We start from the raw sequence: 72,089 nt of genomic DNA, 5'->3' as shown, positions 1-72,089 counted from the left end.
CCTACTTATATTTAAGTCAGATCAGCTAAACAAGTTGAATGACTAACTGGATTAGTTACTACATATATTTAAGTCAGATCAGCTAAACAAGTTGAATGATTAACTGGATTTCTTATAGATGGTTAGGATATGATTTATATATATATGAATATGGTACCATGATATAAGCTCGAGTCTCAGGATCGATGGTTAGGGAACATATATGCATTGGGATGCATAAATGGCTATGATGGTAGAGGTATACCTTGTTAGGCTTAGGTACACATGCTCATTTCAGGTGCGTTTTGCATGTTGCCTTCTATTTAGGTTGAGACCCCCTTTGTAGTCCAGCGAGAGTCCTTTAGTGTGGAGATATATATATATATATATATAGTTATGGATTATATAGCTATTGTTGAGGTTATCTAGGATGTATCTGCGTATCAGGTCTCTGCTTGGACTTTAGTAGAGTAGAACTTGTTTGTGGGCCTGACCCACCATTATTTTTCAGGTAATCGTCAGGAGTAGGGATTATTCATGCTAAGCAGGGATCATCTACTTCACTTTTCCGGATTTTGTTACTTAGGAGTTTATTTATGTTTCAGATTTTTAGTGTAGACAGTTTTGTTGTCATTTGGTTAGTTTGGTTTTACAGGGGTCCACATAACATAGATTCCCGAGTTGTATAAGCTGGAGGAATAATTATATCAGAAGAACTTATTAATAAAAATTTATTTTGAGGATTTCATTAATGGATTATCATTTTAGTTTTCTTTCAGCAATTTTATTTATTCTTTTTTATCATATTTGTATTGTGTTCGATTATTGCCATTTGTTTTTTATATCATCGGGTATTCGGGCATGGGTCTGGTCAACTCGCATCCAGAAAACGGGGGGTATCATAGTTGGTATCAGAACACTCTAGGTTCTAGTGTCCTTAGGAGTGTGTTTCGTTATATAACTTCCGCATTGTATCTCTTAAAACTTAGAGTCCATATTAGGATTCGTTGTACTCTATTTATGGTTCGTTAAGAAGAGTGGATATCAATTATATTCTGCATCACAGAATGGTTGACACTGGGAGGAGTATTGGGTCTAAGGCAAAAGTTATAAAGACCCAAAGGAGTAAAGGAGTACGTTATTGATTTCTTTGCTAGAAGGCAGAGTTAGGGATCAAATGATTGGTTTTAGTTAGCACTACTTTAAAGTATAAGCCAAGGAAGGATTTAAGTGTATGTGTTAGGTCGCCACATATCGGGACCAACACGACTTTGGTTGATCTCAACAAAGAGACAAGCGAGGAGTAGGAGTCCGAAGAGGATCCTAGTGGAGGAGATTTCTGCATATCCAAGAAAGAGGATACTAAATCTTGAAGATGAATGATCGCACGAGGGTGATCTTATTCGTTAGTAGTATAGTGAATGATACTAGTAGAGTTGGTGTGGATCAATCTGCATATAGTTAAACTTTCGTTTAATCTCTAAAAGAGGTTGATAAAAAGTACTCTTCAGGAGTTTGGTGATTTGACGGAGTTCTTATCAGAATGAAATACATGATTTTATATCACGTTCAGGAGAGTATGGGGATTATGTAGTGACATTTTAAGTTGCGTTATAAAGCAACTTAGACGGTTTGCATTCTGTGTATAAGGAGGATGATGGACTAAGCCCTTGGTATTTGCTTAGGCAAATAAATATTGTTTTTCAGTTATGTTTGAAGGATATGTTTCGAGGTTGGATGATTATCTACGAAACTATAAATGGAGATTATGTGAAATCATTTTTAAAAGTTGATTTCAGAGGAGTTTTTCCCAGGAAATGACGATGTCTTAAGTAGGAGTATGTTTTGTTGTTTTGTGGTTGACGTACGTGTTTTATTTTAATTGTTATTTTTTTTTAGTATGTGGTTTAGTTGGGGACAAGTATATGATCAACCAACTATTTTTTTTTATTTTATTTTTATTTTTATTTTATTTATTTATTTATTTTTTACCATGGAGTAATAGCGTTATTTATACTAGGATTATGAACATGTGGTCATAGGATATGATCGTTATACATAAATTTAGCCAATTTATTAGACCTGGACATACGTCATTATGGTATGATAATTGTGGTGGGATAGTAAAGCTGTCACTACAAGTCAAATAATCTAGTATGATTAGTTTGATGTCTTTTACGCTAGGTATGGATTCGTATAATATTACGGCGCCATGAAAATGGTGGTTATTAATATTTCGGTATTCGTGAGATTATGGTAAATAAACATCACTGTAACACCACGATGATTTATCAGAGGTGCTGGAACTGCTGAACATCTTCTTGGACATTCCAAAAGTTGTTCCCAAGTCGGAAAAAGGATTTAGTATTGGATTAGGTACTTATTGGAATGACGCCAAGTCAGGATTGCAAATTAAATAAATCGTCATTAGTCTATTCTTAACCAGGACACTGTTTAAGAGTGTGTCATTTGGAAGGGTTGCCGATGTTGCAATTGAAGGCGGAATCAAAGTCAGGGTCATAATTCGCAACAATTAGTTGTTGTTAGGAAATTGATGACTATTTGGAGGATGGAAAGGTTTCATATTCTTTTGAAATTAGACAGGAAGTCTAATAGACACTTACTTATGGTAAAACAACAGGGTGTGTCAAAGACATGAAGGTGAGACCGAACACCTCAATAAAGAAGAGGTGCACGGTGTATATGGAAAAGATGTAGTTAGTTAACTTTTGATAAATGGAATTACCGATTGACTTTCCATATCGGTCGGTTTATCATGAATCAGTATGTAAGAATTTAGTGGCAAAGTTAGCTTTTAAAGATGCTTTAATTTAAAAAATGGGTGCAGACGAAAGCTGGTGGTACCAGACTCACGGTACTTTCTGTAGACAAATTAAAAGGAGATGCAAGGACTGAGTTTAGCAACTTTTAGTTTTTGTTTATGTTGGTGGAAATACGATGCTTCACGGTATGAAGCAGATGTTTGGAGGACAGGTCGGGGGAGGGACATAGTAATTTTGTCTCTTAGTCTAATCTTTATTAGAAAGTCGAGACGGACCATCAGAGATCACTAGATCCTTGCAACCATTTCTTAATGAAGTGGAAATGACAGAACATTTTCCACGGATTTAGTTAAGAGATTGCTGGTTTTACACAAGGGTCAGGATTCTGGATGGGATATTGGTTAACTGATAAATAAATCAACTTAACTTTGTTCATTTTAAACTGGTAGGATATATGTTCATATGAATAGAACGGATCACGAGACGACTTAGATGGATAGAAGTGGTGATACACACTTTGCATTATGTTTCGTCTGGTGGAAGTAACTATGGAAGTGGAAGCTCTTAACAACCGATATGGTAGTTAAACCTTCAGGTAGTCGTTGAGAAATTAGTTGAACTTATAGCATGTATAATAATGACACTTGCTATTACCAAGGAAATTAAGGAGGTCAACTTCAAATATCAGAGTTGACCTTAGTGGAGGTGTTACCTTAATCTGATAAAGCTTAAGGTACTGGAGGAGGATTAATAGTTTCTATAAATGATGTCGGAGTGAATTAAATGTAACATTCATAAATTTTCCTCGATGCACTCAGGCGATTATAAGGTACATCAAGACATCGAATGCCAGTTCCAGTGAATAGGTTTAGGTAAAGACATGTACATAACTGTCTATAAGAGTGACACCTATTCGAAAGGTGGAAAATTGATAATCGGATATCATTGGAGATTTTTGCCACTTCCTATCTTAACTTGGGAGCAGGGCTAATCAAGACTGGATGGTTGGTAGGAATTATCGACATTTATTGGAGATTTAATTCCATGTGGATTAATAGTGATAGATTGAATAAGTTTGCTTCTGGACATTACTTCGAGTAGGGTTCACTTTGGAGTTTCATATCAGTTTTACATCACACTGATAGTAGTGTTATAGCATGTGGGTGTCCATTATAATGGATGAAAAGTATTTCTGAGGATTTTGAAGCGGCAGTTTTACTTCATATCTCTAGACGAAGGATTTAATCGAGAAATTTTATGTGATCATGGAGGATATGCTTGGGACATATATCTTATTTTCAGAGCTTGAATTCCTTTTAAGGATACATCGGAAAGAAATACTTTCCTTTGTAATGGATTGCGCGTGGTTTGGAGGTGGCAGTAAGATGTTGTAAATAGTTGAATTTATGCATTAGAGTTTTCTATTAGGAAATGGTTGATTGGGGTGTCTTCCGTATAGGAAGCAATGTGCATTTTGGAGGAAGGTCAATTTTTACGTCTTAAATTGACTTTTCATGGATTATATTTATCAATTAAGGTAGTAGCCTATTGATTAGCATTATCAAATTGTTAGCATTAGATGCATATGAATTTTGTGCATATATTCTTTAGCACTTGGAGGAATATGGATTTGTACCCTTGTATAGATATTAGGTAAGGATGAGTTGTTCTGACATATAACCTATGTGTAATATATTATTTTGTGTTTCTTAAGTATAGGAACCATAAATTTTCTTTGAGGATATGGAATTTAGTAGAGCCCATACATTGAGGCAGAGTCCACAACGGAACGGAAATGAATTTAAAAATAACAAAATTCAAAGTTTATTGAATTCCGAGGATGGAATTCCTTTTGTTAGGGAGGAAGAATAGAATATAATACCCCTAATTTTCAAAAGGAAATAAATGGGAATTTAATTATTTATTTCATGTGCATTTTTTTTTTAATTGATTATTTGGCTTTTTGGTATGTGGTTAATTGAATTACTTGTTTACGTTTAATTATGTGGTTAAATGTATTTGTTGGCTTATTTGAATTTATATTTTTTAAAATGTATTTGTTGGCTTATTTTATATATTTTTAATTGAGTTATTGGTATATGCTTGTGTGTATTTTTGTGTAGCTTATTTGTTAGGAAATAAATGATTTAAATGCTTAGTTTAGTTTATTTTTAAATTTTATTTAAGGATGAACTTGGACAATGGAAATGGACCAACGGTTTGGGTCACATGGATTATTTGGATAGGGGATTAAATGGGTACGGTTTTATTGATGGATTGTTATTCATATATAATGGGTATATATGTATATAAGATTATGTTAATTATTAATTAAAATTAATAGTTACCTTAATTGGGATTTTCAGTATATGATATATGTTATATAATTATAATGGGTTATATATATATGTGTTATCACGATGGTTTATGGTGCCGACATATATTAGAATTAGTTTTTCTAAGCTTATATATATATATATATATATATATATATATATATATGTGTGTGTTATATGTCTGCTGTAGGGTTTAGAAAACCCTATTCATGTATCTGTTAGAGGGGCAAGGAAAGAGAGATAAACAGATAGAGAATAGGGTTAGGGTTTTGGCAAAAGCCCAAGACCAGAACAAGGAGGAAGAAGGGGAGGCTGTGTGTTGGCTAGAACTATACAGCAAAGGGCTTCGACGGCAACTAGAGTCGCCAGAAAACTTAGGAAGATGATGTTGAGATTTTAATCCAAAATCTCAAAGGCAAGTTTTATCTCTAATCTCTTTCCCTTAGACTTGTGTTTTGTGCATGCCTAGGTAATCTCTAGGATGAAATTAGACTTTAATAAACTGAACTTGGTTGCATGCTTAAGTTGATTTAAAACAGATTTCTATATGTCAGTACATGTTCTTGTTCGATCTTATGAATTGTTGTATATGACGTTGTTTTGGTTCATATTTAAGATGCATATTAACTATATGAAATAAATTTTGGGATCCTATGGAACTTAGAACAGAGGGTTAGGACCTGTAACGAAGGTGATCGGAGTGATCAGAGGAGGTCGGAGACGGAGAAGGATGCGAATAGCGCGGCTCTCAGGGACTTAAATGTGTTTTCAAATTTTAGGGGGGGGGGGATTTAAATGATTTAAACAATTATGTTAAAGTCCCAGAAGGGTTAATTTGTGCTATTATGCTAAGGGATTTGACATCATGAAGTTTTATTTCAAATCTGCATGCTGTCAAGGATTAAGGGATATTTAATTGCTTGTTGTTGTTCTAGCAAGTTAAATGGATTAGTATGATTATACTTAAGTATAGTTGAATATAATATGCTCAGTTAGTTATCTGATTTATATTATATCATTTCCTGGATTATAATTGATGCTCTACTGATTTTTGTTTGTCAATTATTGGACTATCTTGTGGATTAATTGAAGTTTAAATTAAATTATTTAAATTGTCAATTACATGGATGCTATTTTGGATTTTAATTGATGAACCTTTAAATTCTGTTCTGTCAATTACATAGATGTTATGGATTGTATACACCAGTATGGGACGGTGGCATACTTGGTACGGATTAGATCAAAGCGTTAATTCCTACCTATTCTGGAATAAGGGAATGAATTATAAAATTTAAATCATACTTATATTTAAGTCAGATCAGCTGAACAAGTTGAATGACCAACTGGATTACTTGATACATATATTTAAGTCAGATCAGCTGAACAAGTTGAATGACTAACTGAATTACTTGCTACATATATTTAAGTCAAATTAGCTAAAAAGTTAAATGACTAACTGGATTTCTTATGGATGGTTAGGATAGGATTTATATATATATGAATATGGTACCACGATATGAGCTCGAGTCTCAGCATCGATGGTTAGGAAGCGTGTATGAATTGGGATGCATAACTGGCTATGATGGTAGAGGTATACCCTGTTAGGCTTAGGTACACATGCCCACTTCAAGTGCGTTTTGCATGTTGCCTTCTATTTAGGTTGAGACCTCCTTTGTAGTCCAGTGAGAGTCCTTTAGTGTGGATATATATATATATATATATATATATATAGTTATGGATTATATAGCTATTGTTGAGGTTATCTAGGATGTATCTGCGTTTCAGGTCTCTGCTGAGCAGGAATCATCTACTTCACTCTTCCGGATTGCGTTACTTAGGAATTTATTTATGTTTTAGATTTCTGGTGTAGATAATTTTGCTGTCATTTGATTAGTTTGGTTTTCCTGGGGTCCACATAACATGGATTCCCGAGTTGTATAAGCTGGAGGAATATTTGTATCAGAAGAACTTATTAATAAAAATTTATTCTAAGGATTTCATTAATGGATTATCATTTTTGTTTTCTTTCAGCAATTTTATTTATTCTTTTTTATCATATTTGTATTCTGAGTTCGATTATTGCCATTTGTTTTTTATATTCTCGAGTATTCGGGCGTGGGACTGGCCAACTCGCATTCGAAAACCGGGGGTATCACATACACCTCCACATTCTGACTAAATCAATTTAAATCTAAACAATTGATTAAAACAATTTAATCTAACCATATTTAATTAATATGTTATCAATGAGCGTTGCTTATTAACTACCTCTATGATCACATTCGATATAAATATTAATCTCATCCACAATATTATTTCAGAGATAGATTAAATACCATAGCCATAAACTATTTTTATGAATTTAATTGAATACATGTAACATTATCTCAAAAATGATTTATAATTTAATAATTTATAAAATCATTTATTAATCCAAATACGTGTATTAAAATAAATACCACGTTACTACCAATTTAAACATTATATTTATTTTCCACTAAAGTGATAAAACCAACCAACCACCAACCAGTGTCCAAAATGGTTATATTAATTAACCACATAACAGTTATATTGATATTTATGCTATTATCCTTTTGGTGCACTAACTAGTGTCCAAAAATGGTTATATTAATTAAACACATAATACATTACACGTTATTATCTTACTGTTTATAATAGTTTTAGGATAAAATATGTATCAACAAAATTAATATAATGTACATATATTTTACCAATACGTAATAATGCCAGTTATCCAAATACCAATAACCACTTAACCCAAAATACCACCTACAATGTTAAAATAAACCAAAAACAGACAACAAAATACGCTGCCTTAACAGGGAATTTCGGTCGACTGATTCCCTAATTCGGTCGGCCGAAACACCTATATCGGTTGATCGATACACTCTATCGGTCGACTGAAACACCTACATCGGTTAACCGAAACAGGTCGTCTTCTTTCTCGCGACGACTGTTCCAGACCTGTAACTCCATTATTCGGGTCCTAAATTGTTGTATTGAAGTCTAATATGATTATCAATGTTATTTAATACAAAAATATACAAGCCCCAACAATTAAAACGTAGAATCATGCATTAATTTATAGAATCACATACAATCAAGAATCCACAATAAACACATAATTAGTTCCTATTTTAATCCGATTAAAGCATACAAACAGATTAATTAATCTTATATAATCACCCTAAAGTAGCCCTAGACATGCATTGAACCCCAGATCAAAGAAGAGTAGAACAAAGAACTTGCCTTAAGGGTTTTGAATTAAAACCCAACTCTTTTCCTCTCTAGCCAACTCCTTGACGCCGGTAGCCTTGGATGCCATCATGCACCTCTGCAGGCTTGGTTCTACCCATGCACAACTTCTTATTCTTTTCTTTCCTTTGGTTTTGGCTCCTCCTTCTCTTTTTCTCCTCTCTGCGTTTTCCCTTTTCCCTTCTATGTCTGCTCCTATTCTCACGTAAAACAGCCTTTTAGCAGACTTAATACATAATATATATACATATATATATAGGCTAACAAACTAACCTTAAACTAATCCCAACTCTAATCTAATTCTGACTTAATGGAAAAGAAAACTAAGGAAATAAATATAACTATAGTAATTATATTAATATAATTATATAACTAACATGTGTGTGTGTGTATATATATATACTCTATAACCAATATATATACATATATAGTTATAATACAAATCCTTCCTTAATTAGTACCACCAATAATAATGAAATATGTATATACCATATATATATATATATAGATACAACAATATATCCATATATATATATATATATATATATATATAGATATAACTTAATCCTCTATGTATTATTAATAATAATAATTAATAATACGTACATACCATAATAATTGTAATACACGTATTTACATATATATATAGATATACACATTAATATATATATATATATATATATATATATATATATATATATAAATACTCCATCCATTATTATTAGCAAAAATAATTATTATACTAATAACAATATCCATATATATATACATATTAATATATACATATATAAAACCAAAGCCCATGGGTCATTATCCTACCCATTGAGGCTCATATCCAAGTAGTCCATGTGACCCATTTGGTTGGTCCATTACTACTATCCAAATCCATCTCCTTTAGAAATAAAATAAAATAAAGTAAATAATTTAAATACAAATAACATATAGCATGTAAATAAAGAATTACACATCATCTTTTAATTCTACAATTAATTACAAATAAATAAACACATTTTTTAACAAATAAATTCAAGTAAATCATTTAAACACACAAATTACGTTTAAACAATTAATTCAATTAAACACATAAATAAATAGCCACATAATCAAATAAATAATTAAAATATAATTAAAACAATTAAATAAATACCGAGACTATCCTTTTAAAATTTGGGATATTACAAAACCCGATTCGGAAGCTTATATGAGACAAAATTTGATATTCATACTCAATCAAAGATGCATTCGGAAACCAAATGGGCCGTGAAAAGTCTCAAGTCCCAAATGCTTAAACCTCTCTTCAAGCCATGTGCTTCTGTAGTTTATCCTTGGATTGTTCGGTTGTTATACCAAAATCTGTCCTATTCATGTGAAAACCCCACACTCCTCCGGACTTCAATCAATGGCACCAATTATGAGTTTATTATCACGGACATTGCCAAGTTGGCCGTGAAAAGTCTCAAGTCCCAGATGCTTAAACCTCTCTTCAAGCCATGTGCTTCTGTAGTTTATCCTTGGATTGTTCGGTTGTTATACCAAAACCTGTCCTATTCATGTGAAAACCCCACACTCCTCCGGACTTCAATCAATGGCACCAATTATTATTTTATTATCACGGACATTGCCAATGCCATTGATTACCCCATTACATCTACTTTGGATGAGGACACTCTTGTTCCTCTTTTTGGACCTCATCCAGATGATGCGGATTTGTCCGATATTGTGGAGAACATTTGTCATAATGCCTATGCGAATAAAAAACGCAATAGCACAAGCAAGTCCTTCCTAACTTGCCGCATATGGTGTTGCCTTTTGCTCTGATACCACTTTGTTGGAAATAGTGGCCTAGTTACACACACAACACTATACTATTTGGAAGAGAATAGAAATGGAGGAAAATACTTTTTATTTCACTTGATATATTATTTGACTAGAGTACATGAATATATAGGCCTCACATATGTATGTGTAACCATTACATTTAAATGTCCATAACTCTCCTATCTCCCACTAATATAATCTTCAATATGCATAACTCCCACTAACATAGTATTTGTTAGGCTTAACTCTCATGACTCTTTATTTTACATAACCTTAACTCCCACTAAGACAATTTACTACCCACTAACATGCTAAATTAACACATGCATCATAGATACAAAAATACTTGAAAATACTAAATACTAAAATTAAGTTTATTTTCAACACCCCCCTTTAAACTTGATTTTGTAACTTGAAAAACCTTCTTATTAATCTTGGGGGCTTGATCAAAAGTTTGATAGTTGATCTTCAATTCCACCCCCTTCAATAGCTTCAATCTTCTTGGCCATTTCCATTGATGTGTAGGGCTTGTGAAACTTCTTCAAATGCTTGTTTGATGTCTTCACATAATCATATATCATCCTCTTTATACAAGCACACCATCGATCTTTTTTCTTCTTAAATTTTTTATGGATCTTCAACTTCACATATACTTCTTCTTTAGAGTCAAAAAATAATTCCATATTCACCCAACCTGTATCAATTACAAAATTCTCCGAACTATTTTTTAAAAAATAATATGAGAATTTCTTATCATCCTGGGCTTCAATCTTATACTTCTTTGGAACAACTTTCTTTAAGAGAAGTTCATCATTCTCCACAAAATAAGCATTATTTGATGAATATGAAGAAATAATAATTTCATCAAATAAATCAAATATAACTTCTTTCAAGGTGGAATTTGTAACCATACCTGAAGATGTTAATTCACCAACTTGAACTTTTGCCTCTTCTTTAGCACTTCCTTCTTCTAAATCTTCTATTTTCACTTCATCCTCCTTCACTTTTTCAATCTCTTCTTTAACACCTTTTCTTACCTCTTCCTTATTCGCCATTTCAAATTCTCCTTCAATTTTTGAATCTCCAAAATCTTCAACTTCTTTTGCATGATACACCTCTTCATTCTCCACAACTTTGTCTTCAAGACTTTCATAATCATCTTTCATAAACTCATCATTCTCAAAGCATTGTACCCAATACTCCATGGGTAGTGATTCACCTCTATGATTGGAAACGATGGTCTCGAGCATCTTCCAAATACAATTTGGAGTTTTGGACTCTCCAAAATACTCCCAAATTTCTTGATGTATTGCCTTTTGCAACACTACCAATGCCTTATCTTCTTTCTTTTCATGAAGCTTGTTGGACATGCCATTCTTTGGCTTTTCTCCAACAACATCCCACAAATCGCATGCTTTGAGGTATGAAGTCATGATGATTCTCATTCTCTTGTAATTAGAGAACATCATCTTTTCACTAAGAAAATACATTTTCTCCCCTTCATCATCATCAAGGAGAAACATGTTTTTCTTAAATGTTGAACCTTCTAGGATCAACTTCGTCTGGCCTTCAGGATCGTCTAGGCTCTGATATGAAACCTAGCTCTGATACCACTTTGTTGCCTTTTGCTCTGATACCACTTTGTTGGAAATAGTGGCCTAGTTACACACACAACACTATACTATTTGGAAGAGAATAGAAATGGAGGAAAATACTTTTTATTTCACTTGATATATTATTTGACTAGAGTACATGAATATATAGGCCTCACATATGTATGTGTAACCATTACATTTAAATGTCCATAACTCTCCTATCTCCCACTAACATAATCTTCAATATGCATAACTCCCACTAACATAGTATTTGTTAGGCTTAACTCTCATGACTCTTTATTTTACATAACCTTAACTCCCACTAAGACAATTTACTACCCACTAACATGCTAAATTAACACATGCATCATAGATACAAAAATACTTGAAAATACTAAATACTAAAATTAAGTTTATTTTCAACATATGGTTCATTGACGTAGTGCTTTCAAGAAATGCTTGTCCACTTGGAAGTCATTCTGAACGGATATGAGATTTGTTGATAACACTTTATGAGGCTGAAACGGGTGGTTGGTTTTCCGTTCCTCACATCATTTGGAACCAAATCATTAAGGTTTATGATGAGATGATGGTTAAACAAACTGAAAAAGCCTTGACTTGGAATTTCCCTTTTCCATACTTGATCACTAAAATGTTCCGAAATAAAGGGTTTGTCATTGCTAGAGATAAGGAGAAGGATGCTACACTTCCATGGCTCAATCTCACTTAATGGGGAAGCGAAGTAGAGGCTGTAGAAGTGGCAGTAGATCTAGTGCCACCAGTTCATGCTCCACCACCAGCTATGCCTCCGCATGATTATGACTTTCTCAGCACTCGTTTGCATATCTTGCACTTGAGGGTTGACACTATTGAAAGCAACCTTACAGACTTCCTAGGAGGGGCAGCAAGCTTTGCACGCCATGATGTAGACACTTCTTGCTAGGCTGACCGAAGGTGCTAGTCCGTCTTCTTCTGCACCTGCCCTAATGGAGGATTGAGCTTACTTTTACTCCATTGACCTGTTTTTCTAGTTATGCATGTAGATGTTATTGTGGGCCGTTTTTGGCATTATTTTTTACTTATGTTTTAGACTTGTGGCTGTACTTTTTGATGTGCATATTTGTGGTTTTATTTGCTGAATTATGTGGATTATTGAGTTTTAATAATATGCATGTTGGTTTTGATTATTTCTATTTTGGTGCTTCTTATTAGACCTATGCTTTTATATATGTATATTAGTTGTATTTTAACAGGTTCTTATGTCTAAGTTTAGGGGAGGCATTTTTTCATTCACGTAGATGGACACATTTGCCTTTGCCAATCCACCTGGTAATATTGTACTTTTTACCCCTATGATCTTTTTTTATTTCCATATTTATCTTCACACATTGAGGACAATGTGTTATATAAGTTTGGGAGTATATTTGTGTGTTTTCTATTGTGCCAAACAAAATTTAAAAAAAAATATAAATATTAAAAAAAAAAAAAAAATTGGAAGCAATGAATAGCTTTGGAACTTGTTAGAGATTGAAGCTTGTGTTGAATACATTTTGTATAGTTGTAAAGGATAGGTACAAAATGATGAAAAATTGAAATGGATATGTTGATTCAAAATTGTTTGTATGTTGCTTTGAATAGGTTATCTTTGAGTGTCATTCTCTAGACACTTCACACTTCACATAAGTACACTGGAAACTTATTCGTGAGGCATACAACCTAACTTACTTTGTATTTTGTAAATATTTGATTTGAGTCAATGAATCTAATGAATAAATATCTTTGGTTTGGGATTCGTTAGCCTAACACTTGTTATATGGGTTAGTTAGAAAGCTTAAGGGAGTTAGACATTCCACGGCCATTTAATTAATTAATTTTTTTTTTTTTTTTGTCATATTCTTGTTGATGAATAAATTCATGCCTTAGGGATTCCATTTCAAAGGAAAAATCAATGATTTAAAAGCTAGATTTTCTTGAAATTGAAAAAGAGGGTAAAACTGCATAATGAGAATCCGATTCACTTGGAATAACGTTAGGGATGATTTTTATTATCGATATGACATTTGGGGTATATATGGACTATGATGATGATACATGAAAATTGAAAGCTTAAGATTTGTTTTGTTATATCAATGCTTCACATACTTAATGTAATCTTGATAATGATTCTCTCTCCAATGTTTTCTATGTTCTAAAGAAATGAATGAGCTTTGTGCATTTTCATACACCATTTTAATGTTTGTGGGTAACATTTTTGTTAAACCCTCATGAGACTTCACTCGCCAACTCGGGATGCCTAAGGGTTCAAAAGGCTTGTTACATATGCTAAGTGCAATCGTCACTCCCACGAAAGAGGATTGGTTTCATATTTCTTATTATTTTCTATTTTGTTTTGTTAAGGGACTAGCAAAAATATAAGTTTTAGGGTGTGATAAGTGCCGAATATTACATATTCAAATGCCCTTAAATGCATATTTTAGTCCATTATATAGCTAGATTGTATACTTTAAATGTGTTTGTGTGTTCATTTATATTTTCAAGAGTTTTATCTCAAAATGAATAAAAGGAAGGAGTTAGGGCTTTCAAAGGAGAAATTCATCTTGGGCCTTGATTTCAAAAAAAAACTTCAAGCAAGATGGCCCAAGGGATTATGGATATATTCAGCAAAAGAAGGCAAGGAGAAAGAATTCATTGGACCAAGTTCACAATCCAACCAAAAATGCATTTTGGCCCATTTAGGCAACCTATTACCGGTAGTAGCTTCAAGGCATAATACTTACTATCGATAGTAGCTCCAACACTTAGCCAAATTTTGGCCTAAGCAATTTCCAGTAGCTTGTCACAGCTTCAACTGCGCGCACGCAAGGGTGCGCCTAGCTACTACCGGTCGTCCACCTGCAGCCAAGAATGAGTTGTCAAACTTTTTAGTTTTTGATTCTTTCCTTCATCATTGGGAACATCTGCTAACTCTCTTTAGCAGACAAAGACCATGAAATATGTTATCCTTATAGTGCATTTTCATTATATATATCAATCACCCATCATTTGATGACATGTGGAATGAGATTCAAATAATTCTAGAAAGAACAAAAATTTTGGTTTTGCTGATTTTCTGTTGAAGAAGGCTACCATGGAGCTGAAGTTGGAGGTCTCTTCTTCTGTAATCCTTGAAGCTTCTACCATATCCATGAGGAGCTGTAATACCCCTAATTTTGTAAACGATATAATTGGAATTTATATTTTTATTTTTGTGCATTTTAGGTGCTTACGTGACTATATGTGTTATGTGGTTTCTGTTTTGTGTTTAATTGGTTAATTGTTTTCTTTACTTGGATTGGTTGTGTAATTGATTATTTTGTTTTTGTCTAATTATTTGCATTAATTGGTTAATTGTTTTTTTTTTTTATTTAATTAAATTAGTTGTAAATTTTTAAATGTTTTGTTAGGTTAAATTATTAATGTATTTCATTTTAATGTAAATTAGGGTTTTAGTTTGATGGACCACGTTATTGAGCTGATTAGGGTTTAGTTGGGTGTCCATCTCTAATATAAATAGAAGTAGGGTATATATGCCTATATATACTGTTATAAATCTGCTTAGGGTTAAAAGCACCAATCCTATTCAGGAACAGTGAGCATATAGAGGGACGTGAAAACAGAGAGAGAAAACTGTAAGGAAAACAGAGGGATTTGTTGTTAGGGTTTCTACTGCGGATTAAAGGATGGGCCTAGGAGGAGGGAAGGTTGTACAATAGGAGATTGACAATGAATTGGACGTCGTCGGAAAACCTTAGAAGACGGCGACAAGGTTTTTATTCAAAGACCACAGAGGCAAGTTCTGTTCTTCCTCTCTCCTGGTTGGCCTGTGTTCTGTACATACCTAGATGTCTCTAGTATTTTAATTGAATATTAATATAATCTGGCATGTGAATTATATGTCCAACTGATTATCAATATGTGTATGGTTGTCTAAAACAATTCTTGATTGACTTGTGTTTGTCATCTATTTTAAGCTTACAGATTTGGTACTGTTTTAATGGTTACTTTAATTCGTATTGTTATAAACAAGGGTTTGAGATGTTTTTGAATATATATAGGATGGTTAAGATCAGTTTTGATTATCTGTATATGTTCTAATATTAACTGTAGTTATGCCTGCAAATCGAAGGTCAAGTTGTATGTTAACGCATAAGGAATCGGTAGAGGTTTTAAGGCACTATAATAAATTCCAACTGTTAAACCAAACCATTGGGATGCTACTGGATATATATTAGGTTGCTAAGATTAGTTGTAAGAAAAAACAGTGGGGTAGGAAGAGGCTGGAGTTGAAACAGAGGTCAGAAACGAAGCTGTAGAGGAACGGAGGCTCACAGAGGGGAGATAGCCGGCTCTAGGAAAACCAAGAGCCGGCTCCCATCTATAAAGAGCCGGCTCCAGGCTCTTTTAGATCCTGCTCTCAATTTCAGAGAGCAGGCTCTCTCCTATTTTTATAGTTTTTACGATTTTTGTTTTTCTTGGGTACTGTTTGGATGCTTAATGTATTTCTGAACAGTTATGGGACTTACTGGGGGGTATAATATTTAGTTTTGGGTATGATTAAGACCTCTAATTAAATAAGTTATACCTCTAAGTTAATGGAACGAACAGTATAATATTAAACCTTTTTTTTTCACACTGTTAGCGGATGAAAGGAAACTGATTGCTTAGTTTACTATTAGCAATTTAATGAAATATAAGAGGACTATAAATCTTATATTGGATGGATGATAGAGTCAATTATTTATTAGAATTGGCTTATACATATTCTAGATTTTAATTGCTGAAATAATAAACCCTTTCTGCAAATTTCATGGATTAAGGAGAGGATTGTAATTGCTGAAATTTTAAACCTTGTCTGCAATTACATAAATTTTAGTCTGGATTATTGTGTTGACGAGATATGAAACTCTTTCTGCAATTAATTAGGTATGGATTTAATGGGACTTAAATTACTGAATTGTTATGCACTTTCTGTAATTTACATGGTCTTGGACGATAATTGCTAAACTAGTAAATCTGGTTCTAGCAATTACAAGTATGGTATTTGGATTATAGATGATGAACTGTTTAAATTCTATTTATTATCTATTTAGATTATATGGATTTGTTTGATGTACTGCTTATAATGTTACATCATTTACGGATCATATGCATGGTATGTACCGGTATGGGACGGTGACATACGGAGGGACGGATTAGATCAAAACGCTAATTCCAACCCATTCATATATACGGAATGGATTAACTAAAACAGTTAAATCCTACATGGTTTCATGTCCTGTCAACTAAAACAGTTGAACGACATACTGGGTGGTTGTTTATATTTCTGCGTTAGGATGGATAGGGTTTTAACTAAAACGTTTAAATCTTGATTATATGTTGTGTCTTGACCAATGAACTATTAACCGGCACAACATTGTATTTGGAAGGAACTTATATATATAATTGGAGTAGGGATTTAATTAAAACATTTAAATCCTAATTTTATGTCATGTCATGGCAACGAATCAGTTGAGCGGCACTACATTGGTTTGGATAGGAATTTATATATATAAATTATGGTACCGCGATTTGAGCTTGAGTCTCATAGTCGACGGTTAGGGTGCGTATATGCAGAAGGATGCGTAGCTAGCTATGTTGGTTGAGGTATACCCTGTTAGGCTTAGGTAGTCATGCCCACTTAGGTGCGTATTGCATGTTACCTTCTATTCAGGTTGAGACCCTCAGCATAGTTAGTGAGAGTCCTGTAGTGTGGATATATTTATCTATTACGGACTATATAGATATGTTTGAGACGTCTAGGATGTATTTGTGTATCGGGTCTCTGTTTGGATTGTAGTTAGGATAGAACTTGTTCGTGGGCTTGACCCACTATTATTTTTCAGGTAACGGACGGTTCCAGGTCTTAAAGCTTGTTAGTGCTGAGCAGAGATGACTACTCATTCTACCGACGATGTAGGGGGGGTTCTTCATGGTTTAGCAGTGGACTTCTTTTTAGTTGTTCGCTTTCCAGTATTGGCTTTTGATTAGGGGTCCACCAGATGGATTCCCGAGTTGTATTATAATTAGAGAAGTTGGATGTAACAGACTAGTTCTTATTTATAAGATTTATTCTGAAGTTTTTAATAAAGGATTTTCATTTAGTTTCTTTCCAACGAATTTTATTTACTCGTGTTTATCTTAATTATATTCTGTGTTCGATTATTGCTAATTTGTTTGATATCCTCGGGTAGTCGGGCGTGGGCCTGGCCAACCCGCATCTGGAAATCCGGGGGTATCACAGGAGCTAACTCCCTTCCTAGGGAGTTGATGTAACCCTTTCCAAGTAAATATGTTTTAATTGTATTTCAATTTGGGGAATTTTGAATGTAAATAACAAGTTGTATAATCTAGAGAATTACATATGATGTAATTGAACTTTATTCAAATAAATAATTTTGTTGAGATGTTTATATTGTCTTAGAATTCATTTCTTTATGATTATACTTCTTACATTCTTATACTGACAATAAGGATGAGATTATGCAACGGTTTTCTTGGCATGTTTAATGAAGATTTTGATAAGCCATATTTAGGGAAGATGGACCATACTACACCCCTAGTTTAATGTAGTTAGGTAGATGGTCCATGCCAACCGAAGATGGGTTATGACTTAGTCTTTTATTACATGTGCAATTACCATATAATTTGGGGGATTTGATAGGCCATGCCTAGGGAAGATGGGTCATGCTACAATCCAGTTTAAATAGATGAACCATGCCAACCAAAGATGGGTTATGCTTAGCACTTAAATTTATGAATTTGTTGAAGATATTGTAGTTGTCTTACATTTCTACATATCATGGTTATATATATAATTAGTTCCCCAAGTTGATTGTAATTGGACATATTTATAAGGTTTGTGGTGAAGTCAATTCCCTAGTTTTCTCTCTATATTTTCAACTCATTTGAATTCATTCCATTTACTGTTTTTCTGTAATTTCATTTCATAATTCAAAGTGACAAACAAATCAAACAATCATCTCTTGTATCAAACTAAAAAGTAATTTCACAACTTTGGTTACCATTAACTTACAATCCTTATGGTTCAAAAACCCCTTTGAATAGCTATATTTTACAAAGATTTGTGCTATTGCAAGTGGTCATTTTCCACTCACCTCGTTCTCGAATTTTTATTTGGGGATACCTACTCTTCAAATCAATCTTCGAGAAGACTTTGGAATTTGATAGCATATCCAACATATCTTCCAATTCCAATCTTGGTATTGGAAATTTATATTTTATTGTAATCTTATTTATAGCTTTGTTGTCTACACACATTTTCCAAGATCCATCTTTCTTCAATATAAACAAAACAGGCACAACACAAGCACTTAGACTCTCTATAATAAAGCCTTTTCTTGTGAAGATCCAAAACCTACCTTTAAAGCTCTTTATGCTCCTTTGGACTCATCCAGTAATATGGCAAGTTGGGAGGGTAGCTCTTGGCACTAAGTCTATATAGTGTTATATCTCCCTCATTGGAGGTAACACATCGGGTAGATTTTCAGGAATAACATCCTTGAATTCTTCCAGAATTTGCTGCACACCTTTAAGCATTATTTGTAGCTATACTTGCTCCTTTGCGATAAGCACATAAACAACTCCATATTCCTTATTCTATAAATTCATGCATATTTAGAAGTGAAGATGAGCTTCATTTTCCCATCTTTGCTACCTTCTCATCTTTCAAGGGTTTCAAGACTAGTATCTTCTTTTTATCACCATCTTTGACTTAGAATGAATACGTGTTTTTGCTGCCATCATGTATTGTTCACAATCATATTGCCAAGGACGGCCAAGTAGAATATGACAAACATCTATTGGTACAACATCAAAATACACCGACTCTTTGTAATATTTCCCAATGCAAAATTTCAAAAGACATCGAGAAGATACAATTACCTTGTTCCCTTTGTTGAACTAAAGGATACAATATGGCTGTGGGTGCTTCTAGGTTTTCAGCTTCAACTTGTCCACTATTTCTTGGGACACCAGATTTTCACTAGTCCCACTGTCAATGATTAAATTACACAGATTTCCTCATGAAGTACAGTGGGTCCTAAAGATGTTTTTACGTAGCCAATCATCTTTATTGTTAACAAGAGGTATAAGCATAGACCGTCTGATAACAACTATTTTGCCCAGCACATCAACTTCGTCGTCAACATTATGATCATGTTGTTCTCCTTCCAACTAGTCTTAATTTTCAAAACTAATAAAGTTATCCTCAAATCCACCCTCTTGATCATCAGCAAAATTAACATTAGCATTTGTTCTTCACTTTGGACATTCATTAGATCGATGACCATGTTCTGAACATCTATAACACTTGATTGCCCCCTGCCCTTACGTGGTATTCTTGTTTTAAACAATCTTGCCACTTGTAACATTTGTTTGGCTGTTAGAACGAGTGGAAGGTGCTGTCCGCCCACCACGAATGGCATTATTCACTCAAATAGTTGATGCCCTACTTGTGAGGCCAAGCTTTTATAAACCCGGTACGTCAGTGATGACCCGAAAGTTGACCTGATAACGGATCCAAAATGCGAAAGCGAAAGGAGTAAAATGGTTATTTCAAACTGAAATAGGTGCCACCGTGCATACCATTGGAAAGACAACAAAAAATGAAAAAGGTTAGACTCAAGAATCACCTAATTCGGAGTCCGAACAGAAAAAATATGAAAAATAGAATAAGGAGGCATCATCCGATTAAGAGATACCACAACTTTACAAAGAGGGTCAAACGTGTAAGTTAGAGAGGAAGTGTCGGTCGGTTTGACCTACATGGTCGGTCATTCTGACTCACAAGGTCGATTGTTCTGACCTACAAGGTTAGTCGTTCTGACTTGCTTGGTCGGTCGTTCTACTCTCACGATTGGTCATTCTGATTCACAAGGTCGGTCGTTCTGGCCTACATGGTCAGTCGTTTTGACTCTTAAGATCGATCATTTTGACTCTCAAGGTTGGTCGTTCTAACTCACAAGGTCGGTCATTCTGACTTACAAGGTCGCTCGTTCTGACTCTCAAGATCGATCATTCTGACTCTCAAGGTTGGTCGTTCTGACCTACAAGGTCGCTCGTTCTGACTCTCAAGATTGATCATTCTGACTTCCGAACGATGAAACAGAAAGCAACAATCAGCCGAACGACGAAACAAAAAGTAACAAACGCTGCTGCTGTGTATGGTGAAGTACTAGGTTCAACCTAAGGCTATACATGCATTCCAATGATCCAAAATAAGTTTTAAACATACTTGTGAACTTTAAAATTAATAGTCCTTGGCCTCATTTCATATACATAAAATGAATGTCAAAAGGTATATTTAGGCACACATTACGTACCCGAAATTGAAAATGACATGTTAAACCAAATATAACATAACAACTTCAAAAGAAAAAATAAACATGCGAACACTTGTATGCAAACAAGAATACATGTTTTGACATAATAAACCAAAATGGAGCATAATATGCTAACAAGTGCATATTCTATATAACAAAATCTCTCAATGTAGTTAAGCAAGCCTAAGAGTGTTATGCATCCCACAATAATGCTTCTTTACCTGAAAAACAACCCGGTAACTTTAGGGTGAGCAATCCATAATGTTTAACCGACTTTGGAACTTCCAACACACAATAAGATGCAAACTCACAAAGTTATCAACTTGGAATTTAAAGTGCAAAATCAAACCAAAGTGGATACTTGGATATCGCCCAAATTAAAACCATACTCTTGGGATCACTTTAGGCTACTAATCCATGAGTACCTTCCCCTAGTGCGCACTTTAGTGTAGGGAGCTCTCTATCTCCCGTACTAGAACCAAGTCCTAACTAAGTCAAGTCCTTGACGATATCCCAAGTTTCTAAAACCAACAAGTTGAGCAACAAGTCATGATATATGATAAAAACACAAAGGTCCATGAGATACATGACTAAATCATTAGAACAATAAAATAAAAATTAATTAAACTAATTAATTAATTTCTTTAGATTCCAGGAGTTATTCAAATGACCTCAAATTAATATATAACAAGGAATAAGTCATGGCCATGCCATATATCAAGTCTAAAATGGAATACAAGTAAGGTACAATTAAGTAGAATTTAAACCAAATTAAATTTACTAAATCTCTAGATTTGAAAACTCATTTAAATCATCTCAAATTAATATACAACAAAGATCAAGTCATGGCCATACCATATATCAAGTCTAAAGTGAGTTATATGCAAGCTACACTTAATCATTAATTTCTCAAATTAATAAAAGACATGCATACAACTTATACATCTCTACAAAAATAATTAATTCACTTAGATAATAACTAGAACACCCCTACCTCAATAGAGAATTGAATCTTTATAATCCAAAACAACCAAGCTTAGAATGGAAAATCAAACTAGGGTTTTGTAGAAGAGAGTGAGAGGGAACAAAAGTATTCCAAGCTTATAGGTCTAAGGTGAGTGGAAGGAGGCCAAAATGAAGTCAAAAGCTTTGAATCAAGCTTTGCTCCAATGGTGGCTAGGTTAGGGCTTGAGAGGAAAGAGATGAAATGAAATCAAAGTGTAAACCCTAAGCTAAATGTGGCGGAATCCTCCACTCACTATGTGCTCTTACATTATCTCTCACACACACACTAATGCAAGACCTAATGTGAAGCCTACACTTGTCACAAATCCATGGCTCCTTCCTAAGCTTAATCCTAAGCCTACACTTGTCAACTATGCAAGCCAACAGGTGCTCTAATCCTAGGCCAACAAATGAGTGAATTTCCACTCTCCATGTGTCAAGAGATTAAGCTTCCAAGTGGTTTCACCACAATGGCAACAAGTGGCACCATGAGAGTGTGACACTTGTCACACTTTTTGAAGATTACAAAAAGGTCCTTTTTCAAAATATCTTCCAAATTAAATTACAAAATGGTCCCTAAGACGAAAAATAATTATTTTATTTAATTGCACTAAAATCCCAAATGTCAAGAATATTCTCAAGGAAACTATGCATCTATACCCTTTACAAGAAAAGTAAACATCTAACATGTTTTTTTACAAAAGTAAAAATTTAGATATCATGGAAGTTAAATATCATGAATGTATGCAAATTCGGAATCAAATCCGAGCACAAAAAGTAAGGTTATGCAAGGAAAAATGATAAATGAGAAAATGACGAAATAGGAAAAAAGGCGAAAAAAGAAGTTACAGAAAAGAAAGAAGGAAAAGGAAAATGCCTGGGTCATTACAACCTACCCTTCTTAAAAGGGATTTCATCCCCGAAATCGTGTCGTGCCTGAAAGAGAGAACAAATAGGGATACCGGGAGTGAACCTCGTGCTCGAGTTCCCAGGTAGCCTCCTCAATGCCGTGGTGTCTCCACAAAACCTTAACCAATGAAATGGTCTTGGTTCGTAAAACCTGTTTTGGTGAATCAAGAATCTGGACCGGACTTTCCTCATAGGTCATGTCCTTATCAACAACCACATCAGTCCACCGCAGAACATGCAATGGGTCCGGCTAGTACTTCCTCAGTATAGAAACATGAAAGATGTTGTGAATCCTATCCAGGTCTTGCGGTAATGCCAACCGATAAGCAACTTCACCAACGCGTTCCAAAATATCAAATGGTCTAATGAACCTAAGAGACAACTTGCTCGTCTACCAGAATCTCAGAAGACCCTTGCCCAAAGAAATCTTAAGAAAGACATGGTCCCCTACCTCAAAAGACAAGGATCGTCTCCTCTTATCAGCATAACTCTTCTGTCTGCTCTGTGCGGTAGCCAACCACTGCCGAATCAACTTAATTTTCTCTATAGTCTCAATAACAATGTCGGGACCCAAGGCAACGGTATCACCAACCTTGGTCCAACAAACTGGAGATCTGCAAGGCCTGCCATACAACGTCTTAAAAGGTGCCATTCTAATGCTGGTCTGGTAACTATTGTTGTAGGCAAACTCAACCAAAGGTAAGTAGTCCTCCCAACTACCACCAAAATCCAAGATACAAGCCCATAACATATCCTCCAATATCTGAATGGTGTGCTCCGACTGACCATTAGTCTGAGGATGGAATGCCGTGCTGAAATGAATCCCCATATCAAGAGCCTCCTGAAAACCCTTCCAAAAGTGAGGCATGAACCGCGGATCCCTATCCGAAACAATGGTTACAAGAACCCCATGAAGCCTAACGATCTACCTCACATATAGTCCACTTAGTCTCTCTGCGTTGTCTGTCGCTGCTATGGGCAAGAAGTGAGCTATCTTAGTTAATCTATCAATTATGACCCAAATGGCATCATTCTATGCCTGAGGACTCGGAAGTCCCGTTACAAAATCCATAGTGATATGCTCCCATTTCCACTCAGTTACTGGTAATGGTTGCAACAATCCTGCCGGTCGCTGATGCTCTGCCTTCACTTGCTGATAAGTAAGTCATCGAGCCACAAACTATGAAACATCCCGTTTCATGCCCTGCCACCAAAACTGTCGTCACAGATTATGATACATCTTCCTACAACCAAGATGAATTGCGACCCGAGAGTGGTGAAAATCCTAAAGAACGTCTTTCCGACCAGAAAAAGGAACAAACATCATCCCCTTGTACCTAAGACCACCGTCAGAATGTAAGGTCCAACCCTCTACATTCTCACCGCCTGAAATCCGAACATGGATGGCCTTCATTTCCTCATTCTCCAACTGTGCCTCAATAACTCTACTAACCAAAGCCGGTTGAGCCACAGGGCTAAATAAAATAGCTGGTGAAATACCCTCATAAGACTATAAACTAAGATCTACACGCTCTTCTAGCATCTTCCATTTGTGAATGAAAATGCTAGCAAGAGTCCCATGTGACTTCTTACTCAATGCATCGGCCACTACATTGGCCTTACCCCGAATGATACTGTAACTCAAAGTTGTAATCCTCCATGAACTTAACCCATCTACACTGTCTCAAGTTTAAATCCTTCTAAGAGAAAAGATACTTGAGACTCTTATAATCGGAGAAAACCTCAAACTTCTTCCAGTACAAATAGTGTCTCTGCCTTTTCAGGGCAAAGATAACTACTGCCAACTCCAAATCATGTGTCGTATAGTTCAACTCGTGAGTCTTCAATTGTCGAGACTCATAAGCAACCACCCGCTCTGTCTGCATCAAGACACAACCCAAACCTTCCCGCGAAGTATCACAGAAGATTACATAACCCAAACCACGTTCAGGAATGATCAAAACTAGAGCCGATGTCAACCTGACCTTCAACTCCTAACAAGCAAACTCACAGGCTTTGTTCCATACGAACTTGACCCCCTTGCAAGTAAGTTGAGTCATAAGTACTGCTAAATGAGAGAAATCTCGAACAAATCTCCAGTAATAGCCAGCTAGGCCAAGAAAACTCTGAATCTCAAACACTGTTTTCAAATATTCCCAATCCATCACTGATTCAATCTTTGACGGATCCACTGTAACACTGCCCCCTGACACAACATGTGCAAGAAACTTCACTTCTGATAACCAAAATTCGTATTTCTCGAACTTGGCATACAATCGATTATCCTTAAGGATCTATAACACTGTCCTCAAATGATACTCATGTTCCTCCACTGAAGCTGAATATATAAGAATGTCGTCAACAAAAACCACAACGAACTAATCAAGATGGTCACTAAATACACGATTCATCAAGTCCATAAAAGTTAATCAAGATGGTCACTAAATACACGGTTCATCAAGTCCATAAAAGTTGCTGGAGCATTGGTCAAACCAAAAGGTATCACCAGGAACTTATAATGGCCAAACTGCGTGCGGAAAGCGGTCTTAGATATATCCTCATCCTTAACCCTCAACTGATAGCAACCCGATCTCAAATCAATCTTTGAAAAATAAGTGGCTCCCTTCAACTAATTAAACAAGTCATCAATCCTAGGCAAGGGATACCTATTATTGATCGTAACATGGTTCAACTTACAATAATCGATGCAAATTCTTAAAGACCCATCCTTCTTCTTCGCAAAAAGAACTGGTGTTTCCCAGGGTGAAGCACTAGGATGAATAAAACCCTTCGCTTTTAAATCATCTAATTGAGCTTTCAGCTCATCCAACTCTACCGGTGCCATACGGTACGGTGCTATAGAGATCGGCTCAGTACCGGGAATGACATTGTAGACACTAAAATTTTAGTGGACTTTGATTTGGACAAATGGACCCATTAAATATGGGCCTAATGTTTAATTAAGTTATTTAGTTGGCCCAAGTTTGGTTCACTTAAATTATTTAATTAAGCCCAGTCTAGATGGTTAAATAAAAAAAATAATTATTCCTAATAAAATATATTTAGAATAATTATTTTTAAGGATAATTATCATAATATATTCGGCCTGGCCCAGTTATGATATTTTCCTTATCAGAGAGGACACGTGTCATCATCCTATCGATCCAAGAAGCTTATAAATAGAGGCCTGGAGGAAAGGAGAAGGGAACACAAATTCAGAATTCTGAAATTCAGAATTTCAGAGAGAAATACAAAAGCTCTCATCCTCAACAACCAAACCCAAAGGCGAAGAACACCAAGCACATCAAATCGTGCCGGTCTTCATCAAATTCTACGGTGATCAACAATAAGCACAACCAAAGTCGTGCCGTTTGTCATCCAAATTCCACGGTGATTCAAGATCAAGCTCGTACAGCCCTTAGATCCAACCAACCAACAAAAAAAAAGGAGATTTAATCAGAGGACCAATTCTTTCTTTTGTAAAGAATAATACAGAGGATTGTACCTCAATTTCTCAAATTAATAAAATTATATTATTTGCTCCATATTTTGTTTCTATTTATAGAGTACAAAATTTGTATGTACAAATTTTTGGCACGCCCAGTGGGACCACCTTTGCCTCTCATCTCTTTCTCCTACCATCAAGTTTCTTTTCTATCAGATTCTATGGCTCCCCTTAAGAACTCCGACAGAGAAGAAAGCCCAAAAGAACATCGCTACCACAAAGGTCGACGCCAAAGCCACCATGAAAAGTGGCACGAAGGCCAAATCAAGTGATGGAAGTACCTTGGCGGGCCCTATGGCATGTATCAAGTCCCAAGCGATGGCTTCATCCAAACATCAGCAAGACTTAGTGAAAACAAATCCTGCAAAGCCGGCAAACGTGAAAACCCAACATGTCAAGAACCCTGATGTTGTCCCAGAGGAGATTCTGCCACCAGCAGATTCACCTCATTCCATCCATGATGCTCGCTCTAGTGTCGGTTCACCCCCAGAGTCACCACGTCAGACTTTGGAGTATTCAATCACTTCAAGAAAACGTTGACTCTCAAGGCCTATCATACTCAGATGTGGTCGCTGCTATGATGACTGAAGCTGCCACGATGGAGGAATAATTAGCAACTATGTCTCGTGCCATTGAGAACCTCACAAAGACTGTTGAAGAGAAGGACTTACAAATCGCTACACTGATGAACAAATTTGAAGTTCAGACTTTCGGTGAATCACCAGTACAATCTGGGCATCCTGCATCTTCCACATCACCACTAACTGGGAATCATGGAATTTTTACACCACCACCGTCTGGGAATCCTACATCTTCCACAGCAATACCGACGGAGAATCTTAATTCTACCGCACAAGGTACTCGTATGGAGGACCCCAAACAGACGTCGGTCACAGAACAGGTGGCTAATCAAAACCAGACGCCGGTGATAGAACAGGCAGCTAGTCAAACCACTCATGCTTCTTTAGTCTCTTCATTATCTATCTCACAATTGCAAGATATGATAACGAATACAATCCAAGCCCAATATGCAGGCGTCTCATAGAGTACTCTCATGTACTTAAAGCCCTATACAAGGAGAATCGATAGTATGAGGATGTATGTAGGATACCAACCTCCGAAGATTCAGCAATTTGACGGGAAAGGTAACCCCAAGCAACACATTACCCATTTTGTCGAGACTTGTAACAATACCGGAACAGAGGGGGACTTACTAGTTAAACAGTTTGTCCGCTCCCTTAAAGGAAACGCGTTCGAATGGTACACCGACCTAAAGTCAGAGTCAATTAATAGTTGGGACCAAATGGAATGAGAATTCTTGAACAGGTTCTATAGCACTCGTCATATTGTTAGTATGATAAAGTTGACTAACACGAAGCAATGGGAGGATAAGCCTGTAATCGACTACATTAATCGTTGGAGAGCACTTAGTCTTGACTGCAAGGACCGATTGTCAGAAATCTCTACTGTGGAGATGTGTATGCAGGGAATGCATTGGGGCCTTCTTTACATTCTGCAAGGTATAAAACGTCACATATTTGAAGAATTGGCAACACGTGCCCATGACATAGAGATCAGTATGAAATCCCATGAAGGCAAAAGTCCCGTGGCCATAGAACCACGCAAGGATAAGAAAGAATAAAAGAAGGGCGATAAGTCGTCAAAGACCGCTGCTAAAGATTCCATGGCTATCCCAACAACCCCAATCAAGATATCTGTTAAAGGTGATAAGAAGGATGATAAAAAGCCTCACCAGTTTCAAAAGAGGGAAAGACAACGTCCTACACTAAAGGAGTTAGAGAAAAAGGAATACCCCTTCCCCGATTCTGATGTCGCTGGCATCTTGAAATGTTTACTCGAAAGTAAAGTTATAGAACTCCCTGAATGTAAACGCCCTCAAGAGATGGGACGTGTCAACGATCCAAAATACTGCAAATACCATCGTATTGTCAGTCATCCAATTGAGAAGTGTTTTTTCTTCAAGGAGGTGGTGATGAATCTAGTAAAACAAAGAAAAATCTTGTTAGACACGGATGAAGTTGTAACTTCAAATCATACTACTGCTACTGTAACAACCTCTGTCATGGGGAGTGCTCGTTCTTAACCTTCAACCTCTGAGATATATTGCATAACCATCCAGTTTGGCTCATTGGAACCAATCCCTATCTCTCTTGGCAAAAGGAGTGCACTTGACGTTTCAACCTTTGGAAGGGTCTTTCCTCAAGATGATGAAGAAGGATGGACTTTGGTGACAAGAAAGAAACCACGGAAGCAAAGAGCTGACATTTTTCAGACTAGTTATTCTGACAGGGGGCAAATGAAGAAGAAACTTTAATATCGCCATAAGCAGTCTGGCCATAACAAAAAATGGGTCAAGAAGACACAATCAACCAAACACGCCTCTATAAGCCAAAGGATCGAGAAGCCTATTACTTTACAAGATTTCTTTTGAGAAAGATATCTAGATGACGAAGTTGTGACAGCTTACATGGTTTCAACTAAAACGGGCCCTGATGGTGAGAATTGCAAGGATCAAGATGAAGCTCAGAATCATGCAAAGGATGCTGCCATCATTGAAAAGTCCGATGATGATGAAGTAATCGGAGGTACACTGGATTTATGTTATGCACTAATTATTTTCACTGACGAAGATCTTCAGTTGGGTTCGAAGCCGCACAATTGTCCTCTTTTCGTTTCCGGTTACATAAAGGAACAAAGAGTTACTCGAATTCTTATTGATGGTGGATCAGAGGTGAATCTCATACCAAAATTTATGATGAAAATCTCGGCATCACAGTCGACGAGTTATCTCATACCCGTCTTATTATTCAAGATTTTAACCAAGGAGGACAGAGAGCTATTGGCATGATTCGGGCAAAACTAATTATTGGCGAGCTCCAAGCTGAAACCTTATTCCATGTTATTGATGTAAAGACGTCTTATAATTTGTTGTTGGGAAGGCCTTGGATACATAATAATGGTGTCATTCCATCGACTCTTTATCAGTGCTTCAAATTCTACAAGAATGGCGTACAAACTGTTATGGCGGACCATAAACCATTTACAGAAGTAGAATCTTATTTTGCCTATGCCAAGTTCTATATCGATCCTGATACACCTTCGGAAGTGCCCATCCTAAGCCATCCGTCTACACAAGAGGTTCAATCTACAAAAACAAAAGAAGCGTTAATTGATCCATTAGATGTTTCAGTGACAGACATTGTAAAGGTGGCTAAAACAAGAGGGGTCTCGATAAAAGCACATCAAACGAAACCTATTTTAAAGTATGTTCCAAAATCTCAATGACAAGAAGGGCAGTCACCTATCATTGAGATACTTGAAACCAAGGAATTTAAATTGAAAATCTCATAAACCAAAGAGAAAGAAGATATGCAAAAGCTGAAAGGAGAGTTAACTCTTCCTCTCACCAAGATTCAAAAGTCTTCGCCTTCCAAGCCTCCATTAAAAGGGTTCATGCGGCCTTCTCAATCTCTGGTCAATCATGGATCACTTCCAAAAGAAAGGACTGATGAAGGATTCGATCCTAAAGCATACCAACTTATGGCTAAGTCGAGGTATGATTTTACAAATCCTACAAACCTTGGAAAACTGAATTCAGAGGTCACTGGTGAGAAAATGCATGGCCTCAATGAGACACAGAAGAAATTAAAAGATCAAGGGCATAAAATCATTCCACCCAAGTCTGGTATCGGTTTTGTACCTTCTGAGCCACTTCGAATTTACATCACAAAAAATGATAAGAAGTCAAACACTTTTTACATTGGGTTTAAAGAAGTTGCGGATGAACAAGAGCAACAGACTATAAATCAAAAATCGGTCTTCAACCGTATTGGAGCTCTATGTGATTGAATATCTGTATTCAACAGGTTGTCAAGCCAAGAATCAAACGTTTCAAGTTCTCATGTCAGCAGTTTGCCTCGTGCCTCTGTTTTTAACAGAATGAGCTTTCATGACCAAGGAAGAAAATCTCCACAACCTCAACCTCAAAATTCAGTATTTTCTTGAATTGGTACTATCAATGATGCACCGCTAAAAAGTAGCAAGAGTGGGAAGTCAGGGGAAACAAGCATTGACATGGTGAACAATAGTGAAGTTCAGAGCCTAGTACCCTCACGAATGAAACGTAAGACAGAGGTAGATGTCACCAATGATGTTACATTAAAAGCTAGAAGGCGAACCATTGTATTCACTAATCAAGCAAAAGAAGTGGAAGACATTAGCAAATCATCTTGTGTTACTTCATACCACATCACTATTTAAGAGGAACCTGACGCTGAACAACCAGATGACATCGAGAAAGCTCTACCAACACTAGAAGACGGGGGGCAGGCTATCGTTGATCAACTCAAAGAAATCAACTTAGGAACTAATGATCAACCCAGACCAGTTTTCATTAGTGCATTCCTAAGCCCTTCAGAAGAAAATGATTACTTTCAATTGTTGTCTGAGTACAAGGATGTCTTCGCTTGGACATACAAAGAGATGCCCGATCTTGATCCTAAAATTACAGTGTACAATCTTGTTGTCAAACATGGGACACGTCCGATTAAGCAGTCTCAATGTTTCTTCTGTCCAGAGCTAGTTCCGAGGATAGAGGAAGAACTCAACAAATTAATTGAAGTAGGGTTCATTCGTGAGGTCAAATATCTAACATGGATTTTGAGCATTGTTACAGTGAAGAAGAAAAATGGACAGATTCGAATTTGTGTGGATTTTCATGATTTAAATGAGGCATGTCCAAAAGATGATTTTCCTCTTCCCATCCCTGAACTCACTGTAGATGCAACTACAGGGCATGAAGTTCTCTCGTTCATGGATTGTTACTCCGAGTATAATCAGATAAGAATGATTCCAAAAGATGAGGAACTAACTGCTTTTCGCACTCCTAAAGGTATATATTGCTACAAAGTTATGCCCTTTGGACTCAAAAATGCGGGAGCAACATACCAGTGCACCATGCAAAGGATCTTCGAAGACATACTCCATAAGATTGTTGAATGTTATGTTGATGACTTAGTGGTAAAGACGAAAGAGCGAAGAAATCATTTACAGGATCTACGTACAGTTTTTAATCTCCTCTGAAAATATCAACTCAAGATGAATCCCCTTAAATGTGCATTTGGTGTGACTTCAGGGAAATTCCTGGGGTACGTTGTACGTCATCGTGGTATTAAGATTGATCCTAATAAAGTTGAGCCCTTTCAAAAGATGTCGCTACCAAAGAATTTGCGTGAGCTTCGAAGTTTACAAGGTCAACTTGTGTTCATTCGTCGGTTCATCTCAAATTTAGCTGGTCATTGTCAGCCTTTAAACTGACTCCTGAAGAAAGATGTTCTATTTAATTGGGACCAATTGTGCCAAAATGCTTTTGATAGCATCAAAAAGTACATTCTCAATTCTCCGGTATTGGGAGCACCTATACCTGGAAAGCCGCTTATACTTTACATTGCCGCGCAAGAAGAATTGCTAGGTGCCTTATTTGCTCAGAATAATGAAGAACATAAAGAGAAGGCATTGTATTACTTAAGTCGCAGACTCACCCCGACGGAGCGAAATTATTCTCCAATTGAAAAAACATGCCTCGCACTTGTCTTCGCCTCTAAGAAATTGAGGCATTATTTCTTGGCTCATACGATACATCTTATTACAAGAGCTGATCCTCTCAAATATGTTATATCTAAACCGGTCTTTTCCGAACGCTTGGCGAGGTGGTCAATTTTGTTCAACGAATTTGAAATTGTTTATGTGCCACGAAAAGCTGTGAAAGGACAAGTCTTAGTAGATTTCTTAGCTGACCTTCCTATTCCAGCCGATTGGGAAATTTCTGAAGATTTTCCCGATGAAGAAGTCTTCTTTGTAGACATCCTCCCTCCATGGATGATGTTTTTCGATGGGGCAGCACGATCAGACGGGGCCGGAGCAGGCGTAGTTTTTGTTTCTCCACAAAGACATGTTATTCCATACTCTTTTGCACTCGCTGAAAACTATTCAAATAATGTAGCTGAATATCAAGCCTTGATCATCGGCCTTCAAATGGCAAATGAGATTAAGATCACGGATCTCTAAATATATGGAGACTCTAAGTTGGTAATTAACTAACTTCTTCAAGAATATGAGGTTAAAAAAGATGATTTAGTGCCGTACCATCATTATGCCTCTCGTTTGTTGAAACGGTTTGATAGTGTCATGCTAGAACACATTCGGATGAAAAAAAAAATCGGATAGCTGATGCTTTGGCAAATTTAGCTACAACATTGGCGTTAACTGCTGAGGACTTGGTTGATGTTCCTGTATGTCAACGATGGGTTTTGCCACAAGTCTTGGAAGATAAATTTGAAGAAAGTAATTTGGTTTCTTGTTAGACACAAGAGGAAGAAGACTGGAGACTCCCTATCATTGATTATCTGTAACATGGAAAACTTCTCGAAGATCAACGCCATAAGACTGAAATACGAAGACAAGCACCTCGATTCATCTATTACAATGATACGTTATATAGAATTACATATGAGGGCCTTTTCCTTCGCTGCCTCGCAAATGATGAAACCACCCATGCAATGAAGGAAGCACATTCTGGGATTTGTGGAGCCCATCAGTCTAGACCAAAAATTCACTTTCGTGTCAAAAGAATGGGTTATTATTTGCCCACCATGGTCAAGGACTGCATGGAGTATGCAAAAAGGTGTCAAGCCTGTCAATTCTATGCTAACTTCATACACCAACCACCAGAACCATTGCACTCTACTGTGACGTCATGGCCATTTGATACATAGGGATTAGATGTAGTTGGTCCTTTAGACAAGTCTTCAAATGGCCCACTTGTATATCTTGGCTGCCACTGGTTATTTTTCCAAATGGGCGAAAGTTGCACCCTATAAACATGTGAAAAAGGAAACAGTGGTTGATTTCATCAAATCGAACATTATCTATCGATATGGTGTCCCTCGGTACCTTATCACTGATAATGGGATGAATTTCAAAAATAGTTGGGTAACTGACCTTTGTGAGAAGTTTGGTTTCAAACAACGTAAGTCCTCCATGTACAATGCCCCTGCCAATGGTCTTGCAGAAGCATTCATTAAAACTCTTTGTGAGTTATTGAAGAAAGTAGTCAACCAGACAAAGAAAGATTGGCATGAGCGAATGGAAGAAGCATTGTGGGCATACCACACTACGCACCGTACACCTACTCAAGTAACTCTGTATTCTCTGGTCTATGGCGTAGAAGCGGTTCTTCCATTGGAACAACAGATCCCTTCGTTAAGGATTGCCATATAGGAAGGTCTTACAAGTGAAGAAAATGTCATCTTACGTCTTCAAGAACTGGAAGCATTGGATGAGAAGAGATTAGAAGCCCAACAACAGCTAGAGTGTTATCAAGCTCGACTTTCTAAAGCCTTCAATAAGAAAGTTCGACCTCGGTCATTTCAGGTTCGAGACTTAGTATTTGCTGTTCGTAGACCAACTGTCATGAATCGTAAGGGAAATAAATTTGTATCCAAATGGGATGGACCATATGTTGTTTGTGAAGTTTATACTAACGGCGCATATCTCATTATTGATGAGATGGAGTAAGAGTGGGGCCCATTAATGGCAAGTTCCTAAAGTGCTATTACCCATGAAGGCAATGCTTCTGATCGTACGAGCTTAAACTGCACTATGCTCCTGGCTCGCATGAGCTAAAACTGTGTACGGCCCAAAAAAAAAAAAAAAAAATTCATATCCCTTTTGAACTACGTGATGACTTGATCCCTCATTTGGGGGTACGTACGCAGCTTAGAATTTCATTCTAAGTTCAGCATGATATATATATATATATATATATATATATATATATATATATATATATAAAACTCACTCCTGGCCCGCAAGAATATAAACTGTGAATGGCAAAATAAACAAATCAAATTCATTACTTTGTCATTATAAAATGATATTTTATTACAAGGTATGTGGGAAAAAAAAAAAAAAAAAAAAAAAAAAACTTCTCATTAAGGCAACAAAGGGAGATCCTCAATTTCAGTTTGAGCATTTTGTAACAGTTTTTCCATGAAATTCAAAGCTTTTATATCATCATCAGTGACAACGGAGGTCTCTTCGATTGAATTTTGTTCCTCCTTGAATTTTGCAATGTTAGCTTTTCTTTGGAGAATTCGGTTATTAGCTTCTTCAATGGTGGCTTTATGTCTTTCCATACAAGCATGCAAAAGTTCGATTTCTCTCTCACAATTATGTAGAGCTTCTTGAGCTGATTGATCTTGTTTCATGTCTGCACAATCTAAAGTAAGAGCTTCTTTAAGGTGAGAACCAACATCAGCTAAACGTCGAGAGCGTACTTCTTCAGATAAGGCATGATCATGCTTGAATAAAACTTTGTTATATTCTTCACCATTCTGAATGTATGCATCAATTTTATAGCAGAACTCCGAAAAATCCACACATTGTTTAGAAATTTCAAGAAAGATCTCGTCAAACTTTGGTTTAAGAGATGAAATCTTCAAAAGCGGTGTACACCTCACTTTACTCTTAATGATATTCCCAAATGCTTTGGCCGCCGTGTGCTTAATCTCAGAAATGGCACTCCTCGGGTCAAAAGTAGTTACAGAAGGTGTGATTCGGTGAGATGTCTGGGTATCCCTAAGATGATGACTCTTAGTCGATAATGCAGTAGCCGTTGCAGGAATCTCTTCAATATTCATAATCATTTGTTGGCTTTGGATGTCCTTTTCAATCAAAGAGGCTTGGGATTGTGAATGCCTCTCAAGGGACTCCACCTCTTGTAAGAGAGGGTTGTTCTCATTTTGAGTAATTGTACGGTTTCTTTTAGCTGCTAAATCAAATGCATAGGGTCCATAAGTAGATTCCCCACTGCATACAGGATTAGTAACCATAATAACATCCTCTCCAAGAAAGCCTTCATTGCCTTTTGTCTAAAAAAAAATGAGATAATGAAAAAGAAAAACAAATAAATAAAATAAAATAAAATCTTTACTTGGATGGGTTCTGAACTACTATTAACTCCTTCAAACAAGCAGTCTAAATTATGAGGAATAACAACCCGATCATATGGGAAGTTATTTACACCTACATGTTTCCAGTTACGGTCTTCATTGTCAGTTTATTTATTTGAATGGATTAACAATTGAGAATGTTGTCAAGACTCTACTGGTGACAGAAATTGCTCCGTTGGCAGGTCTGCATTGATATTGTTGATCTTGTGAGTTTCAATGGCTTCTTGTCTGCAACGAGAATTCGACTTGAGTCTACTAATAATGACTTTTCTAACTTTGGCTGGTGATTCCTTTAGAGAAATTTAGCATATGCTTTGGTAATTGAGGACTTCTGGTGACTAGATGTTGAAGGAAGCAACACGTTGCAACCAGAAGAGTAATGAACGGAGGAAGTCCAACACTTTAAGAGTTCTTCTAAGGTACAATTATGAATATCGTTCTTCAATTTTCCAGGAACATCTTGGTGGTATCCAAATTGTCGACTAAATCTGTGTGGACTATATGGCTCAATGATAAGACGGTTATCTCGGCGTAATGTTAAATAGCATGATCGAAGACTAATTAGGTAGTTAGAGTCAGGCTTTATCATTTGGCCATTATCCACAATGAGTCACTGTTTTAAAGATCTTTTAGACAGATGAGTTAAAATTACTCCTTCACATGATCTGAATAAATTTTGTGCTTCAAAAATGTCAAAATGTTTTGCTCCTCCTTCTCTAGCATATAATGTCATTCGAGGCCAGTATTTGGTATGGGGAACGGTGAAATTAGTTTGGAAATAATCACTTAACCATCCGAATACATAGTGTATAGGAAATATCGCAGAGCAACGTCCAGGATCTGGTGAGGAAACAATCTTGTTCAAACCTCTATAAATACTGGCCAAAACTGGGATGGAAAGATAAATGTTGCAGCCATCTGCTAACATGCTGGCAACCTTGAAGGTTCCAGGACGAATCACGTTACCAGGGTGTGCAGGCAAGATGAATTTACAGAGCCAACATGCTAAAAAAGCAGCTAAATAAGTGGTGTCTCTCGATTCTTCATCTACACCAAGGTTAATAAATACTTCATTCTCTTTGGTGGACATTGGCCGAAAAGGAGGGATTGCACCAGAAGGGTTCTGAGTCTCCTTTGGACGATAAACTTTATTTTTTTTCATTCTCTTTAAGGAATTGTCATGCCTTGATGCACCTTGAAACCAAAAACTAATCTAGTCAGATATCTTCACATTCTGTTCTCCTTTGTACTTTTTACGGAGTCTGTGGAAAGCCAAAAATAGATGTTAACAACTCAAAGGGAGAGAACGTTTGTTGTTGCCAGCTCTCGAGAGTTCATCTGCACGCGGAATGACTTCGTCATAAATTCTTCCTTGATGGGGGAGACTGCCTAACGCATATAAATCTCGAAGGGAAATAGACAGCTCGCCAATAGAACAATGAAGAGTATTAGTAGTTGGGCACCAACATTCGAGGAATGCTTTGAATACCTCTTCATGGTGATCATATGAAAACAGGGAGGCGAATAGAGTACCATATAGATTTTGTTTTAATAAGAAGTTATGGAAGCGCGCCAAGACATCTTATAACCATTCCCAATATAGTTCGGTGTGTGGTAATTCAGCAGAAGGTGTACAGGGAATACTCCATGACACTTTCTTCGCTTGAACATTGTGACCCAATAGTGAAAACTGGTTCTCCTCAACTATTCTCCCATGAAGTGGAGAATTTAATATCAAGGCCTCCGAGACAAGGGATTCTTCATTAATGTGATCAAGACTAAAGTTGGTAAGGTCGCCTGTAGCCTTGCGTGTCCAATGAGAAGAACATTGTTCATTATCGGGATCAGGCATTTGAATGCGTGTCCAATGAGAAGAACAATGTTTATTCTCGGGATTAGGCATATAAATGGCATCGCGACCGAGAAGTGAATCGAATACGCTTAATGTGGTTCCTTGGCTTCTTCGACAATTTTCGCTCTCTAAGATAGTCACCTTTTGCTTCATAAAACACTTGAATGCCACCATAATGGAATAATACACAAATTTTGAAGCTCGATTAATGTTGTGAAGAAGGAAGATTTCAATTTCTGATACGGTTGGTGTAATCAAGTTGTTATATCCAATCAAATCCTGAAAAAAAAATAAAAAAAAAATAAAAAATAAAATAGTTCTCCAACAAGCGTGAGAAGGAAAAAAAATAATAATAATAAAAATAAAAATTTGACCTCCAGGAAGCGTGAAAAAATATATATATATATCTCTTCCAGAAGTGTGGAGGAGGAAAAAAAAAATATTTCATTCCTCTAGGAAGCGTGGAGGAAGGAAAAAAAAAAAAGAAGTCATACCTATGTGTTCAAACAGATGCCACAATCCAACACAATCCTCAGAGGCTGCAATCTTACAAGTCCTTCAGAGCTGATTGAAATTGATGTCAAACCCTATGACTTGGGTGATATATATAGGCATGGGATTGGTATAAATTGGAAAGTAAAATTCCAATCCAAAGTGGGATTGGAAAAAAAATAAAAATTAAAAAAAATTAAAAAAAAAAAAAAAAGAAGAAGGAAAGTTGGATACTTCAAGTCCCACTTGAAAAATGAGACAAGTCCTGTCAAGCTTGGGACTCGAAGTGGGGGCAATTTGTAGACACTAAAATTTTAGTGGACTTTGATTTGAACAAATGGACCCATTAAATATGAGCCTAATGTTTAATTAAGTTATTTAATTGGCCCAAGTTTGGTCCACTTAAATTATTTAATTAAGCCTAGTCCAGATGGTTAAATAAAAAGATTAATTATTCCTAATAAAATATATTCAGAATAATTATTTTTAAGGATAATTATCATAATATATCCAGCCCAGCCTAGTTATGATATTTTCCTTATCAGAGAGGACACGTGTCATCATCCTATGGATCCAAGAAGCTTATAAATGCTTTCCTGGAGGAAAGGAGAAGGGAATACAAATTCAGAATTCAGAAATTCAGAATTCCAGAGAGAAATACAAAAGCTCTCATCCCCAACAACCAAACCCAAAGGTGAAGAACACCAAGTACATCAAATCGTGCCGGTCTTCATCAAATTCCACACTGATCAACAATAAGCACATCCAAAGTCGTGTCATTCGTCATCCAAATTCCACAGTGATTCAAGATCAAGCTCGTACAGCCCTTGGATACAACCAACCAACAAAAAAAAGGAGACTTAATCAGAGGACCAGTTCTTTCTTTTGTAAAGAATATTACAGAAGATTGTACCTTAATTTCTCAAATTAATAAAATTATATTATCTGATCCACATTTTGTTTCTATTTGCAGAGTACAAAATTTGTGTACAAATTTCTAATTATTTCTTGTCTACAGACATCGATGGCAAAGACAACTTCCCGTAGAGGAGGAAGCTCTTTCAACTCCTCTGGAAAAACATCCAGAAACTATATAACGACTGCTGGATAAACACGGTCTGAACTGTTGTCCTCGTCGACTAATAGGCTAGCCAAGTAGGACTTGTGGCAACTCCAGTCACCGATACTAAAAATCATCGTCGAGTGGGAATTGCTCTGATCTCCCACGAAATGAAAACAATCTCCCGTGGGAGTGCAAACAGACAATCGCCCGTGGAAACAATCGATCGTGGCATGAAAGAAAGATAACCAATCCATCTTAAGAATGACGTCAAAGTTCGTCATGTTAAAAATGAAGAAATCGAACTCTAATGTCCGTCCAGCTATCTGAATAGCGCAACCCCAACAAACATGGTCGGGATGACACAAAGGAAACTATCTCACTGTGTGACCTTCAGACCCAAAGAATGTGCAAATGAAGTGGATATGACTGAATGTGATGCACCTGTGTCAACAAGAACTCTAGCCCAAGAACTAAAAACTGGAAAGATACCTCGATCTGTATAAGTCACAGTGAAGGTATCAGCCTGTGGCAATGCATAATCTCATCCCTAAGCCCCAGACTACTATGAACTGCCTTGCTGAGTTGATTGATATCCGAAAGCAATAGGGGTGGAACCCCTACTCAGATAAAAACCAACTAGTGCAGCTGGCTGTGGTGCTTGAGGCACCCTGAAACCTGAATGCACAACTGCTGACTGTGCTTGTGTGGCTTGGGAACCTGTACCACTCTGTGCCCTGCTCCGTGGATGAAGGCAATCTTTCCTCATGTGACCAGACTGCTTACAATAATTATAAGTCCCCTAAAACCCTTTCATCAAGGCTGTAGGCTTACTAGCCTGTAATTGACTGGCCTGTGGCTAAAGTTGCGGGCAGCGAGGCTTGATATGCCCCGGCTGCAGACAGTGGTGACAAATCACTCCCCAGGTTGACCCCGAAGATTCTGGAACTACAGGTGCAGACCGAGCCTACTATGACTGTCCCTCTGTACGTGAACTGTCCCCGGCCTTAGCCTTCTTCCACTGTGATGAGCGCTGAAAAGTGGGTATTTAAACCCCTTAAGCTTAGGCATTCTAATACCTTTATCTATCTTACTTTACCATTTTAGATTGATTTCATATTATTTCCATTTTCAGGCACTTATCCCGAAAATAAGCTAACTCAGCCAAGTAAGAGCAGAAATGAAGCAATTCTAGGATGAATCAAAGAAAGGAGCCAAGTGGAAACAAAAGGAAGAAAAAGGTGGAAATCAACATCTTTGATCGATCTCAGATCAAAGTTCGATCGATCTAACCTGATCAATCTCAGCACTTCAAGATGGATCAGAGCCGTGATGATATTTTCAGAGATCTCAAAAGTTTGATCGATCCAACATCATTATTCGATTGATCGAACTGCCTTGTCCTTATCCAAATGATTGATCTTATCTAGTTGTACTACCCTACCAACCACTTTTGTCCTTTTCCCAAAAATATCTTCAAAATATCTCAGATTTGTCTTTATCCAAAAAGCGCCACCATTGAAGATCGATCTAGCCTAACTTCGATGGATCTTAGCCATGGTCGATCGATCCAAGTCCAAGGTTCGATCGATCAAACTTCCTCTAGTGCGAAAAAAGTTAAATTTCCAGCTCATTGAAAGTTGTCCTTTATCCAATCATTGGGGAATATTTTATGCACGACCCTAGCTTATTTTGGGTATCATTTGACCTACCTATATAAGGATAAGGATTAATTTTTACAAGGGAGGACCTCATATCACATCATATCATCTCATACCTAAAAGAACTCTTGGAGAGCAAGCTTAGAGGAGGAGGAGGCTAGAGATACCATTAGAGACTATTCATCAACCAAGGAGCAAATCTCTACCGTGGAGTTAGCCCTTGAGGGTTGGAGAAGCACTACCATGAGTGGCTAGACATCCTCCTGGGGCTAGAATTAGCCCCAAGCATGCTTTCTACATCTTGATTTTGTGTATTATTGAGGGATTAGTGTTGTAATACATGTTTTGGTACTTTTATATATATAGATCTTGTTTATTCAATGATTTATGTGGTTTAATGCTTCTAATTGATCATTTTATTCTATCCATATGTCTATGTATGCTAGAATAGATGTTTATGTGTTTGTCTCTATTTCTTGTGTTATTGATTCATGTCTATGTGTATTAATGCTATAGATCTAGAGATTGTCAAAACATTGTGCTTAAAGGAATGCTCTTGTAATTTTCTAGATGGTACATGCTCATTTCTTGATGGATTGTGCCTCTCCCTTAGCTTAATTAGTTTAATTTCATGTCATTAGCTTAATTGTAGTGTAGTGGTAGCATAGTTGTTAGATGGGAGGAAAATCCATGCTTGTTGTTAGATGTTTTATACTTTTGAATGCAAGTAGCATATGTCTCTAGCCTTGTGGTATATTTGGCTTGTGAGCTTAATGAAATGATTAATGACTTGCTAGATATGTTGTGTTTTTCACATGCTATTTAGACAATATATACTTAATTGCTAGATATATTGTGTTTTTCACATGTTGATTAGACAATGTATGCTTAATTGGTCACCCTTGCTTATTGAATCAACCAAACACACACACACATCAATATTGTAACACACATTTCCCTCCTTAGTCACTAGTTAAGGGTGTAGAAAATTATTACTTGGTGGTAACCTCTAAACCCCAAGATCTCTCTCTCTCTTACTTACTCCTTATTGCATTCAATTATTTAGTTTAATTTGCTCTCTAGTTTAATCAACCAACCAACCATTTGTTTGATCACTCGACCTACTAACCCTAATAGTGATTCCATAACCAAATTCAACTCCAATCCCTTGGGACGATCCCTACTTACCCTAACTATATTTTTAGTGAAGGTAGTAGTGGCTTTTATAAATGTAAAACTTGGCCCTCGCCTTAATGCACACTCCTTTTAAGCTTGATGGTGTAGGACAGCGAACGCATAACACCAATCACACTGATCCCCAACAAATACTGATGGGGCCTCTCCATGAGGCTGCTTATATGAACCTTTGATCCTGTGCTAATCTCGGTCCTCTGCCTCAACCATCATAGCCCTCTCAACCACCTCTCCGTAGGTTCTCAAATCCAATACTGAAATTCGTGGCCTAATATTAAGATGTAACCCATCCTGAAACTTCCTTGCCCTGAGCTCATCGGTAGTAACCATCTCTGGTGCATAGCGGGAAAGAGAAGTGAAGCATGTCTCATACTCAATGACACTCATCATGCCCTGATAGAGACCTGTGAACTGTACTCTCATGTCCTGCCTCATAGCCCTTGGAAAGAAGCGGTCGAAGAACAATGTCCTAAACTTTTCCCAAAATACAGAAGCGAAAGGAATAAAATGGTCATTTCAAACTGAAATGGGTTCCACTGCGCACACCATTGAAAAGACAACGAAAAATGAACAAGGTTGGACTCAAGAATCACTTGATTCAGAGTCCGAATGGAAAAGATATGAAAATAAAACAAGAAGGCATCCTCCGATTAAGAGATACCACAACCTTACAAAGAGGGTCAAATGCGCAAGTCAATGAAGAAGGGTCATACGGTCTGACCTACATGGTCAGTCGTTCTGACTCACAAGGTCTATCTTTCTAACCTACAAAGTCGGTCGTTCTGACTTGCATGGTCGGTCATTCTAACTCTCAAGATCGATCATTCTGACTCACAAGGTCAGTCGTTCTGACTCACAAGGTTGGTCGTTCTGACTCTCAAGATCAATTGTTTTGACTCATAAGGTCGGTTGTTCTGACTTACAAGGTTGGTTGTTCTGACTCTCAAAATCGATCGTTCTGACTCTCAAGGTTGGTCGTTCTAACTCACAACGTCGGTCGTTCTAACCTACAAGGTCGTTCATTCTGACTTTCAAGATTGATCGTTCTGACTCTCAAGGTTGGTCATTCTGACTTATAAGGTCAGTCATTCTAACCTATAAGGTCGCTCATTTTGACTCTCAAGATTGATTGTTCTAACTCTCAAGGTTGGTCATTCCGATTTACAAGGTCAGTTGTTCTGACCTACAAGGTCACACGTTCAGACTTACATGGTCAGGCGTTCTGACCTATATGGTCTGGCATTCTGACCTACTTGGTCACGCGTTTAGACTTACATGGTCAGGCTTTTTGACTTCCGAATGACAAAACGTAAAGCAACAATCAGCCAAATGACGAAACAGAAAGCAACAAAAGCTGCAACTGCAATGTATGGTGAAGTACTAGGTTCAACCTAAGGCTATACATGCATTCCAATGATCCGAAACAAGTTTAAAACATACTTGTGAACTTTAAAATTAATGGCCCTTGGCCTCATGTCAAAAGGTGTGTTTAGGCACACATTACATACTCGAAATTGAAAATGACATGTTAAACCAAACATAACATAATAACTTCAAAAGTAAAGATAAACATGCTAACACTTGCATATGAACAAGAATACATGTTTTGACATAAAACACCAAAATAAAGCATGATATGTTAACAAGTGCATATTCTATATAACAAAATCTCTCCAAGTAGTCAAGCAAGCCTAAGAGTGTTGTGCATCCCACAATAATGCTTCTTTACCTAAAAAATAAACCGGTAACTTTAGGGTGAGTAAACAAGTTTACTCGTAGGGAATGTGCATGCAAAAGCCTAACTTTATACAAACTTGCAATTTAATATAATTCAATCCACAATGTTTAACCGACTTTGGAACTTCCAACACAAAAAAATAAGATGTAAACTCACAAAGTTATCAACTTGGAATTTAAAGTGTGAAATCAAACCAAAGTGGATACTTGGATATCGCCCGAATTAAAACCGTACTCTTGGGATCACTTTAGGGCTACTAACCCATAGATACCTTCCCCTAGTGCGCACTGTAGTGTAGGGAGTTCTCTATCTCCCGTACTAAAACCAAGTCCTAGCCAAGTCAAGTTCTTGATGATATCCCAAGTTTCCAAAACCAACAAGTTGAGCAATAAGTCATGATATATGATAAAAACACAAAAGGTCCATAAGATATATTACTAAATCATTAGAACAATAAAATAGAAATTAATTAAATTAATTTTTCTAGATTCCAAGAGTTATTCAAATGATCTCAAATTAATATATAACAAGGAATAAGTCATGGCCATGCTATATATCAAGTCTAAAATGGAATACAAGCAAGGTACAATTAAGTAGAATTTAAACCAAATTAAATTTATCAAATCTCTAGATTTGAAAACTCATTTAAATTATCCCAAATTAATATACAACAAAGATCAAGTTGTGGCCATGCCATATATTAAGTCTAAAGTGAGTTATATGCAAGCTACGCTTAATCATTAATTTCTTAAATTAATAAAAGACATGCATACAACTAATACATCTCTACAAAAACAATTAATTCACTTAGATGATTGATCAACGCTAAAAAATACGCATTTAAACCCCTTAAGCTTTATCATTCTAGGACCTTATCCTATCTTATTTTCCTATTTTAGTCTAATTTCATGTTATTTCACTTTTCAGGCACTTATCCCCAAAATAAGTCAATTCACCTGATTTAGAGCATAAAAGATGCAATCTCAAGCTCAATGGAAGAAAAGAGCAAAGTGGAAGCAAAGTGGTGGAAAACAGCAATCTTCGATCTATCATACCAAACTCAAATCGATTTCACTGTGATCGTTCCAACCATGCCAAGATGGATCAAGCCTCTTATCCTTATCCTCAGGATATTTCCATCTTTGATCAATCCAACATTACTTAGATCGATCGGACTTTTTTGATCTTACCCTCACCTACAACTTTTATCCTTTTCCCAAAATATCCCGAAAATATCTTAGATTTGTCATTATTCCAAAAAGCCGCCACCATAGTTCGATCGATCTGACCACCCTTATGATCGATCGAACCTCCTCAAGTGTGATAAAAATGGAGTTCCAACCAATTAAAAGGGTACTCGTGGTGCTATCATTTGAATGCCCTAGTGCAAGAGGTCCAACCATTGGGTGTGACATTTGAGCTACCTATATAAGGATTTTGGCTATTTAGAGTAGATGAGAGGGAGATTAGTTCAAAGGAGGCTTGGCTAAAGATTAGGGAGAGCATACACAAAAGGAAAAATTCTTCATCTCTTTTAGGGTTTCCACCAATGAGGAAGGAGATCATTTTCTAGCATGGAGATAGCCCTTGAGGGTTGGATGACAATATCAATGAGTGGCTAAACAACTTCTTGGGGCAAGAATTAGCCCTAAGCATGCCTCCTAGACCTTGATGTTTTGTAATTAATGGGGCTTAGTGTTGTAATTCTTATCTTGACCTTTGATATATATATAAATCTTGTTTTTACTTTGATTTGTGTGGTTTAATACTTCCAGTTGATCATTTAATTCTATTCATATGTCTATGTATGCTAGAATGAATGTTCATGTGTTTATCTCTAGATTTTGTTACATTGATGCATGTCTATGTGTGTTAATATTGTGAATCTAGTGATGGTCAAGGCATAGTGCTTAAATGGAATACTCTTATGGTCTATTTGATGGTTCATACTCATTTCTTGATGGATTGTGTCACGACCTTAGTTTAATTAGTTTAATTTTCATGTCACTAGCTTAGTTGTAGTGTAGTTGCTTTACTTTCTTAGATAAGTGAACAATCCATTCTTGTTGTTTGATGTTCCATGCTTATGAATACAAGTAGTATGTTTCTCTAATTTGATGATGTGCAATGATTGTGGGGTTATAGAAGGATTAATAGCTTAATTTGATATATTGTGCTATTCCCTAAATTGGCTAGACAATGTATACTTACTTGGCCATCCATGATAATGTTTCAATCAATGGCACACACTCTCACTTACAACACAATTTCCCCCTTAATCCATCAAAAGTTGAATGTCTAGGAAGATGGTGCTTAGTGATGAACTCTATGACCCAAGACTCCTCTCTCATATTCTCTACACTTTACTTACTTTAATTGTTTCATATTGAACTTGTTTAGTTTAATTTGCAGCTTAACTCAACCAACAAACCATCTTTTGATCACTCGACCTACTAATCCAACATTGCTTCCATATCAGTACTGCTTCTCTTCCCTTGGGATGATCCCTACTCACCCTAGCTATATTAGTAGTTAGAGGTAGTAGTGGCATTCTATAAATTCAAACTTGGCCACACTACACACATTTAGCTTATTGCTCTCGACAAAGCAACACACCAAGTTTTGGCGCCGTAACCAGGAATTAAGCAATGCCATATTTTGGAAACAATTAGGAATTAATACTTTTTTGATCGTGTCTTTACTTTATTTTATTTTGGTTACTTATTGTGTTTGTTCTTGATTGGCTAGGTGCATGGAGTAATGGAAGTGAAGTAAAGGAAAATTCTAATATAAGGAGCTAAGCTAAGCATAAAAAGGCTAGAAATCTAAAAATTTGTAAAACAAGGCAAAGTAAAAATTGAAATATAAATTGAAGTTGCTTAAGGACCCTTTGTGAGCTTTTCTAACTTAATCTCTCGTTAAATCATTAGCCCGTGTGGTGGCAAGTTTTTAAATTCTTAGATAAATTGTGAGCCCGCGTGGAGGCAATTTACTTTTATTTTCATATTGTTCAAAGCATGGGAACATGGGAACAATGTATGTGGAGGATGTTTGTTGATTGATTTGTTGCGGAGGTGAAGTGATTGTTATTTGCTACGTGCTTGTTGCTAGTTGTTGTTTTGTTCGTGCGTGCATGGTCGTAGATCATTAGATCTTACTCTTGTCCCACTTGATTTGCATTTTGAATCGGTTATTCGTAATCCTAAGGGAAGGGGTAAGTCTTGTGACTCCATTTCATCAATAGAGGAATATAATGAGGACCATGTGGAGGACTTAGGTCACATCGACCAACAAGGTATCCTCTACCCTAATGTGCATCATAACAACATTTAAGTACCATTAGGCATGCCTCGGCCAATTTTTGTTCCACCCTCACTTCTCGTTGCTTAAGTGAATCATGGTGTTCGCGTAGCACCACCAGTTGTGAATCCTCTTCTTACTTTAAGAGAACATTATGTGCCAAATGAATATAATGCCCCAACATACATTCAATTACCCCCATTTAGAGCAAACCATTATAAAATTAAACCCCAAACCATCCAAATGCTCCCCAATTATCATGGACTTCCAATTGAAGAACCTTACAAGCATTTGGATAAGTTTCTTGAAGTGTGTTCCACTGTAAAATACACTAACATACCAGAAGAAGTTTTAAGACTCAAACTCTTTCCCTTCACCCTTAAAGATAATGCAAAATATTGGTTCAACAATCTAAGATCTCTTTCGATAACTACTTGAGCAGAGATGCAACAAGAGTTCTTGAAGAAATATTATCCGATTTCAAAGACCAATGCAATAAGGACCTCAATTGGAGAGTTTTCTCAAAGGGATGGGGAATTGTTTCATGAGGCATTGGAGAGATTGAATGACTTACTTAGGAAGTGTCCACACCATGACATGCCTAAATGGCAATTAGTTCAATTTTTCTTTGAAGGTTTGTTAGATAATTTTAAAGGAATGGTTGATGCTTTCATGGGTGGTTCATATCTTGATAGGCAAGAGGATGATGTATGGCGTCTTTATGAAAGCATGAGTGAGAATTCAATGCATCGAGCTTTGTCATCCAAAAATGGTAGAAATCTAGTTAGAAGGAAGAATGTCGGCTTATATCAAGTTGACAATTCTGATGACATATCCGCCGAAGTCAAGTCTTTATCTCAAAGGTTTGATCAATTTTTTATCAACCAAAATTCGGTGAATCAAGTGTCTTCCTCCTCTAATCATTCTCATCGCAATTCCAACGAATCTTACATAACTTGTTCTAGTGTCTTACATTCTACTTCCAATTGTCCCCATGGACATGTGTAAAGTGAGAACCATGAACAAGTGAATGCTGCGTTTGTTAACCATGGGAATAATCCCTATGACATATATTACAATCCTAGGTGGAGGAACCATCCAAACTTCTCTTGAAAAAGCCAAGGGGAAGGCTCAAACCCTCCCTAATGTGGTTTTTAGGGAAAGTATATTCCACCCCCAATGCAAAGCTAGGGTTCTCAAGGTTATAGATCATCTTTTCAATCATCACATAGAAACCAATTTTCTAACTCTCATTTTCCTAATCAATCATCTTATTCTCAAGGAAATTCTAGGAGTCCCGCTTTTGAGGAAAAAGTGTTGACTGTTTCAGTTACGTTGGAGGCAACCACCCAATTACTTCATTCCCATTCTTAATCCATTACGAAGCTAGAAACCCAAGTTGGGCAAATAGCTAGTACCTTAAATGCTAGGGAAAAGGGGAAGATGCCTTTGAATCCACCTCCCAAGCATCAATTTGTTATGGAGACTAATTCCTCATCGGAAGGTTACACAATTGAGCATGTCAATGCGGTGACAACCTTGAGAAGTGGAAAAATCGTTGACAACCAAGTTGGTGAATCAAATGAAGAGAGTGAACCGGTGCAACCGAAAGTTGACACCCGTCCCATCTCACATCCTATTCCTCCTTCATTGCATGTGAAAGATCCTTTTGTTAAGAAAGATTTGAGAAATGATTTGAAAAATCCTTGTGTTGAAAAAGTTTCAAAAAAGGATTGTGAAAAAGATTTTGACCCAAAGGCTCCATTTCCAGATGCCTTAAAAGGATCCATTTCTCTTGAAACGCAAAAGACCAAAGCCATTGAAATAATTTAAATGTTTTGGCAAGGGAAGATTAATCTTCTTCTCTTAGATGCAATCAAACAAATTTCAGCTTATGCCAAATTCTTAAAAGATCTTTGCACCCAAAAGAGGAAGAACAAGAGCCAAGCACCAAAGAAAATGGTCTTAACCGAGCAAGTAAGCTCCATTTTGCAACACAACACTCTTCTAAAATTTAAGGACCCCGGTTCACCCACTACTTCTTGCATCATTGGTGACCATGTCATTAACCAGGCTTTTCTTGATTTAGGAGCAAGTGTGAACCTTCTTTCATACTCAGTGTATGTTCAATTGGGCTTAGGAGATTTAAAACCGACATCGGTGGTTTTGCAACTAGCCGACCGATCCATCAAAAAGCCTTGGGGTATTATTGAGGATGCATGTGTTGATTAAAATAGATAAATTCTTCCTCTCGATTGATTTCATAGTCATAGACACGGAGCTGGTCGGAAATCCCAAGAGCCAAATTTCGGTTATCCTTGGCCGTCCTTTCTTGGTAACCGCTAATGCCAATATAAATTGTAGGACGGGGATAATGAAAATTTTATTTTGGCATATGAAGGTAAAGTTGAATATTTTCAATCCAACACCCAATTCTTTGGACAAACATGAAGAAGTTTGTGTTGTTGAAAAATGCATTGAAAATGAACTTAAAAAACATGAGTCTTTGCTTGTCAATGGAATTTCAAAAAAGAGTTTAAAGAAAAATGTTTTCAAACCAAATGTTGCAAGGGCATAAAAGCCCAAGAATTGCTTTGATTAAGGACCGTCAATTTTTTTTGAATCAAATCCAACAAGTTCCCTAGGGAATAGTTTGTTGGGTGGGGTTCAAAGTTCATTTCACCCCGTTAAGGAGGGGATGCACCATAAGATTTTTGATCTGTGCTAAAAGGGCCTAACGACTTGTTAGAGACGTTAAACACTAATGATTCGTAGGGTTTTCAACCCTATTCTTCCTTCATTTCTATCTTACCTTTCTTTTCTTGTGTCGTCTAAATATATTCTTGGATTATAAACACTGTTTGGGACTTTGATCAAGAATGCATGCACTTTCATTTTTGAATTAAGCATTTAGTGCCTATTTGATCGATCACAAAAGCAAGTTCAATCGATCGAACACTATCTCTGCATCCAATCATCTCTCTATCCCATCGTGCGAAAATTTTCTGCATATTTCAACTTTCTGTGTATCGTGCGAACTTTTCATCAGACCGATCCAAGTATTCTCGATCGATCTAGTTTTCCTTTCGATTGATCTGTGTTCTATACTTAAAAAAAATTTTGAAAATTTGAAAAATACCTCTCTCTGTATCGTTCGAAGATCCCTGCAGTTTCCTACTTGTTGGATTGATCAAGTTTCGATCGATCATTATATGTGATCAATCTGTGTACTTCCATTTGACTTTGACTTTTCAAATTTCAAAATTTTAAATTTTATTATTATTTTTTTTTTTAAAAAAAAAGAATTTTTTTTTTTACAAAAATCCAAAAATATTTTAAATTTTCAAAAAAATAAAAAATTTCAAAAATATTTTGTCTTTTTGTGGGTTCAATCGATCTAAGTACCTTCATAATCGATCTGGGTTAGATCGATTTGATCACCCATGTGACCGATCTGATATGTCGGGAGCCATTTTTAAAATATGACCCAAGGGTTACTTAGATCGATTTTTACATCGATCCAAGGCCCTTCTTCTCTCCCGACATTGTTCCATCATCTTCCTCACTTCTGGCGACATTCTGACGACCTTTCAAAGCTCCAAAACTTCTTCCCCACTCTCAATCTTCTCTTTCTCTCTCTCGGTCATCTCCACTTCTCTCCTTGACTTTCGGTAAGTTTTCTTTCTTTGTTTTTGTTTCGCTTTAATGATTTTGATGATGCCATGATTAGATTTTGAGCTTACATGTTTGATTTCGTTGCCATATTTTGACTTGCAAGCATATGTATATATATGTATTTATATATGTATATATTTTGTTTTTGAATTTGATTTTGGGGGTCACATGTCGATTTAGGTGACCATTCTTGCTTTGTTGAGGTTTATAGGGGCCCTCGAGCATATTCAGATGCCCTTGTGTTGTCCACATCACAGATCTGTGACTGTTCATGTCTTTCCATAGGTTTAATTGATCACACCAGTGCTCTGATCGATCAGAGCACGTTCGATCTCAATTATGTCATGATCGATCCAACTTGGATCGTTCCATCTTTTTTATGATCGATCAAACTTTACTGCTTTGCATATAGAGATCTTATACCCTCTTTTGTGTTCTATATTGTCTCATTTATGCCCAATGCCTGTGTTTTCCACAGTGGTTGCATTTAGCTCTGTCATATCTAGCATGTTTCACTTTATTGGAACAGTCACTGTATATACTTGGTTGCATTATCACTTGCATAGATTCATATAATTTATTCTGAATAGTCTATCTTAACTTGATAAACATGTTTCTATCTGTGTGCTTTCAATTCTACACTTGCAAGTGTTTCTCTTTTTTTTTTTTTTTTTTTTTTTTGCAAACTATTGCTCGAGTCAAGATCACTGCCCGCCAGACATATGAGCACACGGTGCTGCAGCAGATAGAGGAGCCTGAGGAGCCAGCTCCCGCTCAGTCCGAGCACTCTCCTCCTCTTCTGCATCCGCATCCTTATCTTCTTCATCGGCTGAGGAGGCCGAGCAAACACCACCTCCAACACCTATTCCACTACCGGCACAGCACGGCATAGTCCGCGACAGAGTGGACCATAGATATTCGTGCCTTATAATGGTGCATGAGTCCGTATTTGATGATACTTTCTTCTCCCAGTTGCTTCTGACCAAGGCAGCCTACGATGAGATTTACCGGCGCAACATCTCTCCTATCCTGGCCTCGGTAGCCAATCCGGTTTACCCGCGGCTCGTCCGGTTATTCTACCAAAACCTCTGGCAGGCCCCGAGTAACCTAGCAGAGTTACAGACCACTATAGACGGCCATCTCATCCGCATTACAGTTGAGACACTAGCCACAGCCTCTCAGTGCCCACACATCTGCCCTCCCAGTGTTGATTATCCTATTCTCTGGAGGCCATCTGACGCAGACATGGCCGCCACTCTAAATGGCCCTGCTAGTGCTGGCGAGACATTTGCCACCCGGACTCACTTACCCGACGACCTATGGTTCTTTGATTCGGTTTTATACTGAAATGTATTTATGACGGGGCACAAAATTCAGAGGCGGTCAGATTTTTTTGCAGCCTTATATGCCTTCTACATGAGCCATTGGTTTTCAATTCTTATACTCCATTGGAGTGTAATGATGAGGCTTTACACGAACTACATCAGCAAGAACAAGCCCAGGCGGGCCACGTTCCTTTACTTTGCGTATTTGATTACTCAGATCCTCCGCGACCAGCATTATCCTTTTCACCCGGAGGAGCATCTTAAAATAGGGGCTTGCCACTATGGCAAGAAGGACTGGAATAAGAGCTAAAATGCTCTTATTAAGAGTCTAGAGGACGAGGCAGTCTTGGCAGCCGAAGAGGCAGAGATGGCAGAGGCAGAGGCAGCAACAACAGATGATGATCCAGTAGATGCACCGGTTGCTGCAGGTGCACATAGGGAAACTGACTTAGAGCAGGTGCCTCTAGAGGAGTCACCACATTAGTCTCTGGCAGGGTTACTATTACATTCACAGGAGCAGAGTCAGGTTGTGTATCAGTTTCCTGATCCAGTTATTCCTGACGCTCCAGCTCAAACACCTAGCTTGGGGGAGTGTATCCAGACCTTGGAGGATGTGGTAGTCTCTCTTCGAGCAGATGTGGCCTCTCTCAGCACCGACGTAACTACTCTCCGTGCTGATGTGTTGACTGCGCTGTAGGGTATTTCTAGAGATATTCGCGGTTCACGCCCTACCAAACTGACCTCTTTTGCCTAATGTCTTTCTTTTTATCATCATATATATATATGTGATTTTTGACTGTTACTTTGATACTATTACTATATTTTTACGGCCAGTCTGTTGGCCAGATACTGTGATGTACTCTATACTGTTTCTATTCTATTATCTATGCATGCTATTTTTGGATGTCAGTTTATGTATTGATAAATCTATTTGTGATTGACTCTATTATCAGGTACATCCCAGTGACTTCAGTGAGAGAGTGCTACCCAAATTTTTCAGGACCACCCTTATTTCTCTCTCTTTATTTCATTTACTATCCCACTCGCACTAGCATGCCCACTGTGCACCATTATTATCCCCTTTGTTATTTGATGAGATTTTATCCTAGTGCCATCTTTTCAGGACCACAGTTAATCCCAGCCATCCTTTGTCATAGCTGCACTGGTATACTCTTTCCTTTTGTTCTCTTTGCACATTAAGGACATTGTACCATTTAAGTTTGGGGGTAATGTATATTCTTTGTTGTATTCAATTCAAAATTTTGAGCATGACTTATGTAATTGAAGAATTTTCTATGATTGGTCCATAACTAGTTATGATATTGATCTTTTAAGGACTATATTGCTTAGAATTTAAAAATTGCTTGACTTAAGAGTCCAATACTCCTTATATGCCTTATGGATGCCCTTTAGGAGTAATTTTTTTGAAATATTGATATCATGCTTGCACTTATGGTTCACATCATCTTGTTCTTGTGATTGTTTTGAGATTCACTCTAAGATTCTACACTAGCACAAGAGCACACTAGCATTCATTTGTGGGGTACATGCTTTGTTGATTATTAAATTGGTTATATCCCAATTGAGTTAGCAGTGCATTGAAAGCTTTCATTCTTTGTAAAGGTGGATAACAATCCCTTTTCACTAAATAGCTGGGATTCTAGCCTCATCAAGCACTGAATTTCTCATGCCGAAAGGTGGAGGGCCCAAATTCTAGGTTAATAACTTGTTTCTAAAAAAAAAAAAAAAAAAAAAAAAAAAAAAAAAATTATTACAAAAGCAAATAAAAAAAATGAGGACTTCTCCCAAAAGGTGAGAAGTGGGAAATGATTAAATAGAGGTTGTTTTGATTTATAACCTAGTCGATTAGAGCTTGTAAGTCCTTAAGGGTGTTTAAACACCTAATACCCAAAAGCCATCCGGTTTGGGAGTCATTGACCTAACGCTTGACCTCATGGATCGCTAGAAAGCTTAATAGATCAACACATTGCACTATGCTTCCATCTTTGATCCTTAGGATTAAAAAAAAAAAAAAAAAAAAAAAAAAAAAAAAAAAAAAAAAAAAAGTGCACCTAGTGAATAATGCTTTAATAAAAAGTCCACTCTTTGTCTTGATGATCGGTACTAGATTATGTGCTAGTTTTAGGGTAAGGATGTGATCATTTTGTAAGTTGGCTTAGATAGCAAAATACTTGATGCCGGTCCACTTAAAAAGAATTCTAGAGTTGTTTTGATTTACATGATCATTTTCTTGATGTGTGGAGGACCATACTTGCTTGCTTAATGTTGAAATTTTGGGAAATTGCTTGGAAATGGTTGAAAAATTACATACTTGAGGCAGTTTTCTCCCAATGCTTGTTTGCAATATTGGTGCCTCTTTTGTGAGAATGAGCTTAATGTTTATGGGTATCATTTCTGGAAACCCACACGAGACTTCACTCGTCCACTAGGGGTAACCTACGGGTTTAAAAGGCTTGTTGCATATGCTAAATGCAATCGTGTTCCCTACGAAAGTGGCGTTATCCTTTTATTGTTTTTTAGTTCATAGTTGTTTAGTTGTTCATTTCATTTCTTTACTTCGTAGCTCATTGCTAGAGACTAGCAATATTTAAGCTTGGGGTGTGATAAGTGCTGAAAAGTACGCATTTAAACCCTTTAAGCTCGATCATTTTAGGACTTATCCTATCTTATTTTTCCGTTTTAGTCTAATTCATGTTATTTCCCTTTCCAGGCACTTATCCCCAAAATATGTCAATTCAGCTGAATTTGAGCATAAAATATGCAATCTTAAGCTCAATGGAAGAAAGGAGCAAAGTGGAAGTAAAGTGGTGGAAAACAGCAATCTTCGATCGATCATACCAAGCTCAGATCGATCTCACAGTGATCGTTCCAACTATGCCAAGATAGATCGAGCCTCTTGTCCTTATCCTCAGGAAATTTCCATCTTCGATCGATCCAACATTACTTCGATTGATCGGACATCTTTGATCTTATCCTCACGTAACACTTTGTCCTTTCCCCAAAATATCCCAAAAATATCTCAGATTTGTCATTTTTCCAAAAAGCCGCCGCCATAGTTCGATCGATCTGACCACCCTTATGATCTATCGAACCTCCTCAAGTGCAAGAAAAATAGAGCTCCAGCCAATTAAAAGGGTGCTCGTGGTGTAATCATTTGGAGGCCCTAGTGCATGAGGTCCAACTATTGGGTGTGACATTTAAGCTACTTATATAAGGATTTTGGCTATTTGAAGTAGAGAATGGGGGGAAATTAGTAAGAAGGAGGCTTGGCTTAAGATTAGGGAGAGCATACACAAAAGGAAAAGTTCTTCATCTCTTTTAGGGTTTCCACCAGGGAGGAAGGAGGTCATTTTCTAGCATGGAGATAGCCCTTGAAGGTTGGATAACAACATCAATGAGTAGCTAAACATTTTCTTAGGGCTAGAGTTAGCCTTAAGCATGACTCCTAAAACTTTGATGCTTTGTAATTAATGAGGATTAGTGTTGTAATTCTTGTCTTGATCTTTGATATATATATATAAATCTTGTTTCTACTTTGATTTGTGTAGTTTAATACTTCCAATTAATCATTTAATTCTATTCATATGTCTATGTATGCTAGAATGAATGTTCATGTGTTTATCTCTAGATTTTGTTACATTGATCCATGTCTATGTGTGTTAATATTGTGAATCTAGTGATGTTCAAGGCATAGTGCTTAAATGGAATACTTTTGTGGTTTATTTGATGGTTCATACTCATTTTTTGATGGATTGTGCCACAACCTTAGTTTAATTAGTATTATTTCCATGTCACTAGCTTAGTTGTAGTGTAGTTGCTTTACTTTTTTAGATAGGTGGACAATCCATTCTTGTTGTTTGATATTCGATACTTATGAATGCAAGTAGTATATTTCTCTAATTTAATGATAGGCATTGATTGTGGGCTTATAGAAGGATTAATAGCTTAATTTGATATGTTGTGTTATTCCCTAGATTAGCTAGACAATGTATACTTACTTGGCCATCCATGATAATGTTTCAATCAATGGCACACACTCTCACTTACAACACAATTTCCCCCTCAATCTATCAAAAGTTGAATGTCTAGGAAGGTGGTGCTTAGTAGTGAACTCTATGACCCAAGACTCCTCTCTCCTATTCTCTACACTTTACTTACTTTAATTGTTTCATATTGAACTTGTTTAGTTTAATTTGTAGTTTAACTCAACCAACAAACCATCTTTTGATCACTCGATCTACTAATTGATCGGTTGATCAACTAAACATCAACCTTCGCAATAGCACGAATCATTGTAAAATAGGGCTATTGGTCGGGTAAGTCGAACCACTGGGACTGCGCTAGTCTATGGCAACCTAAGTGTCTAGAATTGTTCTTAGAATGATAAGGGGTTTATAGAGGGTTTTGTTTGTTTGTCACTTAAACTTAGAACTTAGAATGCATAAAATAGTAATGTGCTAGGAAGTAAAGAGATATAATACAAGTAGAGAAGCCTAAGGAAATGAATCCGCTCCATCCCTAAACACATGCTAGATTAGAGCTAAATTAGGGAAACAACATAAATATGTGACCATGGAATGCTACAACGAAAATTGCTACATTCCTTCAAGAAATTCATGAAATCATTGGCAAGTATAACCTATCAAAGATGCACATGTTTGAACTACCTAAACTAGTGTGTAGCCTTGGACATGCTTACTAAGTTAGAGATTATCAAGCCTTTAATCACATGATAGGAGCACATGAAGTCAAGAGTCAAGAATAGTCCATCAAAGGAGGGTCCTAAGCTATGGAATATCAAGATTCTCATACAACATGCCAAGAAACCCATTTCACAATCTCATTTCCAATGTCACTATAGAAATGCAAGGCATACAATCATGAGAAAATATGATCTAAGACAAGATAATACATTCATCATAATCATTTATAAGAAATTAGGTTCATTACATCAAGTGTAACTCTAGATTGTGAAATAATCACATATATACATCATTTTCCCCAAAATAAACTAAGGCTAGAACATGCTTACTAGAGAGGGCTTCATCACCTCCCTAGAAGAGGGTTTAGTTACCCATGGTGGCCCTAGATTGAAGAAGAAGCTTGATCCTCATCTCCATTTTCGTGCACCCTCCTTGAAGCTTCAAGAACTCCTCCTTCTTGCTCTCTTCTCTCTCCTCTATCTTGCAAAAATTCAAGCTTTTTGATATTGTGTGGCTCATATCCCTCTTATCTACCACCAAAAGGCCACCAACCAACATCTCCAACCACTTCATTAAAGAGGAAAGCAAAATGAAGAAACCAAGGTGCAAGTGGGCTGAAATGAGCCATTTCCGAAGGGCATTCTGCCCAAAATTCGAGCACTCTAAGCAAGGCCTCGAACATTCGAATTTAGTGTAAAAAGCTCCATGCTTCACTTGCTCTGCCCAGACCTACTTTGGTTAAATGGCCATAACTCTCTGCTCCGAGCTCCGAATGATGAACCGTTTGAAGATTTAGAAAGCTAATTGAGAGATCTAAATATTTCATGTTTTGGTGGAGATCCAATTCTCAAGGATGGTTGGTCGAAAATGAAGATCAAGGCAGAATTTCATTGCTGCCAGGCAGTTCTGCGTGCCTCTGGTAACAAGGCCATAACTCTCTGTTCCGAGCTCCGAATGACAAACCGTTTGAAGATTTCGAAAGTTGATTCAGAGCTCTAAATCTTTCATGTTATGAGGGAAGTCCAGTTCCCAAGTTTTCAAGGTCAAAATGGCGAGCAAAGTTCAGGATCCACTGCTGCCAGAAATTCGGCCTTGTGCCTTTTGATGGCCAAAACTCCACAAAGCCTTGATTTTGCTCCTTTTTTGGAAAATGGACCTGAAAATATATACATACACACAAATGAAGATAATCTACTTAATTAAACAAACAACGGACTTAACTAATGCAACTTAGGGCGCTTGAATATACAGTATTCGGCGCTTATCACTAATCCAGCATTGTTTCCATATCAATACTGTTTTTTTTCCCTTGGAACGATCCCTACTCACCCTAGCTATATTAGTAGTTAGAGGTAGTAATGGCATTCTATAAATTCAAACTTGGCCACAATACACACATTTAGCTTGTTGCTCTCGACAAAGCACCACACCAATAATAAACTAGAACACCCCCTACCTCAATAGAGAATTAAATCTCTATAATCCAAAGCAACCAAGCTTTGAATGGAAAATCAAACTAGGGTTTTGTAGAGGAGAGTGAGAGGGAACAAAAGTATTCTAAGCTTATAGGTCTAAGGTGAGTGGGAGGAGGCCAAAATGAAGTCAAAAGTTTTGAATCAAGCTTTGCTCCAAAGGAAGCCTACACTTGTCACAAATCCATGACTCCTTCCTAAGCTTAATCCTAAGCCTACACTTGTCAACTATCCAAGCCAACAAGTGCTCCAATCCTAGGCTAACAAATAGGTGAATCGCCACCCTCCATGTGTCAAGAGATTAAGCTTCCAAGTGGTTCCACCACAATGGCAACAAGTGGCACCATGAGAGTGTGACACTTGTCACACTTTTCAAAAATTATAAAAAGGTCCTTTTTTCAAAATATATTCCAAATTAAATTGCAAAATGGTCCCTAAGACGAAAAATAATTATTTTATTTAATTGCACTAAAACCCCAAAAGTCAAGAATATTCTCAAGAAAACTATGCATCCATATCCTTTACAAGAAAAGTAAACGTCTAGCATGTTTTTCTACAAAAGTAAAAATATAGATATCATGGAAGTTAAATATCAAAGATGTATGCAAAGTTGGAATCAAATCTGAGCACAAAAAGTGAGGTTATGCAAGTAAAAATGAAAAATGAGAAAAGGACAAAATAGGAAAAAAGACGAAAAAATAAGTTACCGAAGTAAAAGAAGGAAATGACAATAACCGGGTTATTACACCACTGCTGCAACTATTTTCAGGCCTTTTGGAATAATTGTGAGTGAGTTATGCTTCAACTTTTAACGCAAGTTGATGAGCATCTCTGACCTTATAAGGGCATTGTACGCTTACTTGGTCTTGTATGGTTAATTGAAAACCATTAACATATCTACTAACCCTTTGGGCTTTAGTTTCAACAAGATTACTCCTTAATGATAGTTGATTGAACTCTTAGTATATTCTTTTACAGTCTTGTCTCGCTGATGCAGGTTTTGAACCCTTTGATACAATGTTTGTTCGTGATGTTTGTTTAAGAAAAAAAAAATGTTTGTTCATAATCCTGAGGCAAGAATTGCACTCTCAACTTCTCTTTTATCGTATCCCACCTCCTAACCTTAAATTCTCCCTGTCTCTCTCTGTCATTTAAGTAGTGCTTCCACCAGGTAGATGATGGACCTCTTAGCTTCGTTCCAACAATTTTCACTTTCCTCTCTTCCAGAACATCTTTTGATTCAAAATATGTTATCTAAATAATCAAGAAATTCATCCGATTCCATTTCTCCATCGAATTCTAGGATATGTACTCGTACACCATACTCTTGGGGCATTTTGTATAGCACCAACTATGCGATCTTCCCACTGGTGTGGCCTTCCATTATGCAGAGCAACTCTTTCATCATCTAAACCTCCTTCATCACTAGAGCTGCCACTTCCTCCTTCCGAGATTTGGTTGTCTTCATTTTCAGACTCTGCAACATAGTCTAACCCATATTCACTTCCATTCCTATGATTGTTTCTTTGAATAACTAGTTGTGTGAGGTGCTGGATTTGTTCTCTTATTTCTCGCCTCAACTCCTATAGCATATCAACAGTAGCATTATTCCTTGCTCTACGACCACAGTTACCTCTTCCACCACTTGCAGCCATAATATATCATAAACGTGTAACAACCAAGAGATAAGGACATTAGCAGCCACCAAGAAAGAACTACTCGGATACCAATCTGATGTAAATAGATGTAACAGAAGTACTGATTTGAAATACAAATGCAACACGAATCTGATGAGAAAGAACTAAGTTCTTACTTGAAACAAGAAAGAAGATAAAAGTTCTAATTTTGGAAAAATCAAACTTGGAACAATATAGAAACAACGGCAGATTGCTAGCCTCTTAGCAAGAAGTGCAACGGTAGAGGGATTGGACGGCGCCGTGAGGTGACTCCTCAAACCCTAGCCTCTAATGCTCAAAACCCTAGCTAGATTGAGAACAGTGATTCCAGCTCTAGAATATGTTGTCAAAAAAAAAAAAAAAAACTCCAGAGATAGTCTCTTTCTTTCTTTATATACTACCCTAAAAAAGCTACTTTAGGGTTTAGAACAATCAAACCATAGTAATCGGATTTTGTAGTGACCCAAATTTTTACGGATAATTTTTTTCCATTGTCTTTCCTTTCTAGGTTCAATCCCTCGTCGCTTAGTGTCGTCTCGAGTGCTCTAGAGTGATTTCTGAGACTCTTTTCTTTGGATTGACAACTTCCTTTAAGGACCGAGTCGTTTCCACATTTTTTCATTTTTCGGCACTATTCACTTTTTGTCTTTTTCCCTATTTCGTTTTTTTTTTTTTTCCCTATTTTGTCTTTTCCCTGTTTGTCACTTTGTCGGCATAACCACACTTCTTCTATTTGGAGTTGGTTTCTGACTTCACGTATCTTCATTCTCATTGGTTTCCATGAAATACGTATCTTTACTTTTATAGTAAAGTACTCTGGTTTCTCCCGGTGTCCATAGGGGCATGGATGCACAGTTCTTTGGAATCTTTTTCTTTTCTTGTGGTATTTTTAATAAATCTCTTTTGAAGATATTTATTTCAGGGGTTTCTAAGACAATATCTTTTTGGAAGATATTTTCATTCTGGGGCAATTTAGCAATTTTCACTTTCTGGAAGGGCCATTGTGCAATTAATGAAAGTTATTGCTCAATATGTTGTTTTGAGCCTGGATCCTCGTACGGGATTCATTTTCACTTTTCATCGAGTCGTGTACTCTTGGAATTTCCTCCTGGTCAATGTTTTCCAGTTTTAGGGTTTTTGGCCCTAGTTTGTGCTAAACTTGTTTGGGGCATAACTTTCTGCTCGGAACTCGATTTTTGACGCCGTTTCTTCCGTTGTTCTTATTTTCTGATTTTTTATGCGAATTTCACTTTTTGGGACCTGGCAGGGCCCGTTTGGGGCACTTTTTGAGATATTTCTATCAATAGGGTGCCTTTAGTTGAAAAATCAAATCTCACTCTCTCTCTCCTCTCTTCTAGCCGGAATCCTTGGCAACCATGGCTGCCATCTTCTCTCTCCTTTTTTGGTTCACTTTTCCTTGATAGAAAGTCTTCGGCCTTAACGTTTATTGTTCTCCTCGACGTGCTCTACCATTCCCCCTTATTAGAATTCAGTTTTGGCTATTTCTTGAGTTCGAGTTTGAAGTCAAGTTATGATTTTGATGGGGCTTCCATAGGGGTTATGTTTACGGTGTTGTCCCCGAAAAAACCTAGAAGTTTTGTCTGATTCGGAGCATATTCATTTTGGTGGGGATTTGAGATTTCATCTCAAATGGAGATAGGGGATGTTTTAGGATTATTTGTGTGTTGTATTATGTGTTTTCCATGATTATACAACCTATATGTATGCCTTGTATCAAATCTAGAAAGTTAGTAATATTTAATTCTTTGTATAAGATTAAATTTTCATGATGATGTATAACTTGGATTTGAATTGTGGCATGCTAGAAAGCTTAGTTTTAATATGTTTGTTAACATATATTTAATTGGGATTATTTGAATAAAGTTGCATCTTTTATTTAATATTTTTCTTTGTGAAAGATTAATTCCCATGGTCATACTTTACATGAAATGTACTTGTGTTATGCTTTTTAATTAAGTCTTGACATGTTCTTTAACATACTTTAATTTGAGAACATTTGGTTGAGTTTGAAATTTTAGAGACTTTAATTAAATGAATTAATTAAAATCTATTTTGTGATTTCATTGGCCTAATTAAGCTTTTGAATGCATATATGTAATGACCATGATTTGTCCTTTAACATATATTAAATTGAGGCCATTTGGAAATGATGTGAAATCTAGGGAGTTTAATTATTTTGATTTAATTAAATTCTATCTTGTTTATCCATGGATTTAATCATGTTTTAGAAGTTGCTTCTATGTTGAGATCATGGATTTGGACTTGTTGAGTATTTACTTGATTATGTTTTAAGCTTTGAAGAGCATTGTTGTTAAATTTATATTCATGAGAACTTGTTTCCAATATGGAATATATGATTGACTTGTGTAAGGAATTGTACACTTTGTGTTGACATTATGTATGTCATTTTAGAATTGAAACGTAAGGCATGGATTGTGTGGTTTCAACCTACTTATGCATGGAAGGTGGTTCTCATGCATTATATAAATTACGTATAAGTTGTGAACTTATTTGATTATTTTGGAGTCTTGGGACATTGTTACTGTGATATGGCTAAAGTTCGGCTTTAGTGCGGGAGGTATGAGTTCTCTTTAATTGAGATAGTGCGCACTAGGGTGGTCTTCCCAATGGGTTAGTGCCCAGAATAACCATTTTGTTTTCGCATTCAATTCCAAGTTGACAATCATGTTTAATTGTGACTTATGGTTTTGGTCATCAGCGATTTGATGTTGTTAAGTACATCCATATTAAATTGTTACATTTAGTTGTTTCCACACTTTTAGATTTCAAGTTGATAACTTTGAGAATCTATGTCTTGATGTGTGGTATTGGAATTCTAATTGTACTAAATTGTTATATTTAGTTGTTTTCGTACTTGTAGATTTCAAATTGATAACTTTGAGAAATCTATATCTGGTTGCTTTGTATAACATGATTTTATGTTGGTTAAATTGCATAGATGTTGTGATTTGTGATTTATTATTCAAATGTGACTTAGGAATGATCCTATAGATTCATTTGGAACATAGACGTTAGGTGGCATGACCCACTTTGGTTATTCTAGCATTTTAGATTTCAAGTTGATAACCTTGAGAATCTACATTTTATTGCTTTGTGTAAGCATGCTACTATGTTGTTGGAATTGTATGAATGATGTGATTTATGATAGAATTGATCTAGGGTAGCTTAGGATGCTCCCTTAGTCTTATCTTGACATAGACGTTAGGTGGCATGAGCCCCCTTTAATATGTTTCACCTTAAGGTGATGAAATTGTAAAACGTAGGTCGATGCATGCTCATTTCCTATAAGTAGCTTTATGTTGCTCATCCCAAAGTTACTGTGGCATATTTCAGGTACAGGATTCAAGGTATGGAGATTAGCATTTACCCTTGGTGGTTTGGAGATTTGAAGTTCTTTCAAAGCATTCTTGTTCACATGCAAGTGTTTGCATGTTCAAGTCTTACTTTTGATGTTGTAACACTTAGATAGGTTCAATATGTCATTTTTGTCTTATTACATGTAAAGTGTACTTGTATACACTATTTGGGACCTATTTGATATGTATGATTTGTGGCCAAGGGTCACCAACTTTAAAGTTCAAGAGTATGCACTTAGATTCCAAGTTTTACTTTTAAAACGTATTCTTTTCCAATTTTGAGGTTTGGTATGTGAATTTGAGCGAATGTTATGTAATGAGGCCATAGGCCATTGTAATACATTTTAATATGTAAATTATACTTGCTAGCATATTTATATAGCTTAAAATCATGTTTTTGGATCATATCCATGTTGGGGTTCGAAGCTTGGGTGAAGCTTCATCAAATCTTGTTCATAGCAGGTTCATTCTGAGCTTTTTGAGTTGTTTCGGTCGTCCGAAACTTCATTTCGGTTGACCGATAACCTTTGGAGTTGTTAATGCACAGTAATCACTCATTTCCAGTAGGCTTTTGCACTATTTGGACCTATTTCGGTCGTCCGATGGGTTACTTCGGTCTACCGAAACAACCAAGCCTTAAAAACTTGATTTTTGCTCTCAGCATGTTCATTTCGGTCGTCCGATGGGTTATTTCGGTCTACCGAAATGACCCCTTTCACCCAACTTCTTCAATTCAGTTTCAGCACTGATGTTCTGACTTCAAATGACCATAACTTCTTCATTTTAAATCCAAATGGGGTGATTCTTGAGCCTAAATTCATGAATTTTGAATCATCTTTCCAATGGTACCAATGCCATTCTCAGATTCCAATCACAGTGGGAGTTATTCAAGTTTTAGTGACGTAGTGTTAGTTTTTACTTCTATCGGGATAGGGCAATTTGTGGGATTCTTGTCCAATGTTCTTAGAACCTCTTGGAAAGTCATAAAATGATTAATTTAGGTTGTTTTCACCTTGTTTGACTTGTTTAGAGTCAAGTTTCTCTTTTTGGTTGTGAGTTGACCATTTTGCCCTTGGCTCATAGTTTTTGTCCGTTTCGACCTTTATTTCCGTTTTCGCTCTCCTTGAACTCCGTGACTTCTTGGAAGGTCACATTGGTGTCTTAGAGATGGTCTATATCTCTATAGACTTTGGTTCTATCTTTTGCTTCCGCATTTCGGACTCGTTATCTGGTCAACTTTCGGTTCATCACTAACGAACCAGGTTGAAAAACTCGGGTCGCTACAGATTTGGGTTACATCAATGCCCTAAAAAGGGATTTAGCTACTCATGATAATGGAGGATATCATCTTGGTTGGTGTAGAACTCATCATCATGGACTGCACTTCTTTTCTGTTGATCTTCTTTTTCAATTCTACAAAGAAAGCTCCAAAAACCCTAAAAGCTGCCACTAGATCTGAAATTATACAAGAGTCACCTTCTTTTATAAAAGCATCTGACTTCTATCCCTTCTTGGATGGGCTTTAGGTCTTCTAGGGTCATCTGGGCCCATCTAGGACTTAATGGGACGTAATTAGAATTAATCCCGCATTTAAGAAATCTGCCTGAAGAGAAAATGTTCGAGCAGAGAATCTTGTGCTCAAGTTTTTTTGCCTGTGCTCGAGCTTTTTGGAAAAGGCTCGAGCAGGAATTCAATATTTAGCCAAATTTCTTCAATTTATTTCCAAAGCTTCTTTTTACTCAACACATAGAATATTTTAGGATTTTTCATCATGGTGCTCGAGCACCTTGGCTGGGGTGCTCTAGCAAAGAAAATTATGCTCGAGTTTTTTGAACTTCTGCTTGAGCTTTTTAGAAAAGGCTCGAGCTTTTTGGACTTTGATTTCTGACGTAACTTTTTATCTTCCCAGGTGGATTTATGCTCTAGCATTTTGAGAAATGCTCGAGCTCTGGCAATCGGAATTTCCAAAGCATCTTTTCATTTTCCCAAGGGAAGTTGTGCTCGAACTTTTTGAGAAATGCTCAAGCTTCTGGGCTCTAGCATTTTTGCCTTAGTAACTTTTCTTGCTTCATTCCACTTTGTGCTTGAGCAAAGATGTTTGTGCTCGAGCACTGGCACTTGAACTTCTCCAGAATCCCCTGTTGGACTCCAAACTTGTTTCAGATGGTCTGGGACAACTCTATAATCCTCGAAAATAGTCTTTAAGTCTCCAGAATCATGATTTTGTCCTTTTCTTCGGGAAATCACTTACAAAAGACAAATATACTAAAATCAGTCTAAACTGGATAGAAGTATCACTTAAGATCTCAACATATGCACAATTTTCCCCTGAAAAAAGTTGGTCAACGGGTGTAAGTAACTTAAATTACTCCGTAGGAAAGTGCATTATGGAAATAAACTAGATTTTTTGGCACCCCAAATGAAGCATAGGCCATACACATACGAGACTTGCCTTCTAATGTCTAGTTCAAGGGAAATTCTAAGGTAACAACCTAGAACAAGCAATTGAATCAAAATACGATAATTCTATAAACCAATACGAAGCAATACAATGAAACTGAAATGCCTTAAGTCATAACTACACATGGATTGTCAACTTGGAAACCAAATATGGAATCACATAATCGGGATAACTTGGACTCATAAATACTGCTGGTCACATGTGTACTACATGCACCAAAAAAATAGTTATTCCAAAATAAGACCGCCGGTTACCAACTATAGTATTTTTCAGGCTATTAGCCTGCAAGGAACCACCTAAGTGGCCACTATACAAATGGGAAGCCCGAGCTAAGCCGTAAGAGCCAAACCTTCACATTTTTAAAGTAACAATTATCCCAAGTATCTCCCAAAAATCATCAAACGAATCCACAATGTATCACATACATATATAATCATATCAAGCACTTCATAAGCACACCAAAATCTAGCTCAATGCTCAAACATTAGATGTCCTAGAGTCATGAATACTACCATGAAATTTATTTCGTTATAAATTACATCAATATGATAATTCTAATAATAGCTAACACAAGATATCACAAGTGAAACATTTCCTTCATTTTATTTCATAACAAGACACCAAATGATAGTATAACCATGTTGTCAAAATAAAACTTGCTTCAATAACCATATAAGCACCAAAATAATATAAATCTAAACATTATACACTGGTAAACTAACACATGTAAATGACATTATCAACAATAACCTATACTTATATGTTATGTGAGCATAAAAAATGTAGAGCTAAACAAAGGCATGCTTACTCTCAACATACAATAAATAAGTGTCTCCAATCAAACTCACAATCCAAAAGCAAGTATATCATGATTACACAAGTAATACTATATATATATGCATCATGTGAGTATGTAAATCAAATAGCTAATCCATGGCAAGCATAATATCAACATTTACAAGCTAGTCATTAAGTACCATGCATCCTAATCACTCACATCTCACAATACACATATATAGCATATACAACACCTCAAAACACAAAGAACGTGTTAGGTTAAAGCCATATTACACCCCCTACCTCACTTTAAAAGAGTAACCTATGGAATCTAAGGAAAATATGTCCAAAGCCAAATCTAAGACAAGGGTTTGGTTGCTAAAGGAGTCCCCAAGCTTTTTCCCTTTTATGGTATGATAAAAGGTGAAAGGAAGGTGATGGAAATCAAGGTCCAAGGTGGAGCTTCCATAGAGGTAGAGAGAGAAAATGAGGAAGAAGATGAAAATTAGGAGAGAAAAAATGAGATAATATAAATGATATATATCTCAAAAACCAACCCTAGCATTACCTCTCTCACACACTATCATCCAAGCCTTCTACTTATCACCATCTTAACCTTCCACACAAAACACACATCCAACTACACACTTGGCACCATCCAAGCCATACACATATCACCAATCCCCTTTAAACATATGGTTCAATAAAAATAAGACACTTATCCCAACTTTCCCTTAATTTCACAAATGTCCCTCCAAGAAATATCTCTAAAAGTTAATCGCACTAATGCGCCAAAATAAAATATCTTCAAAACGTTTTTACCCAAAATCCCCCAAAAATAAAAATGTCTCCAAAACATAATCGCAAAAATACAAAATATAAATCAAAATGCACGCAAATGCTATGACATCCCGTAATGATATAAAGGCAAAATGCTTTAAAATAAATGAATGAAATGTTGGGAACCATTTCTAAACACTTGACCTTGTCTTGGGCACACACAGCACAAAGAAAGAAAAGAAATAATATAATAAAAATTATTTTAAGATTATTAAATTACACCTCAACTAACAAATCCTGGGCGGACTTTCCTACCTTCCTATTTATATCAATACAATCCTTTTGATAAATAGTTAATCTCTATTATATCTATGTTGTTATATTCGTCATTAGTTTATTTATTTATTTTGAGTTCACTAACTTTCAAAATTCTTTTGATATGTAATTTTTTTTACTATAACCAATAACATAATTTATTATTATTATATTCAAAATAGATAATCATATGCTAATTTTTAGAGAATTTAATTTATTTATGCGTCGACCAGCCGATACAAGAAGGTTGAACGGCTGACAGTGTTGGTCAGCCGACCGAAACAACAATACTAAGAACCCAACTCTCTGTCTACAACCAAAATGCAGTGTTGGTCGGCTGGCTTATATCACCAACCGGCCGATAGACCCTAGGAGCTGAAAAATATGCAGATTTTGGTACCTAAGGGTCTTAAACGCAACCGAGGCTCACTTGTGAGCTTAAGTATGATATAAACCTGCCCCAACAACATTCACAAATGGACCAAAATGTATATAACAACCTAATTTATAGAGTCAATAACATGGGGGCACAAAAGAGCTTGAATCTCATTCATTCATCATTCATGATTTACATTTAAACAAAATGAATCCTTTGCCATTATATACATATCCAAAATATACATAATCATGCCCCAAAAGAGTGATATCATATTTACAATGCCAAAATCTATAAGCTATATAAATGTCATTAGCCAAGGCTTTACAAAAATACATCTATTACGAAGGATAGCAAAAGAAGGTTCTTTCTAGCCCCGTCTACGCTTGTAGGGGAACGTCGTCCACCACTTCCTTCCTGTGACCTGAAAAATGTAGATGAATGAGTACAAGGCCCAGTAGAGAATGCCGAAATGGCACCTCCTCAAACAAGGTAGATAATCTCATAACTTATACAAAAAGAATAGAGGAATGAGAACGGGATGATGTATAGGATCACCTATAGTACATTTAACTCATCAATAATCGTTAATGTCAAAATAATGCAATGCAATGCATGAAATGAGTCATGCACCCGCCTATCACCAACACACTCACCGAAAACGTACTAAATAGTCAGACTTTGGCTGACTTCCGCCATCACTAGGGAGGATTTACTAGTCGTCCTTGGCAAAGGGTACCTCCTAACTACTATTTAGGGCCCGAGGTCGCATAATCACTCACAGGTACCTTCCGTGTCCCTATTAACTAACTAACACCTTCGGAAAAAGGGTATTGTAATGATCCTAATTTTTTCTATTTTTCATTTTCTTGAATTTTTTTTATTTTTATGGATTATTTTAATCCATGTCTTGTTTTACGTGTCAAACACCGTGGGGTTTGCCAGGTGTGTTTGAGAGTTAGTTGGGATATTTCCTTGAGTCTATGATTCTTGAAAATGCATTGGTTACAATTTTGACATATTTTCATTTTTTGGACTAGGAGGTCCGAGGTGGGACCCACTACCAGGGTTGTTGTGTATGAGGATTTTGTTTTAGGTCCATTGCATTTCATGTATGTTTATTTGATGCTTATTTATGCGTTTACATGTTTATTATGTGGTATAAAATGTTTTAAAGTGTGTGTGTGTGTATATATATATATATATTATAATAAAATGTGAGATTTTTATAAAACTAGTAGGACCCGTATTATTATACATTGTCACTAAAGGCCTTAGGGTCACATTACAGACTACATTTCTTTCTTCTTTCTCGACAGTTTCTCTTCCCTCACTTGTTTCATTTTATGTTTTTTCTTTTCTCCACAATTTCAAAGCTTGATCTCCCTCTTTACACTTAGAATTTGATATTGCCATAAAAGGCAAAGTTGATGAGCACGTCCAGGCCTACATTTTGATAGGAGCAAAGTTAAATTTGGCCACCCCTTGGATTTTGAATTTTGAGGCTGAATTAGGGCTTTTGTTGTTTCTTGAGGTAGGGGTGTTTTAATCCATAATCTCTTTGAGCTTTGTGAGTTATTCCCCTTTAATTGATATATTATATGCAAGGATTGTGTTGATTCTCTTGATTCATGATTTTTACAATGTAAACATGTTCAAGTTATGTATAAATTGTTATATTGTGAAGGTGTATGTTTAAAATGATGATCTTGCTTATCATATGTGTTGGTGTGTTGGATTTTGTTAAATCAAAGCATGATGTATTTCTTGTATAATTCTTTTTTTACAAAAGCATGCTATATATATATTGTTATAGTTGAATGTAAATTATGAAAATTTATATATATTGTCATAGTTGAGTACGGCATGAAGCATTCATGCATTTCATTGGGAAAGAAATGGAAAATTGATTTAAAAAGCAAATGAAATTGATTTTGGAAAAAATGTTTTAAAAAATGTTTGCAAAAACTCGGACGCCTAGGAGTTGCCTAGTGGTCCGTGGTGTTAATGTGGTCTAAAGGGGACTAGGGAGAAACCCTAGCATGGTTGAGTTACTTAGACCCAAACTGACTCCTTGAAGTTGCCATGTGCTTAGGGATAGTTAGTCAATCCTCCTCTCGTGATGCCATAGAGCTGCTATTGGTAGCATTGCATTAACGGTTTGAAATGGTGAAACAAAATTGTTTCGAAAATGAGGAGGGACATTGGCTTGACATTGCATTTCATTGGCATATATTGTGTATTTTGTGGTTGTATGACCTAGCTTCGGAGTCTTGTATAGCAGTGTAGAATGGAACAATGCTTTTTTGGGTCAAGTATAGCGTGGGGCATACCAGCCGGTCTGGTGTTATGATGTTGTGAGTGATGAGTACCCTCATAGGGTGGTGAGCATGGTGTTTTAGTGATAGTAGTGTGTGATTACCTATTGACGTATGGTGTCAAAGGCAATAAGGTTGGTAAGCTTAGAGTTTTGCAATTTAGTGGGGTGTTTCTCTAAAAGGTGTGTGGTTGTGAGCCTCCTTCTTTAAGGATGGTAGATTTCGAAGATGAAATCTTTTTAAGGGGGGTAGAATGTAATGATCCTTCTTTTTCCTATTTTCCATTTTCTGAAAAAAAAAAAAAAAAAAAAAAAAAAAAAATTTGATTTTTCTAGATTATTTTAATTCTTGTCTCGTTTTACGTGCCGAACACCATGAGGTGTGCCGGATATGTTTGAGAGTTAGTTGGGACATTTCCATGAGTCCAGAATTCTTGGAAATGCATTGGTTGCCATTTTGACATTTTTTCGTTCTTCGGACCGGGAGGTCCGAGGTGGGACCCACTACCAAGGTTGTTGTGTACGAGGATTTTGTTTCAGGTCCATTGCATTTCATGCATGTTTATTTGATGCTTATTTATATGTTTACATGTTTATTATGTGGTAGAAAATGTTTTAAAATGTTTGTGTATATATATATATATATATATATTATAATACAAGCTGAGATTTTTATAAAGCTAGTAGGACCCGCATTATTATACAACATCACTAAAGGCCTTAGGGTCACATTACAGACCACATTTCTTTCCTTTCTCTCTTGTAAGCTTCTCTTCCCTCACTTGTTTTATCTTTTCTTTTTCTTTTCTCCATAATTTCAAAACTTGATCTCTTTCTACACTTAGAATTTGATCTTTCCATAAAAGGCAAAGTTGATGAGCGTGTCGAGGCCTACGTTTTGATTGGAGCAAAGTTAAATTTGGCAACCCTTTGGATTTTGAATTTTGGGGCTGAATTAGGGCTTTTCTTGTTTCTTGAGGTAAGGGTGTTCTAATCCATAATCTCTTTGAGCTTTGTGAGTTATTCCCTTTTAATTGATATATTATATGCAAGGATTGTGTTAATTCTCTTAATTCATGATTGTTACAATGTAGACATGTTCAAGTTATGTATTAATTGTTATATTGTAAAGGCGTATGTCTAAAATGATGATCTTGCTTATCTTATGTGTAGGTGTGTTGGATTTTGTTAAATGAAAGCATGATATATTTCTTGTATAATACTTTTTTTAGAAAAGCATGCTATGTATATATTGTTGTAATTGAATGTAAATTATGGAAATTATATATATTGTCATGGTTGAGTACAGCATGAAGCATTCATGCATTTCATTGGGAAAGAAAGGGAAAATTGATTTAAAAAGAAAATAATTAATTTTGGGGAAAATATTTTGAAAAGTGTTTATGAAAACCCGGGCGCCTAGGAGTTGCCTAGTGGTCCGTGGCGTTAATGTGGTCTAGAGGGGACTAGGGAGAGACCCTAGCATGGTTGATTTACCTTGGCCCGAAACGACGCATTAAGGTTCCCATGTGGTCTGGGATAACTAACCAATCCTCCTCTCGTTATGCCATATAGCTGCTATGGGTCGGATTGGATTAACAGTTTGAAATAGTGAAACGAAATTGTTTCAGAAATGAGGAGCAACATTGACATGACATTGCACTTCATTGGCATACATTATGTATTTTTTAGTTAGATGACTTGTATATGTACTTGTTGTGGCTGTTGTTGTTGTGATATCCCCTATAGCATGATCCCGTACTTCTTTTATCCTATGATTTGTATGGATTCACAGGGTCATTAAGAGGTGTGTCTTAAACACCTTCTACTAAGTGGCTG

General features: G+C 36.5%; 1 protein-coding gene across 1 annotated transcript; it reads left to right on the top strand.

Moving 5' to 3' along the window:
- Positions 1–33,456: 33,456 nt before the first annotated feature.
- On the top strand, positions 33,457–33,924 carry LOC132305144 (uncharacterized). The gene has a single exon (XM_059802824.1). It carries the CDS (start codon positions 33,457–33,459, stop codon positions 33,922–33,924), a length of 468 nt encoding a protein of 155 aa, XP_059658807.1.
- The last annotated feature ends 38,165 nt before the right edge of the window (positions 33,925–72,089 follow it).

Source organism: Cornus florida, unplaced genomic scaffold (assembly GCF_030987335.1).
Source record: "Cornus florida cultivar Cherokee Brave unplaced genomic scaffold, ASM3098733v1 CherokeeBrave_3.0.0_Hap2_Chr04, whole genome shotgun sequence".
Lineage (NCBI taxonomy): Eukaryota > Viridiplantae > Streptophyta > Magnoliopsida > Cornales > Cornaceae > Cornus > Cornus florida.
Note: the sequence above shows the minus strand (reverse complement) of the source record. Positions and strands in the feature narration are given on the sequence as shown.

Bases quoted from the DNA above. Each gene is read 5' to 3' on its own strand.
- LOC132305144 (XM_059802824.1), top strand. From the start codon at position 33,457: ATGGCCCACTTGTATATCTTGGCTGCCACTGGTTATTTTTCCAAATGG.